General features: G+C 36.4%; 1 protein-coding gene across 1 annotated transcript; it reads left to right on the top strand.

Moving 5' to 3' along the window:
• The first annotated feature begins 49,317 nt into the window (after positions 1–49,317).
• Positions 49,318–53,502, top strand: LOC113096287 (protein sprouty homolog 2-like). The gene is made up of 2 exons (XM_026261676.1): positions 49,318–49,868; positions 51,679–53,502. Exon 2 carries the CDS (start codon positions 51,730–51,732, stop codon positions 52,642–52,644), a length of 915 nt encoding a protein of 304 aa, XP_026117461.1. The 5' UTR covers positions 49,318–49,868; positions 51,679–51,729; the 3' UTR covers positions 52,645–53,502.
• The last annotated feature ends 18,587 nt before the right edge of the window (positions 53,503–72,089 follow it).

The following is a 72,089-nucleotide window of genomic DNA, read 5'->3' as shown; positions in this document are numbered from 1 at the left end:
CAGCATAATATCACTAATGTTAAAGTTATTAGAGTTGGAGACATTGAACTTAATGGAGCTCATAAAATATATCATATGGATAGGCTATATATATGGCTATATACAGTATTGTTCAAAATAATAGCAGTACAATGTGACTAACCAGAATAATCAAGGTTTTTCGTATATTTTTTTATTGCTACGTGGCAAACAAGTTACCAGTAGGTTCAGTAGATTCTCAGAAAACAAATGAGACCCAACATTCATGATATGCATGCTCTTAAGGCTGTGCAATTGGGCAATTAGTTGAATTAGTTGAAAGGGGTGTGTTCAAAAAAATAGCAGTGTGGCATTCAATCACTGAGGTCATCAATTTTGTGAAGAAACAGGTGTGAATCAGGTGGCCCCTATTTAAGGATGAAGCCAACACTTGTTGAACATGCATTTGAAAGCTGAGGAAAATGGGTCGTTCAAGACATTGTTCAGAAGAACAGCGTACTTTGATTAAAAAGTTGATTAGAGAGGGGAAAACCTATAAAGAGGTGCAAAAAATGATAGGCTGTTCAGCTAAAATGATCTCCAATGCCTTAAAATGGAGAGCAAAACCAGAGAGACGTGGAAGAAAACGGAAGACAACCATCAAAATGGATAGAAGAATAACCAGAATGGCAAAGGCTCAGCCAATGATCACCTCCAGGATGATCAAAGACAGTCTGGAGTTACCTGTAAGTACTGTGACAGTTAGAAGACGTCTGTGTGAAGCTAATCTATTTTCAAGAATCCCCCGCAAAGTCCCTCTGTTAAAAAAAAGGCATGTGCAGAAGAGGTTACAATTTGCCAAAGAACACATCAACTGGCCTAAAGAGAAATGGAGGAACATTTTGTGGACTGATGAGAGTAAAATTGTTCTTTTTGGGTCCAAGGGCCACAGGCAGTTTGTGAGACGACCCCCAAACTCTGAATTCAAGCCACAGTACACAGTGAAGACAGTGAAGCATGGAGGTGCAAGCATCATGATATGGGCATGTTTCTCCTACTATGGTGTTGGGCCTATTTATCGCATACCAGGGATCATGGATCAGTTTGCATATGTTAAAATACTTGAAGAGGTCATGTTGCCCTATGCTGAAGAGGACATGCCCTTGAAATGGTTGTTTCAACAAGACAATGACCCAAAACACACTAGTAAACGGGCAAAGTCTTGGTTCCAAACCAACAAAATTAATGTTATGGAGTGGCCAGCCCAATCTCCAGACCTTAATCCAATTGAGAACTTGTGGGGTGATATCAAAAATGCTGTTTCTGAAGCAAAACCAAGAAATGTGAATGAATTGTGGAATGTTGTTAAAGAATCATGGAGTGGAATAACAGCTGAGAGGTGCCACAAGTTGGTTGACTCCATGCCACACAGATGTCAAGCAGTTTTAAAAAACTGTGGTCATACAACAAAATATTAGTTTAGTGATTCACAGGATTGCTAAATCCCAGAAAAAAAAATGTTTGTACAAAATAGTTTTGAGTTTGTACAGTCAAAGGTAGACACTGCTATTTTTTTGAACACACCCCTTTCAACTAATTGCCCAATTGCACAGCCTTAAGAGCGTGCATATCATGAATGCTGGGTCTTGTTTGTTTTCTGACAATCTACTGAACCTACTGGTAACTTGTTTGCCACGTAGCAATAAAAAATATACTAAAAACCTTGATTATTCTGGTTAGTCACATTGTACTGCTATTATTTTGAACAAGACTGTACATGTATATGAAGGTGTCTGAATAAATGTAGGTTTCATTCAACCTGTCCTCCAACCAATACGTTTGTATAGGTCGTTTGTCCAAATCCCTGAAATACGACCCAGCAGAGCGTATACTACAATTGCGCCCCTATAGGTAAAAAGTCGTTTTCATATTAATGTTTTGTACTCTTTTATTTGCCCTCTGGTTTGCGTTTCGTGTAGCTCAGTTAGTAGATTATTGCGTTATACCTTGATATGTAATCATGCTATCATGGGTTCGATCCCAGGGAACAGACGTGCGTGAAAATGTATATGCTCAAAAATCATAATTTAGCATGATTTCTGTGAGGGTTAGGTTTAGGGGTGGGGTTAGGTGTGGTCATTCGAACGAATAAGCCACCTACAGTAGTAAAATATGTAGGAAATACTGTGAGATCGGTGTAAAACGCCCACACATTGCATTTAAATAAACGTGCGTTTTGATTGGTAATGACGTTATACGTCAATTCATGACGACAGACGCAACGCGAGACTGTCATTATTTTTACTCCCGCTAGAGGGCGCTTAACTTTAAAACGTAAATATAGGTCGTAATAAATGCTTGCACAAACGACCTATATGGTCGTTTTTTGTTGGAGGACAGGCTGGTTTCATTGTATATTTCATTTTTACATTGAAGACTATCCAGTGCTTTTTTACATTTACTAATTTAGTTTCTGTACCTTGACACCTACAAACTTGAAAAAAACTTAAACATTGTGTAAATAGCACAAATAAATAAAAATAAATGAACATACAAATTAGACAATTTCAAACAGGGCCAACTGGTACAACCTTCACCGGGTCCCCGCTTGTGCAATGTGGAATTAGTTTACAGCTTTTTCAAGCAGTTTGTGATGCATTTTGGAAATAGGAGATGTACATTTCTAATGCACCATCTAGCTTGATAAACCCCTTCTCAAAGACTTACTGTTTGTCAATTTTATTTGGGTAACACACCTATTCTGAATGCCGTCGGCAGAATTCGAATGAGCCATTTTAATCTAGATTAATCTAGATTAATTTCAAGATCACAGTGAGATTAATCTAGATTAAAAAAAATAATCTATGCCCACCTCTAATATATATATATATATATATATATATATATATATATATATATACGTTTCCATAAAGAAGCTAATTGTTCACTTTATAGACGTAGCTGTTGTGATTAGTAATTAATTAGTTATTCTTCATTAGTTGGCCATAGTTCCAAAGTAGTTCTCAATGACGATACTTTTCTTTAGTAATTATCAAATACCTAATAAGGAACTACCTATGTCCTAAATGAGCTATTACTTACTGCTTAGTTAATCTTGCTTCTATATTAGTTAATAGTATTAAGTTAAGTGTTAATGTAGTACTACCTATTACTTCCTGCGTAGTTACTTATTAACAAGGGACCATTATTTTAAAGTGTTACCTTGATTTTTAACTAGTAAACTTGCTCAATAGCTCACCTAGATCAGCAATGAAAGTTTGGGTTCAGACTACATGAAAGGAGTCACACAAAAAAAAAAAAAAACCTTGTTGAAGCAAGCTAAAATGTAATTGGTGCATCAACAAATGCGTTTTTGCGTCATGTTTTCTTTTGTCAACATTGTTGGTTAGGTTTAGCATGAGTGTTACATACATTCTTTTCAAATGTGGTATACATGCATTTACCCTGTCAGTACCACTCAACAGACATTTAATTTCCGAAACTGCATTAATATGTACTGTACAACAACCAACTTTGCCAAAATATTGCCAGATTCACATTCATGTTTTAGTTTTTGAATTTTTCCAAGCTCAAATGACCAGAACCGCTGTCCACGTTAATTTTAATGCTCTGCACTTTTCTCATTTCTCCTAAAGGAATTAAATAACGTTGACATCCACTTCATCATCAGGTCACATATGAACAGTTCACATTTTACTAATCATTATGCAAGGTGAGAAACCTTAAAGGTCTGCTGGGAAGTGTGAACCCCACTGGGCAGCATTTCGAATGAACACGCTTTAAGGTTGAGCACTCTTCTTGAGAGTGAAGTAATGCACACAAACAAGGAGAAGAAAGGTTGGTTTATTTGTCTAATAAGTGTAAACTCTTTATTGAAGCACAAGTTGGAATCGTTCCCTGTCATGCTGTGAGACTTTTCCATATGATTTGAGCCTGTGGGCCATTTCTTTCACTGCTAATGTGACGTAGCTAAAGTGAGTTTGTTTTGAAAAATAAAAAATGAAAAGCATCTGCTAAATGACTGCTTACTTACTAGAGGACATCTGGCATTTGTTTTGGGGGAACAATCTCGCATAGGAGAAACGCTGAATAGCTCAACAGTAGGGTTCAGCAGAAACGTCATTCAGAATCTCTTAGTAAAGCCGTTTTAGCATTACAAATCAGAAGTACTATGTTAAGTTTTAGGCTGCTCAAAATCTCTAAACATTATCCACCAATCGGTAAAGTGGGTGTTAGCATGGACATTTTGATACGGGAACACCAGGAAGCAAGGCTAGGGTAAGACTGACATCCATCACACCCCCAACTTGAAAAGTTTACTATACCAAGAAATTGAGATTTCTTTGGTAGCTTTTAATCATTGATAGTCTGTGTACTGTTTCCAAAAAAGAACTTTAACACCCCTTTTGGCCTTTTTAAATTGGTTCTATACTCTCATCATGAAATTACTTGTCCGTTGCGACGTAGAATGACTCATTCCATCACAAGTTCCCCTCGAGAAAAGATTGGTTAGTCTAATAATGTTGTTGGGTCAGTTTAAATGTCTTACATTGTTATACTGAGGTTATGTTATTGTTGGAAATGTTGACTGCGGGCATATTTTGTTTCCTTTGTGTGTGTGTTGCCTAAAACCTGCAATTTTGTGTGTTACATTACATTTTAGATTTGCTGTTTTCCTTTCCTCCTTCTGTGTTGGTCTTGTGGGTGCATTTCTGTGTTTGACCTTTCTTCAGCTTGGACTGCGCCTCATAACATCACAGACATTTGGCTGTGTGAAGCAGTATTGCTTCAACAGTGCATAGAGTCTCCAAAGTAACATACTGTGTAATTTAGTGTTATGATCATTCCGAACCTGCCATTTCTCTCAAGCTGTACTAAATAACTAGCTGAGGAATGTGACATTTCCTGTCACATTGCAGAGTAATGTGTGATTAATGAACAAATCATTCTTTTGAACGGATTCTTTGTGAATCATTTGTACATCACAACATTTTAAGCAATGGCTTAAAGATATGAATAATCTTCATATCTTAATATTACTTTTAATATTGGTAGTTCATGTAAATGACTGCATACGATTAGTCCTATTAATTGATAAGCATTATCTTTCCTATTAATAAATTATTAAACTGTTCAAATTGTTTATTCATCCTTAAATGTTAATAAATGATAAATTATTATTCAATTTCTAATGAAAAACATGTTGTGAAACAGCAATTTCACTATGTAAAATGTATAAATGTATAAATTAATTAATGCAAAAATCTGCACCGGGATAAATCAAGTGAAGAAATAAAAATTCTGAAGGATCATGTGACACTGATGATGAGTAATGATGCTGGAAATCCAGCTTTGCATAACATGGATAAATAAATTTACACTTTAGAAGATATTCAAATAGAAAACAGGAATGATAAATTGTTATACCATTTCACAATGTTACAGTATTTTTATAAAATAGCTAAATGCGGTTTTGGTGAGCATACAAGACTTCTTTCAACAACTTCTGAATGTGTGTATTGTTAGGTTCATAATTTGGGGTCTACATTCCCATTTCAGTTTAGTCTTGTAGCCTACCTCAAAAAAATATATAAAAATTGACATTGTATTTGGCCGTTATGTAATGTCCAGTGTAAATAGGGTTTCTTAAGTAAAACCAGCTGAGACTCGGTGAATCTAAAACACACAGGTCAATTCACTCATACGGCGGAGCATGTTTTCTAGATGGTCGCCCACTTCATTTTCAGAAAACTCCCAGTCACAGCAGAGGAAATTGTGTGGCTTCTTTTGATAAACAGGATTTGCAGCAGAGATGGAAGGAGATCACGGCGTTGTAGAAAGAGAGATTGATGTATTGGCAAAGCTGTCAGCCCCCGTACAGACGACGGTGTTCTGACAAATAATGCTACCTATCAGATTATGCTACCAACACTGTATTTATCCTACTGTAAATAGGAGGTAGCAAAATCTGACAGGGTAGCACAAATCGTCAGAACACCGGCGACCTTCCAACATTCTTGCAAGTCTCTCTCTTTTTCTGAGGCAGGGATGTGCTCTACCAAGAGCTCTCGCATTCACATTTCCTCCCTCTCCATCACAGACGCTTTTCTTCCATCATCGATGTCTATCTGTCTTCACATCATGCGCCAATGACAATCCTGTACTAATTAGCCCACTGCCAGCGTCTGTCAGCAGGAATGGTGTCTCGTTTATGTGAGAGAACACGAGTGACGACAAAGTCAGCAAAGTTCCTTAACGTTGAGCAGAGAAGGAAGCAGGCTGATCTCAGCCTCCGGCCGCTATAGCCTTTCTGTTCCCCCACTGCCGGGAACGTACAAAGAATCACAAACCCGTGGAATTTTTCTTCTTGCTGTTATTAACGGGTGGCTTGCGTGATGAATGGTGCAGAGGATATACTGACAGCTCACCTGTAGCCCGCACTCGGCTGGCATTAGGTTGCATTTAAAAGCAGGACTGCACAAATAACATAGGCACACTCTTCTGATGAATAATGATTGACTGCTGCTTCTGAAAGATCTGCGTCAGTTGTAGCTGCAGCTTTCTGAACTGTGCCGCAGGCAATTACTTTGTTTTATAAAAAAAAAAAAAAAAAAAAAAAAAAACGGGTGAGGAGGAGGGAGAAAAGAGCTTGAGCTCGTAAAAGATCACATTGCCATCTAGTGGAAGCTGCCGGTAGAGGAAGTTGTTGTTTACAGGAAAGGTAATCAAATTACCCCATTAACTCAACTTGAGTTTTTCTGTGAAAATAAAAATAAAATAATAATAATATAATAATAATAAAACTGTATTAGCATTGCATAAAACACCACATCATTGCAAATTTTATGCAGAAATCAATCAGACATGCCTTTATGGATTCCCTTAAACCTGTTTTTAAAACATTAATCTCTGTTTGCTGGGACTGCAAGGGCTAAAAATACCTAGCTTTGTGTAGCGGCCAACAATACAGGGTAGGAAATCAACTTTGCACCTCGATCAATAGGTACGGGTGTCCTGTCAAGTGCACCAGCAACCTCTTTAGTCATTCAAGCCCTTTCAAACAGCTCCTGAGTTCACACTGAAATCTTTGTGTCCCGCTAATTTCTAATTTTACAAATGTTGTGGTAGGAGGATTAGCCATGCTGCCATGGAGCACTAGTTCTTTGGATTCAGAAGAAGGGGGTTCAGGGAGAAAGAAGAAGAGTAAAGCTGTTTATATATGGGAACAGTTTTGAAAAATGCAATTTATTCTTCTTGCTTTGAGGCCTGATTTATTTCATATCACGGTCTAAGCCACAAACCAGAGAACTTACCTGGCCGGTTAAGAGAAGGTGAATTGGAAAAGCTTATCTCTGAGGTGCACTTATTCCCAAGTTGGGGTGTTTTTAAGGCCGATTATGGCATTTGCGGAATGTGAATATGAGATGAGTAGTTGTGCACGAGTCAGCACATATAAGTCAGTGGTTTCAAAGCTGCTATTAGCAAATGTGGAGCTGGGAGCTGCAGAGAACAGGTATTATGTCTCACCAGTCGGAAGCATTAAACATCCTTTTACAAAAGTACTATTTAGGTGCATTACTACAATGATAGTATCAGATGTTAATCCTGTTGCTTTCATAGCATGGCACTGAAGGATTATAGTATTCATATGGGCGCATTTCACCACAAATTTTGAGGAAAAGAAAAAGGATATTGTATATTGCATTAAAAAAGGTGAGAGAAAAAAACACATATCTGAAATTAAATATTTATTTTTATTTATTTGTTTAATACATGTTTATAATGTATTTAATAACATTGGAATTATATGTATAGATATATATTAGAATTTATCTTTCTAAATTTTGTTTCTGTTTTGTCATTTTAAATACATTTTCTTGATATTTATTTTTAGCAAACATGCATTAAATTGATCAATTGCAAAAAAATAAATAATAAAAAATAAATAAATAAATAAATTTCCAATAAATAAATGAATCATGAACTAGCACTTTCCTCAAAACTATTTAAAAATATCAGTTTAAATTGATGAGAAAGTACCACAAACTGTAAGGTACACTCATCCTTATATTAGACGGTATAGATATGCTACTTAAAGGCAGATCTGAGAAAACCATTGTATTAACATGTTATGTCATGTCCCACTAAATAATTTATAAAATATAATAAAAATCCAATACCAATTTGGTTGATATTTGGCTGTTATTTCTGACCCGAGAGCAGCCGGTGAATTCCACGCAAGTGAACTAGTGAATTCAACTTCTGCTCTCAATCTGATGCTGTGTTCATACAAAAGACCTGCTAGGCTGATATACATAAACAAGTGGTTTGAATTAACGTTTTGCATAATTGTTTTATCATGAATGAGTTAATGTTTTGCATGAAGAAGGTGTCAGCTACTTAGATGAATGGACACGACATTAGCATTGACACCAGACAGTTGCTATCAGTGTTCATCTATTTCTTTCACAGTCACTTCCTGGGGGTGTGAAGATGATATGTCATCTTCATAAGGCATCAGATATGAAAATCTAGGCAGACATAATCTCTAATAAAACTTGTGGCGCTTTGCAAACACATTTTTCATATACATCTCAGCGCCCCGTGATTTCATAGCTTTGGTTCTTTCCATTCAGTTTGTCTTGTGCTGGTGTTTTCTCGGTAGATTTGGTCTGAGGAGATTGCTGAACACAAGCAGAAGTCAAAAGACATGAACGGACCTCTAGCTTGTGAAATATTCATGCACATTACAACCCCAAAACTCCGCTACTGTTTTCAGAGGACAGGACATCGTGTCATAGGCCTTAAAGAAATAGTTCACCAAAAAAAATTAAAATGTGAAGAAAATGTACTCATCCTCAGGCCATCCGAGATGTTTATGTTTGGATTTGATTCTTAAAAACATGCAGCTTTTCACTTCACAAGATATGTTTATATTAATTGATGGACTGGAGTTGTGTGGATCACTCTGATGTACTGTGACTCTCCAAATCTGTTTGGATGAGACTTGCTGAGGGTGAGCAAATTAACATTTTAAGGTGAACTATTTCTTTAAAGGAACATTTCACTTCTGACATTAAAATCTTGTTAACATTTGCTCACACTCACAGTTTCATTTTAGTTTCTTCTTTGTCACACAACACAGATACAGTATTGCTTTTTGGCCTTTATGGAAAAATAAAACACAGGCTTGAATGATTTTTTTTCCTTTGATGGAAGAAAAGAAAATAATAGTTTGGCATGCCAAATGATGGCTGGATAGTTTTTGGGTGAACTGTTTTTTTTTTTTTTTGGCCTTTTCATAGCCAAAAACTAAGGGTATTACACACAAACACACACAGTTTTTGCCCATGCAATATCTTAGTACACAAAGTTTGAATTTAAGGTCTGTAGAGATCCAAAACAATCCGTTGAAGAGACAGTGATGGAGTCCGACAAATTTTTCAGCCTTCTATGGAGAATTAAAAGAGATAAGAATGTAAAAATCACCAGGCGTTCTTTGCATAATTCAAGAACTCTGCAAAATAATAAACTAATGATTTCATCAGAGTGCTATTGTGTACACTAACTGTGTAAAATATGCCCAAGCAATTCGTCTGCAACTGCACCGTGAGTGCTTATTGTAACATGACACTGGTAATTAAAGGTTTGTGTGACAGTACATTGTAGAACAATGCACACTTCAATAGCTAGTGGGTACGAACAGCAGCACAATCCTAATAGCCAGCTTACGTTGCCTAGATACAGTTGCTGTTTTTGTTACAGATGCATGGTTTTACTGTGAAAGCTAATTATGTGTTGTTTTTGTTTGGCTTTTTTTTTTTTTTTACTGCAATGCATTTGCCACCCCCAAACTTCACGTTTTCTCTGACACCTTTGCCACCCACATCCACAAACGTGTCGGATTTATTTTGTACAAACGGGACTGCTTAAAATAAGAGATAATATTTGAAATTGATGAGTCGTGGTCTAAAAATGGGTCAAAGGTCCTTTGAGTTTGTAGCCGGCCAAATATAGAAAGCAATGACAAATAAAAAAAGAATCATTTGAAACTATAGTTAGGACAAGAAAATCCTCTTTTGAAAGAAAGAAATCGCTTTCCATTCAGTCAACATTTTTTTTTCTTTTTTTCTTTTTTTTTTTCTTTTTTTTGACATTGATTGTATATAATTGGAGAATGGTGACCCATACTCAGAATTCATGCTCTGCATTTAACATATCCAAAGTGCACACACACAGCAGTGGGCAGCTATTTATGCTGTGGCACCCGGGGAGCAGTTTTACCAGCCCAAGACTTGAACCCACAACCTTAGGGTTAGGAGTCAAACTCTCTAACCACTAAGCCACAACCTCCCTGTTAAGAAATTTTTTTGAAAATAATTTTGTACTTGTATTGAGAAAGTATGCATTAAATTGATCAGAAATTACATTGTAACAGAAAAAAAAAAATCCAATAAATGTTTTTTTGAACATTGATAATAAAACTGAAAACTGGAAAAACATTGCTGAAAATTCAGCTTTGTCATCACGTGAATAAATGAAATTTTAAATATCTATTCAAATTATTTTAAAAAATTATTAAAATTCTATACAATTCCACAATATTGAAATTTCACATATTTTTTATGCCTTTTTTTATCAAATAAATGCAGCCTTGCTTAGCATCTTTCAAAAACATTACAACATATTTTGAATGATAGTGTAATATAATAGAGTAAATATATTGAAATATTTTTCAAGTGGCATTTTGTTTTGTTTTCTATGTTAAAAACTTTGGGACTGTGTTGCGTTGCCATTTAAAACCAAAAGGAAACACTTGGTTAGACAAGTGTTTCATTGTAAACCATTCTTTATCACATGCATGCTTTTTGGATATTGAGAGCGTGAGTAATACAATTAAAGATTGATGGCAGTCTTAAAGATGTTATTTGCACGTCAGCACCACTTTAAAATGATAATTTGTTACAATTCATTAGTCGACTAATTGGTTACACTGTGAATGTCTGCATAAACAATTAGATAGCAAACATCAGCATAGCTTTCTATAGAACATTAATCTACTCTAACACAGTTCTGTCACGTTAGTTTAAAGCATTTATGTGTGCAAGCATCTTCCCTTCCTTGATGCAGTACAGACAGCCCTAAATCTGCTCAAATCTGAACACCAGAAAAGAGTTCTCAATGCAAAAGGCAAACTTGTGAGATTCCTATGTCTGAAATGCGCAAGCTTCAGTGCACATCGTCCTCTTCTAGCCCTCTTATCTCCGGAGAACGTGGCAACAGAGGCAACTTCTCTTCCTTTGTAAGGGATTTGTGGCAAGTGGATAATTGACTGATCGAGCAAACACTCGAAGGAAACCAATTAAAGGCATTCTCCACCGTGGCATTGCCTCTGCCTTGTTTTGCAGTGGAGTTTATTATCCCAGCCAATGCATTAAATATTAATGTATACCCAGCATGACTCTGGGGGGTTTAGTGAGAGTTATTTAGTTTTATTCTGCATCAGTTTGTTGGGAACACCTGCTTTGGGGTTTCCAGATTGGTGCATTTGCAATTACTAGTTATATGGAAATATTTGTTGTTATATGCTCTAGTGTATTTAGATGTTAAAATGCAATACATTTATTTTTGTAAAAAAAAAAAGAAAAAGAAAGAAAGAAAAGAAATACAGAGAGAGAATAAAAATGGTGCATAAGCAATGTTTTCTGTACAGAGTTTTCCCCAAAAACATTTTTATTTATTCTCTAGAACTTTATCTTCAAATGTCTTTAAAGCTTGTGCAGTTTTACATGATTTATTTTATTATTTGTTATTTCATTCTTTAACTTTTGTATTATTTTAATGTTTATTTTATTTATAAATGGTTTGTCTCGTTATATGATGTATGTTAGCTGTAAAATGTTTAAGTGTGCTGACTGAACAGCAAAGAAACCAAAGTAATCCATATTGCACTTTCATAAAAAAAGTTAAACAATCTAAATGCATGAAAATAAAAAAAGAAAGAAGAAATAAATATATTTATTATACATTGTATTATTATTATTATTATTATTATTGTTGTTGTTGTTGTTGTTGTTGTTATTATTATTATTATTATTATTATTATTATTATTATTATTATTATTATTATTATTATACATTAAGTATATAACAATATACAATAAAATAGTGTTATGTATTTTCATGTTCGTTATTATATTTTATTAGAATATTATGGCAAAATCAGTTGAAAGTCACTTTATTATGAAGAAATGGAGCATGTTTTTCATTGTCACTTTTGAGGTTTCATTTCAGATGTTCCCTTAATCGCCAAGTGCTTGAAAATGTCCTGGGAACATCTATATCAGTAATTAGGCGATATTATAAAAAGAAATATCTCAGTGACAGCCGAGTTCGAAATCCAGCAGAAATCCACTGCTGCATTGATTCAGTACAAAAACAACGACACTGAAAGAGAGTTTTCACCCAGCGGACAAGAGCGTCAGGAGCACCGGTGAGAGCCTGATACAAAAGGACTTGATTAAAGAATAAACATTGAGGGTAATAATTAAGAAGCGTTAATGAGGCGTGCAGGTCTCATCGCTTCTGCTCTTCCAGCCCTTCAGGGCCAAGACAGGAACTAGACAAGCGATTTCTAATTACGGCATGCTGTCCTGACGTGATGATAATAATTCAGTTCAATAAATTCAATGAGACTAAAACTGTGGAGCAGATTCATCTTTATCTTTATCTTTATTTATAAAATATTATTATAAAATGTATTGAACATTGATATATCTTATTATATCCTCACTGCGTTATTATGTTTGTACCATAAGTTTTACTACAGTATATGTCATGTATTTCTAAGTGAAACAATATATTTAACAAGAAAACATTTAGGGCAGGACTTCACTTTATCCATCTTGAATTGACTGGATCATGAAAAAATGGGTATCTTACACCAGAATGGAGAACAGAATGTGAGTTTTTCTATGGTTATTGGTTATACATGACCCATTACCTATAAGTCACGTCAGTGAGAAAGTCGTTTCAGAGGCGCAACAGGTTATTACATTTTCATGATAAATAACAAAGACTATTTTCAAGAAAACTATATATATATATATATTATTATATTATTATTATTATCATTATTATTATTATACATTAAGTATATAACAATATACAATAAAATAGTGTTATGTATTTTCATGTTCGTTATTATATTTTATTAGAATATTATGGCAAAATCAGTTGAAAGTCACTTTATTATGAAGAAATGGAGCATGTTATATATATATATATATATATAGTTTTCTTGAAAATAGTATGCAGTGATGAATCATGCACAATGTGTTGAACATGCATTAGAGAATATAGGGTGCGTTTTCCCAGTGATTTTTGACAACTCAAATCAGTATAACTCTGAATACACATAAATCCTCCTACAGTCATTTGTCTAGAACTGATCCTTCTTCAGACAATTATAACTGAACATGTTTTCATAACAGCCCCCAACAACTCTCGCTCCATGTAATCAAAGATCCGTCTGTCTGCTAACATATTACCATATGTGAACAACCAAAAGCATTATTGCCTAGAAATGCAAAATCTCATCACAGATTTTTCAGTAAAAGGAGAACACATGGACAGAAAATACCAAGAAACAGCATAGGAGCAGGGAAATAAATAGAAGAAAAAAGTGTCAGAATAGATTCAGAAAGCTAGAAAGACACACAAAGAGGCTGAATATTTATTATATGCTTGAAAGATGTCTGGAAAGCACGGTTTGGGAAAGTTTACAAGCTTGTGTCAAGGAAATGATGCAGACTTCGTGTGACTCGTTAGAGATGTTTAGAAGAGTTCAGCAAACTCGTGTCAAAATCCCAAAATATTTCACTCATTTTTAAACTTTTAGTGCCTCTGGGCTCAATCAAATGGCAGTTTGTGTCGTTCTGGGGTTTTGGAAGAAAAGCTCGAATACATGATGTTACAAAAAACATGAATATAGGTGAAAACATTGCTCAGCACTGAAGCTCACTTTTTCACATTTTTGTAAATGTATGTACAGTCTTGTTCAAAATAATAGCAGTACAATGTGACTAACCAGAATAATCAAGGTTTTTAGTATATTTTTTATTGCTACGTGGCAAACAAGTTACCAGTAGGTTCAGTAGATTGTCAGAAAACAAACAAGACCCAGCATTCATGATATGCACGCTCTTAAGGCTGTGCAATTGGGCAATTAGTTGAAAGGGGTGTGTTCAAAAAAATAGCAGTGTCTACCTTTGACTGTACAAACTCAAAACTATTTTGTACAAACATTTTTTTTTTCTGGGATTTAGCAATCCTGTGAATCACTAAACTAATATTTAGTTGTATGACCACAGTTTTTTAAAACTGCTTGACATCTGTGTGGCATGGAGTCAACCAACTTGTGGCACCTCTCAGCTGTTATTCCACTCCATGATTCTTTAACAACATTCCACAATTCATTCACATTTCTTGGTTTTGCTTCAGAAACAGCATTTTTGATATCACCCCACAAGTTCTCAATTGGATTAAGGTCTGGAGATTGGGCTGGCCACTCCATAACATTAATTTTGTTGGTTTGGAACCAAGACTTTGCCCGTTTACTAGTGTGTTTTGGGTCATTGTCTTGTTGAAACAACCATTTCAAGGGCATGTCCTCTTCAGCATAGGGCAACATGACCTCTTCAAGTATTTTAACATATGCAAACTGATCCATGATCCCTGGTATGCGATAAATAGGCCCAACACCATAGTAGGAGAAACATGCCCATATCATGATGCTTGCACCTCCATGCTTCACTGTCTTCACTGTGTACTGTGGCTTGAATTCAGAGTTTGGGGGTCGTCTCACAAACTGCCTGTGGCCCTTGGACCCAAAAAGAACAATTTTACTCTCATCAGTCCACAAAATGTTCCTCCATTTCTCTTTAGGCCAGTTGATGTGTTCTTTGGCAAATTGTAACCTCTTCTGCACATGCCTTTTTTTTAACAGAGGGACTTTGCAGGGGATTCTTGAAAATAGATTAGCTTCACACAGACGTCTTCTAACTGTCACAGTACTTACAGGTAACTCCAGACTGTCTTTGATCATCCTGGAGGTGATCATTGGCTGAGCCTTTGCCATTCTGGTTATTCTTCTATCCATTTTGATGGTTGTCTTCCGTTTTCTTCCACGTCTCTCTGGTTTTGCTCTCCATTTTAAGCCATTGGAGATCATTTTAGCTGAACAGCCTATCATTTTTTGCACCTCTTTATAGGTTTTCCCCTCTCTAATCAACTTTTTAATCAAAGTACGCTGTTCTTCTGAACAATGTCTTGAACGACCCATTTTCCTCAGCTTTCAAATGCATGTTCAACAAGTGTTGGCTTCATCCTTAAATAGGGGCCACCTGATTCACACCTGTTTCTTCACAAAATTGATGAACTCAGTGATTGAATGCCACACTGCTATTTTTTTGAACACACCCCTTTCCAACTAATTCAACTAATTGCCCAATTGCACAGCCTTAAGAGCGTGCATATCATGAATGCTGGGTCTCATTTGTTTTCTGAGAATCTACTGAACCTACTGGTAACTTGTTTGCCACGTAGCAATAAAAAAATATACGAAAAACCTTGATTATTCTGGTTAGTCACATTGTACTGCTATTATTTTGAACAATACTGTATGCTGTTTAGTACACAAAACATGGAAATAGTAAAAAAAAAAAAAAAAAAAAAACTACAATGAGATACCAGTATTTTTTGCAATATTTGCAAAATACAAATGTTTTTACATGTGTATTGTTTATTTATTCATTCACCTTTATTGGTACAGAGCAAAATAAGTTTGTCATTTTTATTGTCAGTTTGCATGGTCGCCCCTTCCCAGAAGCATTGTCGTATAGGCAATGCTGAGGATCCAGGCAGCTGTGACAGAGCCACAGAGATGATCGCCTGAGATGTAAGTGTGGATCCAAAGGCCAGAGGGTGAGCTGGAGTGACCGAGGAAGGAGTCTGTGGGAGGGCAGAGTGCCCCATAGCCGAAGGGCTCCCTTCAGCTGAAGACCAGTGGATGGCCCACAAGTCCACAGCAGAGGCGTAGTGAAGTCCGACCCAGGTGGAGCAGACTGACCAAGGAAGGCCAACAAGACCAAATTGCCAATGGTCCATGTCAGCATTGATGGTGGGTGGTGGGTGGAGCCCAGATGCAAAGCCATCTGAGGCCCGAGGCAGAGCCATGGGCTCTCCAGGTCCAGGACATAAAGACTCACGGCAGGACCGAAATGGAGCACCACCACTGAGATTATGTACTGTAACAGAGGGACTGAAGTGGAACAAAGATGACAGGACAGCAGGAGTGGCTGAGGACTTGGAAGAATGAAGAAATCCACAACCACCCTCCAAAAAAGTATATAAATGCTGTTTTATAACAAAGTTCGGGAGGAGCAGTCGCAGTTCATTAACCTGATTAACACAAGTGGAGACCAATCAGTAATCAACTCATGACAAGGTATAAATAACAGCAGAACCCACCTCTGTTCATTGACAGTTTTCAGCATCCCTCCTCCACCCCATTTCTCCTCACTTATAGATCCATCTACTCTTACCACAACCGGGGGGAGTACTCTGGGCCACATCCCGAGCTCGGAGCCCTCCACCCGGACAGCACGCCAAATACGCATAACCTTACTGTATTAATATACGTAGATGTGAACTCGTGAAATATATATATAAGCAGCTTGAAGAGGAGGTGGGAGAATGAGGATGGACGGGACCAGAGAGACAGACAGATGAACAGAATTAATCAGGCTTGGGTAAAGCAAAGTTTCTAACTCTCCGAACTTAAAAGCAGTGTCTAAGTTCAATAAACTCTCACTCTCAGTGGCAGGAGGGTGGTCGGGGCTCACATTCATACCCTCAAATTCCACAAGAACAGCTGTGCTCTAGTGGCATTGTTAAATCCCACACATGCAGAGGCAGTCGCCTGGGAAAGTGGTCTGGTGGGTGAGACTCAGGAATTCCTCCAGGTGCCCCTCAAGAGAGCGATCTCCCAGCTCAAGGCACAGCAGGGTGACGCCAGTAAAATGACCCAAGAAAAAAAAAAAAAAAAAGAAAACACACACACACACACTACACAATAACACAGATTAAACGAAGAGCTAAAAAGCACACTATTCTATTTTACTTTGTGGTTGGGTCTTCTGTCACACAAATGTGTTGATAAACACACATGAACATGATGATGAAAATAGACCATCATTAATAAATCCACAGACAGTAAATCCAAACAGATAGAAAGCTTTCAACAAACGTAACATTGACAAACCCAACAATGAACAGAAAGATAGCAACTTAGGTCCTGTTTACACCTGGTCATTTAATGCATTTTTTTTTTTTTTTTTTTTTTTTGATCGGATAGCTATCCGATCGTGAAAAGACCAGGTGTAAATGCCCTCCAAAAAGCATTTGAGATGGATATAAATCCGATCGCTCAAACCACTTTAGGAGATGGTCTGGGATGCATTCAAGACGAAACTGAACAAGTGTAAATGCATCTGGTTGTTGAAACCACATGCAAATTTTACTTTTCCCAGAACGTTAAAATAGTTAACATGTATGAGCGTGTTATAGGCTATTTGACATTATAGTCAGATATATGAAAATGCTAATGCCACACAGATTGTGGCGGACTAGTAGCTGAGCATCTCTTCAGCAATTGCAACACACAATCATCTTCATTAAAAGTAATGTGACAAACCTATCTTTCCAGAGCTGATGTTGCTTGCTCTTCTATTGCGGGCTTTGACCTTGAAATGAGCAGAAAATAATAAAATGCAGCACTTATCTTTTGATTTCATTTAAAGGGGGGGTGAAATGCTATTTCATGCATACTGAATTTTTTACACTGTTAAAGAGTTGGATTCCCATGCTAAACATGGACAAAGTTTCAAAAATTAAGTTGTACGTTTGAAGGAGTATTTCTGTTCCAAAAATACTCCTTCCGGTTTGTCACAAGTTTCGGAAAGTTTTTTTCGAGTATGGCTCTGTGTGACGTTAGATGGAGCGGGATTTCCTTATATGGGTCCTAAGGGCACTTCTGCCGGAAGAGCGCGCGCTCCCGTATAGCAGAGCACTGAGAGCACAACAGACATTCACTGATCAGAGCGAGAGCGTCACGAAATGTCACAAAAGAGGTGTGTTTTTGGTTGCCAGGGAAAGACAACCCTGCACAGATTACCAAAAAAAAAACAGCATTAAGGGACCAGTGGATGGAGTTTATTTTTACAGAGCATCAACGGAGTTGTGCAAGTGTTTGTGTTTGTTCCCTGCATTTCGAAGATGCTTGTTTTACAAACAAGGCCCAGTTTGACGCCGGATTTGCACATCGTTTATTTCTTAAGGATAATGCAGTCCCAACGAAAAAGGGTCACGATAGTGTGTTGGAACCGCATGCGGTGAGTAAAACTGCTTCAAATATCTCTGTGTTGTTAACTTAGCTATCGGCGCGCAAGCACATCAAGTAAACAACATGCGATGTTGTCATCAAACTGCACTTTCCACATGTACAGCTTAAAAAACAAAACAAAAAGATGACAAAGTGGAACTTAGTCATTTTCCAAAACCGCTAAGCAAATATATACAGTTTCAGTACATACCACATAGAGATGTCATTGCTGATGCTGCTCTTGTTAAATTTCAGCCTCTGGGTCTGATTCTGGATCATAAATCTATGGCTGAATCTGACTGTTAGCCATGGTTTGTTTTGGATGATGGTTTTTTTCCTCACGGTAATGTCACAGCTTCCAAACGCTCTCAACGCTCAACTGAAAAAGCCTACTGGCGCTCGTGATTCTTTAGCTCCGCCCACACGTCACGCCTCCAGCCGGTCGTGTTTTTCCGGGAGAAATCGGTACAGACTATCTTTCTCTTATGAATATAATAAAACTAAAGACTTTTTGGAGTTATGAAGGATGCAGTACTACTCTATACGTACTCAAGATTAACAGGATATTGAGTGAAAACGAGCATTTCACCCCCCCTTTAAATAAATTTAAATATAGCCAGAATGGAAGATCAGATTTTTATCCGTTTTGTGACAACACGTCTATGTGTAAATGGAAACGTTTTAACAAATCAAATAGATATCCGATATACACAAGCAGACTAGACTAATTTATGACACACACCTGAGCAGAATAACTCAATTAACTCAAAGAATGGAAATGGTGCAAAAGGAAAACTGCTAAATTCCAAACTGAATGATATAATGTATATTATATTATATTATATTATATTATATTATATTATATTATATTATATTATATTATATTATATTATATTTAATGTGTACAGTTATGTAGGATGTCCACTGCCAGGGAAAACGGTCAAATATTGTATAGAATATATAACTTGAATCACATATTTTAAAGAGGATATTATTAGAAGAGATTAGATTGATTAGATTAGATTAGATTAGATTAGATTAGGCATTATTTTAAATGCTTTAAAAATATTATTTACTTGATTAATCAGTTGTTTACACCAATGGAAGTACATTTTAAAAGTAATATCAGGTAGAAATGGCTTGTTAAATTACACACCTCAGAGTGTACTTGTGCTTGAACCATAATGATGAGTCTTCAAAACACACTAATTAATGAAGCTGAATTTGAATCAAAGTGTCTTGCCATTGCACTGGATGTAAAAAGGCAGTCTAGTGAGGCTGAGGAAATGCAGTCCCCAGACAGAGAGAGATACTCCTTTAACACATTATGTCTGGTGATAGAATCAGAGGGCTGTGAAACATTCGCTTGGGTACCCTTTGATGTCCTATACTCAATGGAGACAGATTCAAGGCGCAGTTTCCACATTATCTTCTATTTGGCATGGAAATCAAGCCTGCTCAACTTCACACACTGCTTTTGAATGGGAACTAGGTCAGTGTTCTGTGATAGCAGATGGAGAAGTGGTCCACTAATGGCCTTTATAATCTCAATGCTTATGTTGAACTTTACTAATGTACATCACAAGATTAAGTGCTGATGCATTCAGAAGATTGAAGTTACATATAGACAGGTTATTAGTGGCAAATATCAGGATGACGTTTGCTCTTGTTTGATTTTCCCAAACTAGCTCAATTTTGATACACTGGGCAAAAACAAGTTACACTTTTAATTTTAAGAATGGACCTGTGCCACAGCTGAAAGCAAAACCAGAAAGCAATTGCCTAATAACCATAACCATAAATCAACTACATAGAATACCCCTGGAACTTTGGTGGCACATTCTGCTTACTCACAAACTCCCAGATATTCTAATATTGATCATTTTCTTCCTCAAAAACTCATTTGGCAGTATACTTATTCAGATATTTTTCTTATTTTGGATATATACAGTGATTGTACCATGGTATTCTTGAAAGTACCTTCACTATAAAAAAAAAAACTCTCCGAATCTAATTTATCTAGTGATTGTTTACACACACACACACACACACATATATATATATATATATATATATATATATATATATATATATATATATATATATATATATATATATATATGTATGTATATGTATATATATATATATATATATATATATATATATTTTTTTTTTTTTTTTTTTTTTTTTTTTTTTTTCAATTGGCTTAATTCAATTTATCAAATTAAATTCACACTAATTCAAATTGGCTAAGTAAAACATTTAGAATACAGTTAGGCCAATAGAAAAAAATTAGAAGTGATCAGTCAATAGTAAAAAAAGTATATTATTGTTTTAAATATTGTTTTATTGAGAGGTTTTATTGTTTTTTACAGTGTTGAAGTACTATGGATAAGAAAAATCCGTACTATTCAAGTAAAATTGAAATCATTTAGAAATCATTCTAATATGATGATTTGATGCTGAAGAAACATATGATTTATATCGATATAGAAAACAGTACATCGTTTGTGTGGAAACCATGATTTTTTTTATTAATTTTTTTAAGGTGGAAAACCCAGGAACATGTGTTAAGAAAGTAAACAGAGTCATTTTTGACTTGGTGCTGACTTTAAAGTAAGTTCACAGTCAATAATATGAAATGTATGTCCACGTTACATTGTGTTCTGATTTCTCATTTATGAACACTGAGTGTTTTTAGAAATAAAGATTGGGTTGTTCTGTTGTTCTCACACTCACTCCATCTCACTTTGTAATCTGTGGATGGGTAGCAGAGTTTTATGTGTTTGTCTGCAGCACACAAACACCTCTTCCTCCACCCTCTGATTGGATATCGATCAGTCTTTCCCCTTGTCTGGGACCATTCAGTCTTTTCCAGGCACTGTAAGAATTCTTTCCTTAATAATAAACAACATGGTAATTTTCACAGTCATTTTCTCTCTCCCCTTGAAAACACACTTGCACATTTACAAGCAAAACACATTCCTCAAGACCAGAGAGACTCCATGAGCGAGAGTGTGATGGTGCCCCCTTATGGTCACTGGGTGGAGGTGCTGATTCGAAAAGGCCCTTAACTTGTGCTGAATCATGTAAGGACTATTTCACTCTTGGGACAAGTGAATATGTTTGAACATTTGTGAACAATACTTGCTTAATATTGTGATGTTTTTATCAGCTGTTTGGATTCTGCACTCAAAAAAGAAAAAATGCATATGTTATTTTTAACTATTTGCATTTATTTGATTTTATTTAAATAATCCTATTTTCAAAATGCATTTATTAAAATTACTTACAATCAGCATAAATCTGTTAACTGTGAAAACAATTACATTCAGTCTGTTTAAAACTATGAACATGGCTAAAATATGGATAGCTGTGAAAAAAGCAATATTTGAAAATAAAAACATCATAATGATCCACAAGTAATTCACATGACTCCAGTCCATCAATATTTGTCTTGTGAAGCAAAAAGATGCATGTTTGTAAGAAATAAATCCATAATTTAGGCATTTTAATTATTTAAAATATGAGTGCACAATCCATAATAACACTTTCTCCAGTGACAAAGTCCATAAAGAAATATTATGGATAGAGGACTCATATTTTTGTATGTTAGTATGTTAGTTTATGTTAAAACTGTATTTCAAATGGATGTAATTATTTTATGCAATTCATGTACAAAATTTTTTTTTTTTTATTTTTTTTTTTTTTATGTAGGCCTAATTCATTTTTTGAATGTGTACTCACCATAAGGGAATATCAATAAATTAGAAAGATGTAAGACCTGATCATTTTGTAGGCTATGGATTTTCAATTTGTTTTCAGCCTACTGTGTGACAGCTCCTCTGTTATCATGATAGCTTTTTAGTTAGGAAGAACTCCTTTGATAATGCCTTTATTATCACACACTAGCTTTCTCTTGTCTATGTGCAAGGTACATAATTCATCATTCTGCAGCAACTTCGACTCTTATTCTAATTGTATGGTTCAGGGATGCATTCTAGCGGCAAAATGAAAGGAAAAAAATTATAAAAACACAATGCTACAGTATTATATTTTACAATGTGTTCCTAGGGCTATGTAAAAATGAAGACAAAAATATAAAGAAAGACGTTTCGCCAGGGAAATGATAGAGCTGGATGGTGTCGATTAAGTTCACTGGCTCTTTGTGAGCTTGAGGCTAAGTCTGTGCTTTTTTATCTTTCCCTCATAATCACAGCATTGTGCTAGTACGCTTGCAGCGGAGACTTTTGGTCATTTGCATGTGAACCGCAGGGCCCTGTGCCCTATCTTTGTGTTGAGATGCCCATTTGTGAAGCGTTGTTCTCTTGTTAGGGTTTGTTAACCATTTGTTTGCACAAAATCAGGGTCAGGACTAAGCCTGAGCTATGCTTTAACCACAGGATAACACGCCACAGAGAAATTCCTTTATTAGCCATATGGTGGCCATTACGGGAAAGGATTGGGTCTAACCCTGTCTCATTCACTCCCTGTCTCTGTAGGGAACACTGCGGATGGATGAAACATGGGGTTAGTGCTGGTTCACGTGCTCAGGGACAAGCTAGAGCTACATTGCCGCTAGCGTACAAACAAATTCCTCTGTTTTGATCAGCACTGGTATTTTTATGTTTAAATAATTATGTTAGACATTAACATTTGACACGAAAAGAAGTTTCAACTGTTTAAACATTTTAATATTGTGAAATATTATTACAATTCAAAATGCTAATATATTTTTAAATGTAATGTATTACACTAATGGCAAAGCTGAATATTCAGCATTATTATTATTATTATTATTATAATTATTTTTTTTTATTTTTTTTTTTGGAAAATATATTCTAATGCTGAGTAGATTCGTTAATCAATCATTAGAAAAGATTTTGTAGACTTCACCGTTGACTGATCCTGTTTTACTGTGAGTTTTTACACCTTCCTGTTTTGAAATTCAAGGTCTTCAAAAGATCTCCTCTTCATGTAGACCTTCAGTCCTTCACTTATCATTTTTCACAGGCCTTTATTTCAGCTGTGGATTATGAACACACTGTGGGGTGCTTCATTGGTCAGAGCCACTTTTGTAACCTCGCTTAATAAGAAAGGACAAAGGCCAAGGACTTTCAGGAAGGAAGTTGGGGGCGACCTAGGGTTTCTTCAAAGCTAAGGGTCTCCTCCTAAAGTCCTGGTGGTCTTTCATGGAGAGGCGAGGTCATGTGAGCTGGTTTTTTAGCCTAAGCTTTTGATTCTGTCACGGGAATTAGGCCGAGATGAAATCAATGTGACTTGCTGGCATCCCACACATGTGCTCTGAGGGATGTAAAACAGATAAACCATTGACAGATAAGAGGTTTTAACCTGTCATTCATTACAGAGCGTAAGTAGGGGATAAGTGAAGATATTGTATAGAGATAACTCCAACTGTGCAAAAGTTATGACCTGCCTTTTATCAAACAGTGGAAAGGATGTAATGTAATTTGGGATTTTTAAATAACTCTGGAAGCTGTCAAGAAAACAAACCTGGGGCAGTTTGTTACAATCTTTGCCCCAAAAACTATAAATGTCCACATATTCAATGATTTCTTATGGCAATTCTTATATACAATTATATGGCAAGAGCTTTTCTACCTGCTTAATGAACATGAGAGGTATATTTGAGGTACAGACATCAAGAGTATCTCTGAGCATGAGTCGGTGCTTTTAGCAAAATGTTTCCTGCCATTCTCTGATTGCTCAGGAAAACAACCATTCAAGGCCTTAACCTGACTGGAAAGTGTCCAAATGGAAGTGAAGGGCTGATGTCTGCCTAAAAATGCACACATTTTGTCTATTTCAGGTACATAATTCTCCAGATCTACAGCATTCTGATAGACCAGATAAAATATGTGTTTTTTTCTGATCCTGGAGTTTCTAAAATGGTGTTTCTTCAACTACTAGACATTTTATGACCCAGATCTTAAACTTCTTATTCTGATATGAAAAAATTAATTAAAACCTTTATTTTTATGGAAATCTTTTGTAATATTAAATAAATGTTTTACTGTAATTTTTTATCTATGTAATGCTCTTGCTAAATAAAGTATTCTTGTAAATAATCAAAGTTATGTTGCAGCAGTGTGCTGCAGAAACCCTCCACCTTCCCCAGCTCCGCCTGTATAGATCTTCTATGTGGTAATTTAATGTATGTTATACATGGGGGTTATTTTATATATATATTATATGTGCAGCAGCAGTGTAGGACTTGCTCTTCCACAGCAGCAATGTAGCAGATCTATTCTGCCAAGAACAAACACATTGACATATCGCCAAGCTAAACTCTCACACAAAGTTGTTATGACAGAAATAAATGTATCTAATGTTTATCAATGTAATATATATATATACCAAACTCAGTTTCCAGTCTTGAAATATTATTCTTATTTAGAAAATGATTGTAATCTAAAAAAAAAAAAAAAAAAATATATATATATATATATATATATATATATATATATATATATATATATATATATATATATATATATATTATTAAATGTACATTCATACATTTTCACACAAATTATTTGTACATCATTTCAACCACTTTTATCACTTTTATTTACTTTTTTTAACGTTATTAGTGTAGTATTAGCCTTTATTGTGTGTCATCAATATTTTTTTTTATCAAACTTGTGCAAAAAGTGTGAAATAAAATTATTAATTGTTTGTATTCAGGATTAAATTCTAGCCATGAATGTCATTCCCACCGCAGAATATTATCAAACACAATATGTAATGACAATTTTTGTTAAATAAACTTTTTGTTAAAACATTTTAAGAGAGTTTATTTTTTTTAATGTCAACAAGGCAAAAAGTGACCACAGTTAAAGAAACTCCCAAAAGCATGTCTATAAGCAGCTAGAGAATGTGAAACAGGTTTTCACCCTCGAGAACAGCAGAAGGACTCTCTTGTCACCAGTTTAGCAGAATATAAGTTTTCATGTGGACTATTCTGTCTTGAGAGTAAAAGACTTCATTACCATCTCCCTGTCCTTTTATTCCACAAGGCTTTTCCAGCCAGTAAGGGCCAGGAAGCCACTGCAGGATGCCTCCACTTTAAAACAGCACATTATTAGTAGGAACACCACAGGGTCAGTAGTTTTATAATGGCTGCCGGCTCCATGTGTGTCAAATGAGACGGCTATCCCATGACCTCTGACCCCACTATGCTCTTGCACCTGTGAGGCTGATTGGGAAACCCTGCTATACTCCCTATTGAAAGATGTGTTCAACAGGAAAGAGCTTTATTTTCTCAGGGACTCCTGTGCTTCAAAAATGAATTGATTTTGTCCGCCTGGAAACCAACATAAATGGCTAAGGGAACCATGCTGAAGACCCTCCTTGTTCTTTTAGAATTGCTTAATTTAGGACAAATGGGAAATTTAAAGGAATAGTTCACTCAAAAATAAAGATTTTGCTTTTATTTTCAGACACTCATGTGATTCCAAAACTATCCTTCTTCTGTGAAACAGAAAACAAGATGTTCTGCAAGCTGCTCTTTTCCATGCATTGAATGTGGAATGTGATTTACACTAGCAACATTCACAATTTACCTAAACAATCATTGTAAAACTATCATTAAAAAAAGTCATTACGATTTATGCAATATATTTCAAGTCTTCCAAATTCAGATGATATACAGACCAAAATTTAAGCCATATCAGTGAAATCTTGAGAATCTGCTTCTGCTGAAAAAACACAGTAGCTGCCTATTCCAGCAATATTACTGAAAAATGATAATAATCATAATTAAAATCGTTTTTAATTGTAATCTGCTGTGAAAGGAAATTACCTAGATTGTTACTTCAGAATCATGTGATGTTCTTACTGGGGCGCTAATGAAATCGCTAGTTGTTAATGTTCTCATGATGGGCCGCTTGATGGCAAATAGATCTCTTTTACTGTTAATTCAAACTCTGTCACTATACATATGGAGACCAGCAAAGTAACTGAATGTGTGAATCAACTACTGAGTGTAAATGGGAATGTTTATCATGCGCAGTGCCTTTCAGCTGTTTTGCCCCTTTATTAATTGGATTGTTGAAATCTTATATCAAATTAGCCTATGAAATTATTTCAGTTTTAAGGTGAAGAAAGCAATTCAGTCAGTGTATATTAATAGTTTAAAATCCAACTTTAAGACAGTTTGAAATGAAGCTGCATAAAACTGCATCATTTATTCAGGAATATACAAACCATTCTACAACAAATAAATTGTTGATTAACTTAAATTCACTCTACATGACCTAGATGATAAGATGAAGTATATTTTTAAAAACTTGCACTTGCAGATAATATGATATTAGTTAAAAACTTTAATTGTAAGCCTTCATGGCTGTTTCTTAACACTTAAGTATACACTTAGGTGCACTTTGTAATTACGTCAGTTTTTATTGTGCTTCAAAGAAGTACTTAACAAAAAAATAAGTAATTATGGAATTACATACACTGTAAATATGATTGTTCAAAGATAAATAAAACAGATTATTGTAGAATATTTTAAAATAAAACATTATTTATTTATTTTTTCTACTTAAACTTTCATGTCTTACTTGCTGATGCTTCATAATTGTTTGTAAAATGTACTAAGGATGTGTGCGTAAAAATTTATTCTACTTTTTTTTTTTCCCCAGTGCAATTAAGTGTCCAAAAAATTACATCAAGTTTGCACAAGTATATTTTTTTTCAAGTGTCTTATATATGTAATACTAACTCTTATTAAATGCATTTTCTTTTTTCAGAAGATGGTTGTTGACAAATGTGTTGCCATGGTCATCTGGGTGGTTGGTTATATATATGACTGAGGTCCCTCCTTCAATGTAAGTCTAAGGGATTTTCTGTTACAATAGTACATTTAATTGCAGAGAAAAATAATAGCATGCCTAAACAAGTACGATTTGTGGTATGGTTTACATCCATAGGTTAAACTGTAGATCAAATCGCTCTAGCAATAGTAATAGCCTTAAAATTAAATTGTAAATTAAATTAAAAAGGTAAAGTAAATTGCCTGAAAAAACACAAATAATTAAATAAAAATAATATTTATGACTACAAGACTGAAATAATGAACATTTAATCAATTAAATACTAATGCAATATTGTAATTTATTAGGACCCATAAATGCATTTGCAGGTGCTTTTGATAATTTTTCACCACAACTCTTAATCTATAAATATTATTGCTAATTTTTTATTAGTATTAGTGTTATTATATTGCTTCAGGACAGATAGAATTGATATTCCAGACAGCGTCTATTGAGAAGATATGTCTTGAGAAACTCGTAAGACTCTGATCTGAGACAGCTATAAGTTATCGGTTCTTTGAAACAGATAAGCTGTCTGGCCTGTCATGTTCGGAGGGAATCTTCTGTCAGACCTGCCTTTGCTTCTAAGGGGCCTATTTATATTGATCAAGGATTAACTCAGGCTGTCTCAGCAATAAAACAGGACTTACTGAGACAGATGGGGTTTTTCCCCTCCAGCAGCAGAATTCATTTTTTATTTGTCACATGCTCAGATCTTCTGGTAAAAGATAGTGCAATCTAAGACACTAGAGGGAAATTCACTAAGAACCCCCCCCCCCCCCCCCCCCCCAATTTAAATTAAGCATATTTAGTGCCCGGGTTGCATTTAAGATGCCTTTTTTTTTCAGCTAAAACACCATCAAAATGAGTTATTTTCAGTTGAGCTCCACATCTATGTAAATCCTATTTCAAACGCCACTCTTTTGAGTTTTCCATTCACTTGGAAAGTCAGTTTTGTACTCCTTAATCTGGAGGATATGAGAGAATTTGTTTGTTTCTCTCTTTGGCAGCATCTGCCTCAACAAACTTCACCACTGGTTCATTTGCACATCATAGATCTGCTGGAGAAATGGTCACAGTTGGCTCCCATCTGACAGAATGGCTTTCACAATGTTTGTCCCTGCTCGCTTAAGGAGGCTGATGTTGTCTACACAGAGGGAGGGATTTACTATGAGATAAAGTTCAGAGAGGACGTGGGCCATTTGTTGGGAACATGTGAAAAGCTGGTGAGGTTATATAATTATTCACTTCCATTCAGAAGTTGGGGGTCAGTAAGATTTTTAATGTTTTTGGAAAAAATAAATAAATTGTCTCCTTTGCTCATCCGTTTATTTGATCTAAAATACAATAAAAACAGTAATATCTTGATATAACAATTAAACATATATTAATACTTAATTTAATAATATAATACCTAATTTAATACTTTTCAAATATTAATTTATTCCTGTGAATTTTCAGCCCCCATTATTCCAGTTTTGAGTGTCACATGATTCTTCAGAAATCTATTTAATATCCTGATTTGATGCTCAAGAAACATTTCTTTGTATTATTATTATTATTATTATTATTATTATGTAAAAAAAAAAAAGCTGTGCTGCTTCATATTTTGTTGAAACCATGATACTTTTTTTTCATGATTCATTGATGATTATAAGTACAAAATAACATTATAATAGCATTTGTTTGAAATAAAAATATTTGCATGTTCCTTTTTATTAATTTACTACATCCTTGCTGAGTAAAAGTATGTGTGTTATATTAATAATATAACTATATCTGTTAGCATGTTTACATTCCATTTCCTACAACATACCCCACATTTTTTCCCCGTTTATTAATGTGCTGTGTCTTTATCAAATAAAATGAAATATTAGTTCAAGTATATAGTGACTGCAGAAACCTGGTCAGATTTACCATACAGAGGGGAAAAAATGCAAATGTTGCACAATTACAGTTACAGCATGTATTTCATTTCATGCATTTCTTTGTTTAGGATAACCATAACTAAATAGGTCAATAATTGGAATCCCATCAAGAAATTGAAAGATTCATGTCTGCTTTGAGTCATTTAAACTATGGGCTCAATCAATATTAAGCTCTGCTATTGCAGGTAAACTCTCTTTTCCATGTCAAGAGCGCACTTATTCCTCCATCCCCCACTAGATGTGCAGAAGAAAGCAGTGAAACAGTGGTGAGCCAAATGAATGTAGCAGCAAGGCTTGTGTAACAGTGTCTTTGCAGCATTCCAGCAGAATTCCTTTTGCCCACCAACTGCCAGTGTTAATATCCACTCCACAGGGAGGAAGTCTTCCTTCCTTCCTCTTCCCCCCACTCCCCCAATGGATTTGCAAGGACAACTTTTGAATGAATGCATAAAAAGAGCCCACACTGGTGGTCACATCAAACATGACTGGCCAAGCATGTTTCATATTTTGACAGGCCTCTCTGCTGCTTTTCAAAAACATGCAATGAAAAGATACATGCATATTTTAAATCTGAGTTGATTGTTACAGTCACATGTCCCCAAACTTTGTCTAGTTATATATAGAAGACTCTCTGAGATCAGTTGAATATTTTTTACCTAATTTGCATATGCATATAAGCTGTTTGGACTTTCATTTTGACGGCACCCATTCACTGCAGAGGATCTCTTGATGAGCAAGTAAGTTCTACATTTTGCCTGGACTTTTATTTTAAAAAGGAATACAATTTAGAAATAAAATTTTTGGACTTTTCATTTTCTAGGACATTTCTCTCAGAAGCCGAAGAATAAAAGATGTATAGCTCAGAACACACAAATGCAAATATGATAAACATGAGTACTTAAATGAAGATTGCAACCCCCAAAGATGAACTAAAACTATAAATAAGAGTGAGCAAAAAAAAAAAAAAAAAAAAGATGAAAGACTAATCAAGGCGATACCAAACGCTCGGGATGCAAATGTTCTGTGTCCCTTTCTTGGTTGCCGGGCAATAACGGTTTGCATTCGAATCTTTCTTTGTTGTTGTTTTTTTTTTTTTTTTTTGTATCCATTCCTCAATAAGTGTAGCCACCAGAAGAATGAAGCCCAGGCCTCTGGAGTTAAATTAAGCTGTAAACCCGACAGGCATTCCTAAGCGTTCCACCAAGACCCTTTTTTCTATCAATCGCTCCTTTATACTAGCTGTCTCCTCCTTCCACACCGGATGTTTGCAGTGGTCTGCAGCTGTTGTTTGAGGCCTTGTGGGGCTATGGACCTAAAGCTGGCAGAACGAAGAGAGGGGAACCATGCTAGGGGCCTGGGAAAGGTCCTGCCTCAAATTGCTGCACATGCTGTTTGATAATTATTTTGGCTATGTGCGAAATTAGCCAACTAGAATCCATTCGGATGTGCAAACTGGAGAGCAGGCTTTTCTTTTTAATAATCTACACATGCGAGCAGAAATAAGTTTGTGGGAGGACGTTGGACAGGAGATCATGTTGGTTTAAGTTCTTGAATGGGTTTCTTTCATCACTTGAACAGGGCAGAAAAAGCCAGGTGAAGAGGGGCAAGTTGCGACATATCACAAGGTTATGTTGCATTTAATAGGCAAAATTCCCTGTACAATCACAATTTATATATATATATATATATATATATATATATATATATATATATATATATATATATATAAATTATTTAAAAATTAATTACCAGCCAAAATGCATTTTCTTATTTTTTTTATAAACTTAGAAACTTATAACTTAGTTCTTCTTTCTTTCTTTTTTAATAATGTTAAGAAATTGAAAATAAAGAAAATATTAGTTTTATTTCTTCCAGTGTTTTGAATTGTATTACTTGTTTATTAATAAATGTATTCATTTTTAGCTTTGTTAATTCCATGCATGCAAATATATATATATATATATATATATATATATATATATATATATATATATATATATATTTCTGCATGAATACTTAAATTATTTTTATTTTATAATTTTGTTATTTTATTGCTAAACTAAAGCAATGCCTTCTGTTTCTTGTTCATCTATGTGATCTTTAATATGCTGCCCCACACACACACACACACACACACACACAAACACATAGCCCACCCTCCTCAGAGTATGAAAGGAATATATATATATATTCTTTAAACACAAACAAAGCATCCCTGCACTGTTAATAATACATGAGTAGCTGAATGTAGAAAACACTTTTGTCTTGAATCGTCATTAAAGTAGTTTGGCTGGAACTCGCCACCCTCCGCACAGCAGTCCTCAATGCAGCTGCCAGACTCAAAGAGGAAGTTACCAATCATCTCTGTCTGGATTTGCATTTTTGTCTTGTCTCTCAGCGGCCGTCCCCTCCTCCACCCTCTCTTGTCTGTTTTGGCACTCGTGCTATACTTGGAGAGCAAGAATGCAGACACTCGCTCTTTGTGTACTTGACAGGGGCTTGATACCACAGGATACATGCAATCCTTAACCTTGCCAGGACTGCCACTACTGGGTGTATCATGGGGTGAAATGTGCTTGTATCTCTTTTATGTTGTTGTTCTGATTGACAGGAACACTGAAAAACGTGTGCGTTTGGCCGGAACTGGAGTTTGGGGATTACTTTCTGCTTTCAAAGAAAGGTTTAGGTAGGAAGTTAGAACAAAATGGAACCATTGGCAGTTTAAACTTTATTCATTTATCGGATTTTAATAGAAAGGGGTTAACCCTTTGATATGTCCTGACCCAACTTCATGTGTCAGTAGGAAAATACAACAATACAGGCAAGATAATGCTGCACCCTTCGAGCCATGTGATGAGGTCTACTAAAAAGTTCATAGATTATTAATAAAATCGAAATATATATATATATATATATATATATATATATATATATATATATATATATATATAATCTAAATATATATATATATATATATATATATATATATATATTACTATTTATTTATTTATTTTTTATTCTTTGCATAGGTATTTCAAAACAATTCAACTCAAATTAAAATAAAAACAAACAAACTGACTCGCGGCTTCTACAGAAGAATATACCATCATTTAACCACGATTAGTCCTTATGAAAGGTTTTTATAATATAAATGAGATTTTTAGGTACAGAACCATAATTCTGCACTCTTTAATCTCTTTTCTTAGTACATTTATGATTGTTTCTCAAATCCATAGTGGAAATGAAGAGGTTAATCTCTCTTGTCCTGCACATATGCGACTGTCATTAGTGGGAGCATGGGACAAATCTCTTTTTTCAAATCCCTGGGAGTCCCAAGTGTGCCTCTGCCCCAAAGGGAAGGGAGGGACAAATCTCTTTTTCAGAGTTTTCAAAATCCCAAGAGTCTTTGCGTGCCTCTGCCCTGAGGGTCCGCAGAAGCCTCCCGGGAAATAAAGTATTGGCTTTAGATTTAGCAGTTTCCTGTGAGCCTTGCAGACCACACCAAACAAGTCATGAATGAGGGAGCATATGGACAGCTCTTCAAGTCCAGCAGGGACATGAGAAGGACTAGAGGAGAGGAGAAGAGGATGTGGAAATGCAGAGAGAGAGAGAGAGATCCTTGAGAATGTGCTCTCCAGAGCTAGCACAAGTTAATGATGGAGAACCAGGCGAATTCCCTGAGCGAAGCACAGCAGCTTTCAAGATGTGCTGCACTGATCCACTGCCAGACACTAGAGAGGGGGTAATTCATGGGGAGACAGTAAAATAAAAAGAGAATAAGAGTTATAGGGAGACATTGACAGAAAGATTGGAGGCATCTAGGAGGAAGGATGTTAGGTTTTTTCTTCCAAAAAACACAAAAACAAAACGTGTATACAATAAAGACAGTTTCAAAGCAGCTTTGCTGTCATAAACAAGCAAATAATTGCACAATTTGTCAATTATGATACAAATTTAATTTCAGCTGTAAAGCAACTCTACAGGCGGCAATAGTGTAATTATTAATTAATTTAGTTTGATGTTGATTCAAACTGTTGATTTGCTACAAAGTTCATTAGTTACATTAAAGAGTTCAATTCAGTTATAAAGGCAGCTCTACAAAACATTCGAAGTGGGTGGTCATTATCCAACTCAATTCAGTTCAACTTTTGTTCTCCTCTGATGTGTTGTTGCAGTAAAAAAGATAATATTACTGAATGTTAACTGTCTTTTAAACAGTGAGCAAATGCATTTAGAATGCATTTAGGATGACTTTATGACATCATATTTCCTATTTTAATTGGGGTGCTCCAGTAAAGTTCCCCGACACTTCATAAACGACTTCAGCAAACTGAAACTTCAGTGGAATGTTCCAGTTTGCTAGTCCTAAAACTGAAAAAATGGGAGATAGATATGAAAAATTCATAATTTCTATATTTGTGTCATGCTTGTTGAAAAAGTTGTAGACAATCTTACTCCTCAAAATGTTTGGTGAGGACATTCTGTAAAATGTGGCTACAGTGATTATTTTGTTATATATATATATATATGGGTCATGATTTCATAATTTCTATACTTTATTTTATTTATTTATTGTTTTGTCATTGTGACCAATTCCGCATAGCCCACTTGGGAAGTAGAAAATAATGATGACTCGATAAAATTCCTCTGAAAAAGACAGGGGATTTGAAACAAGCATCAGACACTGAATCCTTACCCTGTTTCCATCCTTCAGGAAGAAAAACAAGGCCTTTTGAAAAGCAGTCTCTAAGAATTGAAAGCCCAAGTATCCCAACTAGCGCAGAGGCTGCCAAGAGGCCAGGGAAATCTGATACCTCCTCATTGGGTGCCTTGACAAAGATCTATTGAGGCCTGGAGAGGACTCTGATTGTGGAGGAGAAGGGGGTAAAAAAAAAAAACCTTGGGCCATGACAGGCATCCGGTAAGGGGATCATTCTGCCTCTGTCCTCCCTTAACATTCCCCCGGGTGGCCTGGAAGATGCCCAATAAAATAGGGATGGCTAAGGCAACGGAGGTGTCTGTGTTTGTGCCTGAGGGGAGAGAGCTATTATCATGCCGACTACACCAAGTTGAAACCATTTCTACGGTTCAGGTCTTTAACCTCTGCGTTGATTAAGGTTATCCAAGTAATTTAGTGGAAGCGGTATCACATTATGGTAGACTTATGAGGTGGAAATTAAATTTTGCTCCAGGCTTATAAACTCTGGGGAGGAAGAGATGTGGAAGTGGATGCACATGGGTGACTTCCTGTTGATTTTGATCACCAAGGGCGTTTTTAGGCTTAACAAGATGATGTCTTTTTTTCAAGTTATCTGTAAGTGTGCATATAAATACATGGGTTACTAAAGGTCACATGAGATAACTTTTCTGTGCTTTTGAGGTTGTGCATAGAATAGCGTTTTCTGCTGAATGCCACATGTGCAGATTAATAATCGTTTCAGCTTCTTAAAGGGACAGGTCACCCCAAAACAAATACTTTATTTTGTTATTCTAAACAAGCAAGCTAATGTTTTGTTTTGAAGGGCAATATATATATATAATGCATTCACTTTGCTTTTTAATGCATTTACAAATTATAATGCATTTAAATATTTAATTATTAATTGTAACCGCTTGTATAATAATGAGAAAAATGTAATGCATTGAAATACATACAAACAACAAACTTCAGAAAGTTAATTATTAAAATATATAATGCATTACAAAATACATTGGACACTTGGTCTGTTCCTCACAAAATGCTGTTATGTGGACTTTTTTTTTTTTTTTTTTGAGTGAGCTAATCCTTGAAGATAATTTGTTAGAGCCATTTATGGTAAACAGCAACAGCACTTGTCGCAGTGACCTGACATATGGAGTTTACAACACCCATCACACATCACTGCAATGAAAACACTGCAGCATTTTAACAATGTATGGCATATTGCAAGTAGCCAACAATTGGCACAGCTGATCTAACAAGCGCTTTCCACTCTTCCCGGGGTGTTTCCTTTCCCTTCCCAGCTGAATTACAGTTTATAGGAGCCTTTCACACAACATGCTCCAACTAAATTTAGCACATCATTAGTTTCACAGTTTTCATAACACCAGTGCAGGGCCATTCCTCTGCAGACGGTTGTCATGGCAATGACAGAACTCATCACAGCTCTGAATCAGAGTTTGTTAAAAAAATTATTTCTAGGCATGACAAAGGAGCTAAAACAACCTCATGAAGAAACATTGTTGCAATCCTGTGCAAGGATTCTTGTGCACAGCTGATCAATAAGTTCACAACATTTTTGCATTTTATAACAATGCGTATTGTTGTAGAGTGGAGCAATATATCTATTCACACCCTTAAGATGTGTTCTCGTTCTCTGGCTAAACACAAAGGAAATCTGCACTCAAATAAATACTATTTTGTGACTAAATGATTAAAAAGCTTCCGGCTTCTTTGATGTTTATTTAATGTCAAGTCAAGGATTTTAATTGAATAGTATAAATTAATGACGAGGACCTGCAAGAGGACTTTTGTGTCCCATTAGGATCTGTATAGGCCTGTACTTTGTAGCTAATTTGAAATGTTCCCAGAACTTATTGTATATGTTTGAGAAAATTAGTCATGTAATGTCCATGCTTATCTTCTTGGTTAAGTTTAAGTTTTCTAGTTCACCCAAAAATTCAATATTGCTGAAGGTTTATACGCCCTCAAGCCATACAAGATATAAATTAGTTTGTATCTTCGTCAGAACAGCTTTGGAGAAATTTAGCATTGCATTACTTGCTCAACAATGGATCCTCTGCAGTGAATGGTTGTTGTCAGAATGAGAGTCCAAACAGCTGATAAAAACCTCACAGTAATCCACAAAGCTGCATGTTAGTAAGAAACAAATCTATTATTAAGACGTTTTTAACTTCAAACCATTGCTTCCGGCTAAAATACTGGAGTCTGCTATCCATGGCAGGGCTAAGAACTACCAAAGCTTGTCCATTTTTTACTTTTTAAAGTGGAAAACAACAGGAGAATGTTGAAAAATGGCAGCTTTGTGGCCACATGACTGCAGAAGACAGTACAAAGGTCATACAAACTTCTGCTGTGGTGCATTTTGTGACATTTCAAAGCTTGGAAGCCTTCAAAGAGTCCTGTATACGATTCTAAAGGGCAGATTATGTATTACTTCAAGATCAAGAGCTTATTTTCATTCAGTGTTGGTATAATTGTCCACCTATGGACAGGATTTTACACTATTTCATTCAAAGGCTTTAGTATGTGTCACTCTAAGTTATGATACATTTTCACTGTATGTTTTGACTTAGACAGGATTTACAGAATCAATTATGTTTTCTTGTGATGGGTGTTGTAGAAGATTCTGACAAGTGGAAGGCAGTGAAGACATATATCAAATCCAAAGCTGCGGGATTAGAATGTGTGGAAGTAGAAGGAAACCTGTCAATGTAGACCAGGGATATAAAACTCAATTCCTGGAGGGCTGGGGCCCTGCAGAGTTTAGATTAAACCCCAATTAAACACACCTGATCCAACTAATTAAATCCTCCAGGATTGTTTGAAAACTACATGGTATGTGTGTTGGAGCAGGGTTGGAACAAAACTCTGCAGGGGCTTGAGTTTGACACCCCTGATGTTGACACACAGACAGCTCTGGCCTTTGAGATTGAAACAATATTTTAACATTTAGATCAAACTGAGGCAGAAATAAGTGTAAATTGTGGTCTAACTTAGACACTGATTCTTTAAATTCAGTTCTAAATTGCAATGTAAAGTAAAAATAAATGAATACATAAATAAATACGTTAAAAAATAAGATTTTGAAGTTTTTAATTATAGATTGTTTTATCTTTGTATTTTCTTTTTCTGAAAATATTAGAATACATTATAAAAAAAAGAAAAGTAAAAATATATATTAATTCTATATTTATCTAATTATCTGCAACCTGAGAGGGAATGAGCTGCTATCAAAGATAGCAAAACTCTTTTTGTTCTCCATTCAGTTCCAGCAGAACACTGGGATTGAAATAAGAGTCGTATTCCTTTTAACTCATTAATGGAAACCGTCCATGACAATATTGGCATTGTATGGTGCTTTAGATCAAATAAAGCACTTTGTTTAACATTGTGTGAGGGTCACATGCTTTTGGGGAGAAATATCAAGCAAAGCTGTCAGCTTTAACTGGCTAAACAGAGCAGAAATGGTAACACCATTTGCACTTGAAAGTTCTTTATCTCTGCTTTGAAGGGGTTGGGATAAACGAGGTATGTGGAATCAAGCCCTCTATATCACTTGCATTTTACATTTTGCATGAGATATGTTGAAAAGCCATTTCGAGACAAGGATAGCCAGAGGGTGAGAGCCATTTGGGATTAGAGTAGTGTGTATCCTACTAAAAGCCTTTCACACCTATATTTCGGATAGAATTCTATTTAAGAGCCATCCCTACGGTGAAGACCACAGCTCACATAAACAAAGCAGCCTGTGTTAAGCTGACACAGGGTTAGATTTATGTTTGTATTATATTGATAGCACTATTCATTTGGCAAACATCCAAAATGAAATTGCTATACAGAAAGAGAGCATGAGAGCATGCCTACAGGCCATGTTTTCCCCAAGAATCCGAGGCTTGTTGAGGCTGATCAAGTGGCATTTTCTTTAACACGTCTAACCCGCCATGCCTGAAATGCCAAATAGATCCTGAAACATAAGTCTTTCTCAGAAATGTCACGTGCACATGGCCTCTGGTCTGAGTTCCATAACTACATCATTCCCATCCAGCCTTATTTGTGAATAACATTGTTCACGACTGCCTCGAAGTTATATATGAGAGCCATCATACAGAAGATCAGAAACATAATTCTGGGTGCTTGAAGAGTGGAGTAATATGGTTACTGAAGGTTAAAAATGCCACGCAAACTTGACTACTGTATTGTCTTTAGTATAAGGCTGTCTGTGAAGTGAAGCTACATTTTTTGAACATTAAAAATGTAAATGATTATTTTTATTATTTTATTTTATCATTATTTTATATTATTTATATTTTTATTATTATTATTTTGGTAATGCAAACATTAAGGGAACATTTCATTTTATCATATTGCATTATGGGACATTTTTGGATTGTTACTACTTTGGAATGTTCTCTGAACATTTTGAAACATGTTGAAACGTTTAGAAAATGTTCTATATATATATATTTTTTTAAGAAAAAGAAGAAGAAGAAATTTATATTTATAAAGAATTATATATGTGTGTGTGGTTTTACATTACAATATGAAGGTGGTTTATGAGGACACTTCCTGTGTCCCTGTAATTCAAAAGGATTAAATAAATAAATAAAAAATACTAAATGCTGTGGGTTTTTTTTTTCATCTAAAAATGCACAGAGTTTTTTTGAGTTGGTGTAGAGAGATATAAAATACAGTTTGTACAGCATAAAAACCATTACGTCTGTGATTCCCTTAAACCACCAATACCGACATGTGTGTGTGTGCGTGTGTATATATACACACACATGACTTTGTGGACAAATGGTTTATTAACGTTTCTGGCAGAGCCAATCCTAGACTTCTGGGGACTCTATTAAACAACTTAGCAAACTTAAACAATTTACCCTATAAAAGCCTACTATACCGACATTTATTTAATCAAATGTAACAAAGCAAAGCCCGGCATAGACTTCACCATATAAAATAAACATAAATTGAATTGATTCATAACAAAGTTATGCAATATTCAATGAAGAGCAAAGAATAATTCTCTTATTTTCTTTTGTTGTTTGATTAACAGATGGTGACAGACAGCAACAGGTTTATACAGTAAAATGCTGTCTCAAACTGTGCATACAGAAAGCACTTGGGAAGCAGTGTCACTTCCATGTCTCAGTGCGAATTTAACTAGTTTTTTTAGTATTGAGCAAGAATGACATGAGACTGTATATGACAGTCACGTTACATGATTTGACTGATTTGGATGTTGTAAAGAAAGGGTGTCAGCAAACTGCATTAAGGAAAGGAACATTCATGTTTTCAGAACCGCTGTTCAAAATAAAAAATAAAACAAATCAAATTATCTTTAAGAGCAAGGCACCCCCTGGTGTTTTGGGGGCCCTACGCAACATGTGTACTTTGCGTATAGGGAGGATCGGCTCTAAGAATGTTTACTCAGAACTTTGCCAGAACAAGTTTCTGACAAAGTTTTTTCCACTACTTTAACTTCAATTTACAGCGTATAAAATGTGACCATCCAATTACAGAAAATGAATGAATCTATGAACCACTTCTTTTTTTAAATGAATGAAAAAATATAGCACGACCAGTAAATTCTGATTCCCGAATGACTCTTCATAACTCAAAACATGCAGTACATTCCGACTCCCAAAGTATGACTATACAGAGTCACTTCATGTTAGTAAATCAAAAGCATAGAGCACAACCGATGTCATCTGATTCCCAAATGAATATGGATATGATGAGCCACATTTTTTTTTCTTTTTAGGGAATGTAATACATACTGCGTAACCAGTGTAGTCCCACTCCCTCCAAAAAGACTGTGAAAAGTCATTAAAAAGTCTGTACAGACATGCCTTTAAATGTAATTACTATTGAAATTATAATTTTTACCCTTAATACTTATTCCTGAAAAATATTTCAAGAATAGTTTATGTAACGGAAATGTAGAATTATTCAGTTCTTTACAATTCATATTCCTTGTTGAGAGACTGGTGTACTGTTATTTGAATGATTTTTCTCCACAAGTTTATTTTGCTTCAAGTCAAAAGTCTGCCTATATACAAGACTAGGGTTCAGTTCAGGATACATATTCAAATTGCCATATTCACCATGCATATTTTGACTTGTACAGTGAATTATTTTCCACACGTAATGTATATATATATATATATATATATATATATATATATATATATATATATATATATATATATATATATATGTTTCCCACTTGTCCCTGTGCATCTTGACACTTAGAAGTTATCACCACAATGGGCTCAAGATTTCAACATGATATATGACAAATTCTGCCTGAGAGTTTAGAAACCCAATCAGCTTTATGTAGTCGACTGAGTCACGTTTTCCTCCGTCCTGAGATATTATTTCCATTACCAACTATGTCACATAAAAGCAGAAAATTCAGACTCGATCTATCATTCTTAAGCCCTAAACTGGTCTTTTGGGTACATTTGAGAGCTGTTGCAATATGCAGTCTGCCGTTGTGGGAGAAGTAATTAGTGTATAAGATTTCCATGAGATTGGAGTGTACTTTTTGAAGACCATGAAATATGAATAATGCAAGAGCAGATGTGAGTTACTTTTGCTCTAAGAGATGCTATTTTGAAGATGCAACGTTGAAATAGATCAGAGAATTAGATCAGAGAATTATTTTAGTAATGCATTTGAAATTGCATGGTCTGTTTGCTCTTTCCCGAGACGGAATCTACACTTGTATTGTTTTATCAGTTTGACTGACAGCAAAACGACAGCATCTGTGCATTTTTCAGCTCTCTAAAAGTCAATAAACCCTGTTAAAGCTGCAGTTCATTGTTGCAGAAACAAACTGCAGAAACATTGCATGACATAAATTGGGTCAGGCCAAATCCGACCCAAAGTGGCCCCCAATTTCCTGCTTGTTTACGTGGCCTCAAACCTCCATTCCATTCCAAAGTACTGGTCTGCGTTTTTGGCACGTCAATTTGTCAAATTTACCCCAAAGTCAAAGATCCAGGTCTCATCACATACCTCCAAAACAGATTTCAATGTTACTTCCACATTATGACAGAATTAGGAGCTATCTTCCCTCTCCAGGACCATCTGTGCAGATTCTTAATGAGACCAGACCTCACGCTGGAACTCAATCTCAATTAAGCTCTGATGGTTCCAAATAACCTATGGCCTGGATTGGGATTTGACAATTTGATCCAACTGCTTGCGAGAATGATAGATTGTTGGTGGTTTTTTTTTTTTCTTTTTTACTCAGTTAAAGATACAGGGGCTAGATTAACCACTGCAGCCCACAGAACAAAGCTTGGCTGTGTCCACGTGTGGCTGTAAACCAGCAGCTGCGTCTGGAGCCAAACAAGGAGAGTTTGTACGTATTCGTACACAACTACTGAAACTGAGCTACAGACACAGTTCTTTCTTATAATAAATTTGAATGAGAAATGTAGCATTTTAACATAGCGTGGCCAATTTTTTTTTTTAAATAGTCGAGAAAGAAGACAGCGGTTCTTTGACCCTGCTATGTTTACACCGTAAAATGAAGCACTTAAATGCAGATTAGGTCTGTTTATTTAATGAGTAAACACTCTTGATTAATTATTTGGTTTGGAGGGGGGACATGGGTGTGCTCTGAAATCATTGTGCTATTAGGAAGCATGGACAATTTAATCAGGACCTATTAACATGATGGACATGATGGCTATAGCAAGGAACACATTGAGTGCAAAAGGAAATTAGTTATTTCTGTCAATTAAGTGAATATTAAATGGAATGAATGGACCGTAGTTTGTGGGGCGGGGGTGTTTACATGCCTCGGGACATGAAGCCTGAAGCTGATGGCCACTGTTATGAACTCTTCTACGGCGAGCTTATTAGAATAATCCAGTTGGATTTTATTTTCAATAATTTATCAGTGACTTTAAACTACTTTACTTCAATGAACACGCTTTTACCTTACATTGTTCTACCTTTTAAAACCTATTTATATACTGCAGAATATCTTACTATAATGGAAACACACTATCATCGTTCACAATGGCTATCTAATACGAATAATTATAATTCCATTATAGTTTACTTATACATTGTAGATTTTGCACTGACTGTATCCAACCCAAGCAATGATTTATAAGCACTTTTCTTATTTTGCAGTTTCACTGTTTCCATGAATCATTTCTTTCTGCTATCCCACAATATGCTAGTTAATTTATATAGACAGAAAACTGTCCATTATTCATATTGCGTCACATTAAAATGTAAGATAGAAACAGTTCAACTGGTGTATAAGCCTCCATGATTTCCAGCAATTTATTTGTAGTGTTTTGTATCAGCATTAGATTAATTTACCTCCTCAAATGGGTTCACGGATTTTCTATTTCTCTCTCAATGTGTATGTGTCCTTGTGTGTGTGTGTGTGTGTGTGTGTGTTGCATGTCAAGAGTTCCATCTGGAAAAGTTCTCTTTGCGGAAGCACAATTTGAGGAGACGGGATTGTTATTCATTTCTTTTTCTGGAGGAAGAAGAGCTTGCCAAGTATCCATTTCTTTGTCCCAGATGACTGCCGGAGAAGAGGATATAAAAACAGGAACCGCAAAATTTGTGTAATGGTTTTCATCTGAACCTAAAACACTCTGCTGTGTGTGAGAAAAAAAGAAAATGTGTGTTTGGGGTTCTGAGGCGACATGAGCTGCCCAAGGATCCAATGGATATTTCAGAGAGTTCAAAGGACGCAGAATTTAAAAGAAAATGAAGGGCTTGATTTGTTAATTTAGTATTTGAGCTCGCTTTGAAAGATTGAGGCAAAAAGAAAGAAGTGGAAGCTCTAAACTATATAAAAATAAAGAAATGATTTAAAGAAAAATGCTGTTTATGCAACTTTTTTCCTTTTCATGTCTAAAAGCAAATGCTCTGCAGTATTAATATTGTTTGCAGTGTGCTGGTGATTGAATCTTATGTGATAGAGCACTACATTGTTTTGATTGATTTTACAATCAGAGTCACTTGGCATCTCAGCTATGTAAAGCATAGAAAAATGTATTTTTGCATATCTTGTGCTTTTCGCAGAACATAATATATTAAGAATATATTAAGCTTCAAACCCCATAAAACTCAGTACATAACCTTGAACTGACATAAATAATAAAGTCCTAAAGACTTCATTTGAAGGAGCCACATCTAAAGAGCACAAAATCATATCTTTTGAGCTATGCTGTTGCTAGGGTCATTAAGGTGGTTACTATGTTCTTGCATGATTTAAGTGTTGCTATGGGATTGCAAGGGTGTTCTGAGTCTTCGCTGCATTGCTTGTTGGTTGCTGTACAGTTCTTAAGTATTCTGAGTGTTTTAAATGTGTTGATGTGTGGTTGCTAGAGTGTTGTCATGCTGTTAAAAGGGTGATCTGAGTGTTCACTGGATTGCTTTGATTGGTATGTGGTTCTTAAGCAAAAGACAAAAAAAAAAAAAAAAAAAAATGAAACTAAAACTAAACTAAAAGTGGTTGCTATGCAGTTCTGAAGTATTATGATTGTTTTGGGTTTATTGCTATGTGGTTGATACGATGTTCTATGCTTTTACATATGTGTTGTGAGTGTTCCGTTGCATTGCTGTGGTTGGGATGTGGTTCTTAAGCAAAAGACAACAAAAATAATGAAACTATATTGCATGAAGAATATGGTAAGTTGCTTTAATATCCTATATTGTGAACTATAATAGTTCTCTAATAAATTAGACTGTATAATTTCAAAACCTGAGGCAATAAGTGAATGGTCTAACTTTAGCTTTGTGGAATTAGATTACATATATACAGTATATACCAAACAGCAGATGGGCTAAATTAAAATGCAAATTAACTCTCTGTCAGCAGGTGGCGCTTAAGGAACAGCAGTGATGCATCATTTTTTGTTCCGACTATAAACACTAAATGTACGATGAAAGGAAAATGCCATCTAAACTGTTTCTTAAGACAGTCAGTTCCCTCAGAGATACATTTATATGATTTTAATTAGTGCACCCCTAATTCAAATAATATTAAAAGATCCTAAGTAACCCATATCTTGTACTCTATCCCTGTTGTGAACTCTTACCCTCGGGAAGAAGGTATAGAATTCCCCAGTATAAGCAGAACAGGTTTAAAAACGATGTGTCAATCAGACTTGTTGATAACTGAGTAGTGCTGTTTATGCCTTTCTGTATCTGTATGTATATTGTTTATGTATACTGTTTTTAATGGATCAGGTTCTGTCGAAATGTTGGCTGTCGAAATTTCCAATTTGGGGACAGTAGAGTATTTCAATGTGTTAAATTCAATATAAAATGAAAAACGTTGTAATTTGAGCATTAAGCATATTGTACATAAACAAAAATGTCCCTAGTAGCTGATCAGCTGCCATGTTCACATAAAGCAATGAAACCTCTTCCGCTTTGCTTCTTCTCCTTCTCCGTTTCTTGGCTGCCTAGCGTTTTTGACTCATACATTACACGTCACATCCTGATGTCATGTGTCATTACAGGCCACTTATGGGTTGTGTGTGAACGCATGCACAGATTCTGGGAAATCACTGGCAGTGTGAATGAACCAAAATCTAACGAACCGGGATCAACTGCCGGAACACATTACCGGTGTATTTTCCGTAATGTCTGTGTGAAAGTGGCTTACGTAATTTCTTGTGTGCTTTGGGTGGTTTTGAGATGGTTGCTTTCTTTATAATAATATACAAACCCTAGACTTAAAATGGTGTAGAACATTTTTTTATACAATTACAAAGAAACGACAAGTATCCCGTTGAATTAAACGTGAAATTTTGAAGTAGAAAAACTGAGATTGTATTTTTTGTAAAACATACTCAAATAATATTTGGTGTTATTAACTTCCAATAATAATTTTATAAATTGTATTTTTTTCCTTACAAACTATGCTGTAAAATTCTGAAATGATTTCATTTTAGACATTTCTACCAAACATGATGAGGTTATTAAAACTGTTTTGCAGTCCATTGTCTTTTCTAATTATCTTTCCAAAAGTGGCGTTCTGGAACTTGTCACCCTGCTATCAAAGCAATACCCAAAGTGTTGCCAATGCTATTCACAGGCAAATCAAGGGCAAAGATTTCAGTACTTCAAATCTGGCATACCTCCTTGCAAGTGCGAGAACTGCTAAACGATGCCAGGCAAAGCCCATGCAGCTCGCCCTCGGGCTCCAAGAGATTTTTTTTCTTTATACGAGGCCTAAACTTCCTATGAGATCTGTCCGGCCTAGCGTAATGACTGTGCATAACCTGCTTTAATTGGGCTAACTGGCTCCAGAGTCAACTATTGTGGTTCAAATCGAATCGGCCCCCCTCTACTGTCCCCTTGTTGCATTATCAAAGAATTTAGTGCACATTATAAAATGCCTAATTACAGGGCACTCTTTGTTTCCTTCCGATGCCTAGAGCTCACCAAGGGTCATTATTACTTGGCCCCATGTCCGCATGTGCACCCTTGCAATCATGCTTCACATTTTTTCTTTCTTTTACTTTAACACCCACTCTCGACCCATGTGGTTCACTCCAACACACGAGCAAACGGATATATGGTTTCTCTTCCTAACAAACAAATATAACTGTACATGTACAACACCAACTCAAACATTCCCGTGATTATCTGTCAAATATTTTGGAGATGTTTCTGACTGTGACTAACATGTGTTTCTGAGCACAGACTGACACTTTGTGGTTTTGGGTTTTGTTTCAAGCAACACTGAGCATGCCAGGGGAAATAACAAGGTTTGGTAAATTATATTTAAACGACTGTGAAGAGGAGATTGGTTTAACATTGCTGTCCAAAACATGATAATAAAATAAACTAGATTTGTTACATTTCCTAAAGAAACAAAAAAAAAAAAAAGAATGTGCTTGGAAATGCAAAACTCATCTGTAAATAAATGAAATTGGGTGCTGTGATGAAGTCTGAGACTTTCTGCTTTATACCACAGAAAACATTATAATAAATGACAGGACGTAATTTAAACTTATCGCTATTTCCGTGTCTCTTCCAACAAAATTGTCTTGAACCACGATTAAGCCAGAGGTGACAGAAGAACTTGTCTCACAGAACAAGAGGGGGAAAAAATGACACCAAGAAAGGAAAACGTCAAGCAACATTATTATGCCCACGAATGCATGTCACACTGAGCTTTGCTCAAAGCTAAACCATCTGTATGCATTTTGTCTACTACTTCCTTTTTATCTTTACAAAGTATATAAGCTTTTGTTTGTGGGTGCTTTGGATGAGAGCGATAAAACTATCAAATAAACATAGAGACAGCTGTTGCTTGAAGAGGTACACTTAGAAAAAAATGCCAGAAGATTATTTAGGATTATTTAGGCACAAGTCTTATTTTTGCATTTTTACAAAATTAGCATAAATTAAATTCAGTACAATATATTGTACAATTGTTCTGTCAAAAATTGTCACTACACAAAATGTATGCAATGTTTTCTATGCAATATATCATTTCTTGTACAACCCAGACATTCTTGACAGTCCCCATGAGATTCACCCTACTATTTGTTGTGTGTCTTATTCTAAAAGACTTTCCCCTGCATCCCCGTCCAACCCACTTCTCCCATTTCCTCATGGACCCCATTGACAATGTGTGACCAAGGAAATCTGGGCGTTCTTGGGCAGTGGGAGTCCCCATGACCAGGCACAAAGCCCCCTGTCAGTTACCTTTTCACCTTTGGCTGGTGAAAAGGAGGCCCTAGACAATAGGGGCCACTCAGCTGGAGATGGTGGAGTCTCATGGGTTTGGGAACTTGCTCACTCTCTTTTCGTTTCATTTTTGACTCCCCATGTTCATTTGAGGCCACCTCAAGGTGCATTTGTTCACCCCTTCCTTTTGATAACACAGAAGTAGCTTTGCCTGTTATTGCCTTGCAGCCTTTTAAAAGAAAAGTTGCTGGAGCGACAGACAGACAATGTGTCAAGGGGGGTACTTGAAGAAGACTACATTCTCCTGTGGGAGTACTTCCTATTAGCCCACAATGGTCCATACATTATAAAGTGGTTTTTTATGGAAGCTATTTCCATGCTAAGTAAACTTGTTGTATTGTTGTCTTTCATACACTATCACCACTAGATCGGATTTAACTGATTCTTTTTGTTTTTATTTTCTCTTTTGCAAGAAACTTTATGTTTATCATATTGCCCATTATATTTAAGAATTAAATCATATGTTATTCTGTTTTCCAGCCTGACATTGGTGCATTATGAATATAATTTACTATGTATTATGTTGATGAGCTAATCATGTACTGTGCATTTCTGATTAAAATATAATTCTAGTCATAATTTAAGAAACAAACATAGTAGTAAACTGATTCTGCAGTCCAGCTGTTTTTATCTTATCATGCCACTAGAGAGCAGTAATAGACTCAATTATTTTTTTCCATTGAGTTAAATGAAATAATAATAACATTAATAATAATAATAATAATAATAATAATAATAATAATAATAATAATAATAATAATAATTATTATTATTATTATTATTATTATTATTATTATGTCATTTACAGTTTTAGACATTATCTGTAACTAGTAATCATGTTGTACACTCTGAAATGTTGAATACAAATTCTAAAACTCAACTCACACACAGTGGCCTGAACAACTGCATTAAGGAAGATGACTGGGTTTTTTAAGAACAGAAAATCATTTAACTAATTGCAACAAATGAAGCTTTACAACTTAGGCCTATGTATCTTTAAAAAGTCTTTAAAAAGATAAGAAAGTGCATTAAAATTGTCAACATAAGTATCAGCAGTGGTTAAGATCTCCTGCAAATATGTTTAGGCCGTGAAAGACGGAGGCAGTGGATATCTGATTTGGGAATGAATTAACAGATTCATTTGAATGATTCTATTGAACCGATTAGCACACTCTGCTGTACTTTTTTTGTTTAGGAGAAAAACTGCCAACATGATTTTTTTATTATTATTTTACTACACATAGCCTAACTATATGCAATTCAACAGGTTTAGATATTTTTCAGTTACCACAAACATAAATATATAAGTGTGTGCAGAATTTTAACTGAGGTAACAAACAGGCTGCTCAGATTCCGTTATGACCACTATTTGACTCTGTATCCACAAAACACAAGTACTGTCATCATGTATCACCTAACCTATGTCATTAGTGATTTGTTTAACATGTATTTTACATTAGGGTGAACATACGTGCCCTTTCTCCCAGATACATCCTGGCCAGGATTTCTATATTGCCTAAAATATCCAGGTTATGTTTTTGTTTTCTTGTATTCATAGGCCTACTTGCTGAAAGTAAAAATCGAAAAATAGTTTGACCAAAATTAACATGCAAACATTGTACATAATCCACCAATCATGTCGCGAGACAAGGTCGGATCTAATGCTGCGTTCCAGGTATGTTTTTGAGCCCGTAAAACGACTTTGTAGCGCTCCAGGCAAGTCACGCCAAACTTCCTGAGTGCAAGGAATTGTAGCTAGATTATTCATTTTATTGCAACGTTGCATTGTCCTAAAATCTATTTTTCAATGTGTACCACTTGCATAAACACTGCATCCGTAGACAATATTATTTGTAGGGGCGCCATCATTCTTTCGCGTGCTGTGTGCCGTCAGAACTCAGAACTGGGACTACATCGATCTAGTACGAGTTCATGGGTGGGAAGTCACGTGTTCAATTGCCATTCCAGTGCACTTTCACAGGTTTAAGTTTGGAAAAACAAGGGTTGCCTGGAACTCGGCATAAGGTTCAAAGCACTGCAAATACGCATACACAAACGTTTGTTCAACTTGTAGTGAGAGTGAATCGAAAGCATGAGTAGCCATCTGCTCTCTATTCTACAGCTCTCACGGTACTTACACCGATCGGTCTGCACAGCACATCACCTGTATTTAGGCCATAGCTCACTGTAAACTAAATGTTGGTTTCGAGAAACAAACCTGACAGAAACGTATTTTAAAAAGTGGACCTCAATCAAAAGTCAATGAATAATTTGCACAATACAGCACTGGGCATAGGCTTATATCAAAGGTCACCAACTGGCGATATGCGTCCATCCGGATCACGAAGCCTTTTGACATTATAAAATAAAGAATAGCATAAATGCCAAACACAGTTTTCTAATAAAATCAAATTCAAAATAATATCAAAAATGGGTCGAAGGGGTGGTTCGACCAGGGAGCAATACAAGCTAGAACCCCCATTGTCACAATAAGACGTAGCACATTTGACAAATAACAAGAATCAGTGAGTCGGCTCTTCTTGAATTGGTTCATTGAACCGAATCGATCGAGTGAACAGATTCGCTAAAATGAATCCAACGTCCTTGTGCTAGTGTTCTCTGTTCTGAGACTGAGACACACACACACACAAGGAGTGAATGTTGAGTCCTGTAGAGCCAATGAGCTGGGACCGGATACGATATATCCTCTGGGACAACAGCTACTCTGTTCACCCCCTTCACTTCCACATGACGCCATTTACAGAATAAACCCGACCTCCTCTCCGGAAAGAAGAAAAAACAAGAGCTGAAAAACTTGAAATCAGCACAGTGTGTGCCATGCAGCCAAACATTCAACTTGCAGACCGCAACGCTACTTCTTGAAAAAAAAAGTATTTAGAGTTTTCATTTTTTTTTCTATAAACTCGGCTCATTTTGTTGGATTCTGGAACTTATTCTCTTTTTGGCATAATTTGTGGTTTAAAAGCATTAGTTAAACTGCACCACTTGGAATCAAATTCAGATGTTATTGTTTCGCGCGAGCTACTCGGAAAAATACGCAAATACGAGGACGCGCGAGTGTTTGCTGTCGTCGGGATTTTTGTGAATGAATCTCCCAATGAACTGAGGATTTACCAAAGAGAAATTCCTACTAGTAGGATATACTCTTCACAACACAGCTAGGGGGTTGAGGTGGTGAGATCACGGTAAGTGACATGCGATACAACTTTTTTTGCAGTGGATTTTGACAGATTTTCACTTTAGTTTCGTTTATTGTTTATTTAGTCCTGCATTATATTATATTCATTCGTGACTTTTTCCAGTGCTTATGCTCCGCGCCATTCTTGCAGCTGTGCAAATTGTTGCCATACGGATCTGTTCCCTACGTACGTACTTTGACTTGCTGTTCATTTAAAGTTGCGAATTAATGAACAACGTCATCTACAGCTGCACGTTTATTATAAAAACCATTACTTGGACCCACTGTGATTTTAATAAAAACTTCACACATTTACATTTTTGTATAATTTAACGTTATGAATAGACATTGATAAATGTCATATGATTTTTTTTTTATTCTTTTTCTTTCAATCAAAAACCTATAAAACTTTGCGCTAAACATTTTAATAATAAATAAATAAATAAACCTTTGGCTGCTGTTGTAAAAAAAAAAAAATTAAATAATTATTACTTGGTTACTCTAGGTTTAACCAAGTTACGTATTGTTATGAAGTTAGAATGCATGCTGATAACCCAGATCAGAAGTTTAAATAGCAGTGAGGAGATAAACAGATGTTTAACAGACATTTTGCTGATGGGGCCTCTCCTTGGAAAGAGAGATTGTGCATTGATATGGTAATTTGGGGTAGTGTTATTTAGATTGAACTCAACTGGTGCAGAGAGTCCCGGCAGAGACGTATGGTTTCAAGGGTGTATTGGTTTTTGTTTTTCCCCACTTCAAGACGTGGATATTTTATTTTTCTGTATGTAAGTTTATTATTATTATTATTGTTATTATTATTATTTGTGCCAAGAGCTCCGCCCTCCATTGATATCATCATAATACATTTATGGACATCATGTTATTGCTCCTATGCACCCAGATGCTAGATATTAAAATTGGCAGTAATACTATGGAAATGTATTCTGGTATATGTGAACTTTTACATTAACTTAACACTTTACCTGCATCATCTAGGTACAAGACCACCTTTTCTTCAATTTTCATAATAATTGCAATTTTAAATTATTTAAACAACTGTGTTTTATATATATAATTTTGGATCCTTATGACTAAAATAATAGGTTGAACTAGAAAACAAAGTTAAGTTGGGTTGGCTTTTATTTATTTATTTTTTTAATCATTTATTTAACCTATACATTTTAAGCCTATACCAAAACTGCAAACAAGTTATAATTGCCTCTGCAAGGAATGAGCGCAGTGAGCATGGTGTTTGCAATGTTACAATAAAAAGACAAGCTACACAAAATCAACACAAAAAAAGTAAATATTCAGTTAAAAGTTAATTGTATAGCACTTGTTTACAGTACACTTAAATTTCCTACAAGTAAGCCAAAGATGATGATTGTTTCAATAAATGTACAGCTAAGTTAAGTTAAGGGTGTATATAGGAACACATTTTAGAATGGTCTAAAACTTTTGTTGTTGATAGATGATGAAGATTGTGCAGAAGACAAACTGGTATATATTGCTCTGCAAAGACATCCTTATTTATTCTTGATCTGATAATGTGCAGCACCCGAGACACTGTAGAGCAAAAGTGGTTTTGAGTTTACTAGATGTTCCATGAACTTGATAGCTGCAGGTGGTTAAGGTCTACCGCATTGATGATCAGCCTTCCAGGGCTGTAGAGGTGGGGAGTAGTTGGGAGATTTGCATTATGGAGCTTACCATCTGCCATTTCTTTTTGCCTAGTTTGTATGATTTACATATGGTTAGTTTATGGGATTTTACTTCCCTGTACGCACTCGTTTAACTGTCTGCCTTTCTCATAGGACTTCAGATGTGTTCAATGCCAGCCGGAGAGTTCCCACTTCAGAGTAAAGATGGAGATGAGAGCTCAAAATGGCGGCAGCGGCTCTTCTGGCTTGCTGCTAGCTTTGCGTGACAGTGGCGGACCCCAGACTGGGGATTCAGAGCCTTTGGAGGGTCAGGTGCTCTCCCTGGACCAGATCAGGACCATCCGCAGCAACAATGAGTACACAGAGGGCCCGACAGTGGCACCCCGGCCACCGGCCTCCCAGCAGAAAACGGACTCGCAACCTTCCAGCCCAACTTCCACCTCCTCCATTGAGCTCTCTGAGCATAGGAACTCCCAGAGAACCCAACAAGCTGGACAGCAGACTCCTCAACCAGCACCTCAGTCACCAAGGAGTGGCGTGAGCAGATCCATCAGTGGCACCAGCGATGGGTCAGTCAGTACTGCCAGGGCCAGTGAAGGCAGCACTTCATCGGAACAAAGACTTTTGGGAAACGCCGGTGGGACGGGTGATCGGGTGGTGAGGGTGCAGCCCAAACGTTCAGAGCTGAAGCAGGATGAACTAAAGCCCTTGGAGACAACCCCAGGCCATGGAAAGCACTCAAATCGCTGTGAGGACTGTGGCCGCTGCAAGTGTGAAGGGTGCACCTGCCCTCAGACCCTTCCGTCCTGCTGGATGTGTGGCCGCAGGTGCCTTTGCTCGGCGACAACAACGATGGACTACGTTACCTGTGTCTGCTGCGTCAAGGGTCTCTTCTACCACTGCTCCAGTGATGATGAGGATGTGTGTGCGGACAAGCCCTTCTCTTGCACCCAGTCACATTGCTGCATGCGATGGTCGGCAATAAGCGTCCTGGCAATTTTCCTTCCCTGCCTGCTCTGCTACCTCCCGGCAAAGGGCTGCGTGGCGTTGTGCCAAGCATGCTACAACTGCACCAGAAAGCCAGGATGCCACTGCAAATACAAAGGAATTGAGAAATAAACAAGGCTTGGTTCCTGAAGTAGGACTGAGAAGATAACCTTTTCAGGGACTATCTTCAGAGCAGTGGAAGAATATTCCCAAATTGTTGTAGTTTTGGCACTGTAGACCATGAGGTGACATTGGATTGACGGGAAAACTGGTTTGAAGTGGTTTGCTTGTTTGTTTGTTTTTGCTTTTCTCTTATCCACTTTCTCTCTTTCTATCACTCTTTAAGGGGGATAATGTTTTCGTTTTAAACTGAAGTCCAGAATGTTAGCCCTATTGACATTCAGTAATATGACTGATAAAGGTGACAGACTCTCCTAACTAACTTTTTTGTGAATAGTATCTGCAAAAGTATGTAAATTAGCAAATGAGCTCTTTTTCTGAGAGATTTTATTTTTGTACATATAATATTTCAACTGTGAAAAGCATTGTGCCAAACCAGAGGCACCTTGACAGATCCATATATATGACGCATATATAAAACTTGTATAGTCTTGTACATTCATTTCGAATGTATATCAATCACTCTTGATATTTTGCCTTATAGAAGAGAAACCTTTTACATGAATTATCCCTACAGCTATACTTGTAAATTGTACAGTGACCCTAAGGAAAAAAAAAAACTTTATTTTCTAATTTCAACACATTGTTTAGTGTAAAAATATTTATTTGAAGTTTTATTATTTTATAAAGTAATATTTATTTTGAGAGGCATCTTTATAGGCATCACCCCAACTCTGAGAAACAAAACCTACTCTGTTATTGCTGCAAAAAAAGGGTGGCAAGGGTGTAAAATCTGATGCATTTGTTCACTATTAAATAGAAAATATATTAACGTTTTGAAATTAAACAATGCATTTTCTCTGTTCTTTATGGCCTGCTGTTGACCTTGTTTTTTAGCCTTTGAGCACAAAGACCCATTTCAGAAAATCGACTGTGTTTTCAATCGCCTTTGTTTACCCGACGGATCTTCTGTCAGGCTCGCATTTCACTTTGCGTTTATGATGACAGCGATGATGTTCGCAGAGCTTCAGTTTCGAGGTCATCTGAAAATAAAGCGATGAAAGTGATAGTGTACGCTGGCAAATCAGCAAAATAGGTGCGTTACTGAGAGATTCTATCGATGAGATCTTCCTGCACAAAGGAGATCAAGTGAAGTTTAATATAGCTCACTATAAATGCCACATTGACTATTGTTTGGTGTTGACAGTTATTTCATGAATGATCTTGCTTTAACCGTGACCATTTGTAGACATGGGTGTAATCTTCACTGGAAAATTGCAGAATTCTGTTAGTTTGTACTGTTTTGGTTGACCAAGAAAACTTGACAAGTCTATAGTTATCTAATAGTCACACTGAATTTAGATGTCTGTGCATACAGATCAAGTCATCAATTATGATTAACAATAATTAACACCAATACTTGGAACAACATCTTGTCTGATAAAACCACCCAAACAAACTGATCTCAGATCATGAACAACCCGGTTCCTTTACAAAGAAGCCCTGATCTCGAGCCAGACCTTCAGGGGTAACTTCCAGCCTCCCCTGCCAGCAGCGGATACTGGCTGCATTTACTTCCATGGGAAACATCTGGCACTGGTTTAATCATTGAAGTATGCAAACCACTAGTTGACATCAGGAGAATCAGAGATCGTTTTTGTTGGCAAGCCATTGTTTGCTACGATTCTTCCAATCCTTGCTTGTGTTATGGAAACTGCCATGTGGAAATATTAAGAGTAGATATGGTATACGCAAGATGCTTTATTAATTCTGCTTTTGAGGAAATGTTTGCCCCCTAGATACTCTGCAAGTTGATTGTTGATTGGTTGTGTAAGGTGTGACCTTTAACCTATTTATATTAAGGAACTCTGAAAGGGAAATATGATTCTTAAAAAAACTTAAAGAAAACATAACTGATAACTCTGTTTGCATTATCTTTACCATTATTTAACTTGATTTGAATGAGGCATGAGAAAAATCACTTGAAATAGATATGATTTTAAAGTAGTGGTTCTCAAATTCAGGTCTCAGATTTTACATTCCAAATAAAGTGTCATGCATTTGCACCAAAATCCATTAGAGTTTGAATGGTCTACAACAAAAAATGCACAGATATATGGTTAGTTGCAGTTTTAGTGGTTTTCATCACTGCAACCCATTTTAAAGAGTGCAAACCATCAGTTGGCAATCACTCTTTAAAACTAAACAGCTTAAAATGTCCTGGTCATGATGTTGATTCTACATTGTTTATTATTAAAATAATATATGTTGATCTTGTAATGCATGCATGCCTCATTTCATTTAGTCACAAAGTAAAAGGCTGTGCCTATTTCCCATTTTCTTCCCTGTGACATGATGTGCACTACTAACATTCGCACTGTTGGTTCAGCATGTTGGCGCATGTTTGTTTTTTGCTGAGGTTTTGAGTGACAGCCAGCCAGCTTTCACCCCTCGGTAGGGATGAGCCCCCTTCCATGTTTACGCGGCAAAAAACAAAACTGTCCCGATCGCTCGAGTGTGTCGTCTTCCGGCTTGCCTCCAACCCATTGTTTTAAGCTGTGAATGGCAGGGCAGTGACGGGGGGTTGATTTGCTCAAGAAAGCCCTGCAAAGGGTTAAAGACATTACTTTGAATGACAATAGGCCAACAGTTTACCCCCACATTCGAACCCTTGTGTATTCACCATCTTTTCAATGGTCCTCAGTTATTTCACCGCCTCTTAAGCCTCTTCAACTACCTGCTTGGTATTCTCACAGGGCAGCCTTTGAGTGTCTGTGTCTGTGTGTGTGTGTGTGTGTGTGTGTGACAGCACGCACGCGCATGTTTCCTACTTTGCGTGCGAGTGTTTAGCAGCCACTAAATGTGTTGTTATGGGTGCAGGCAGCACAAAAGAAGGATAGAGGGGAAAAATGACACCCTTTTGAAAGAGCTGCAATTGCATGCCAAGTTCAAGAGAAATGGAGAAATATAGATTTCTCCAATGAGCAGAAAAAAATGGAACAGATAAAGGCTGGGAGGGTTGACCTCAATAAACAGACAACAGACGGGACGGAACTTACTTTGTCTAAAAATTAACACTAGTATTAAGTGCTCGCCTAGGCCAGAACGTCAAGTAATTGTCAAAAGGAATGGATTATACCATTGGGAAGTTATTAATTTGTCATTCAAGATGTTATGTACCCATCAGTTGATGTTTGGTTTTGTTTGAAAGGGTATTGATTGCTTCCATCCTCATTCTAAATGTAACCATGACAATAATGACAAGCTAAACAAGCAAAGAGAGATAACCTTGACTGTTTACCACAGGACTAAACTTGGGTTTGAGGGTTTAACACGGCAAAACATCAAAAGAAAACAAAATAAAAAAGAATGTGGTCAGCTGAAACTAACTGAAAGGCACCTAACAGAACAAGATAAAATGCATTTTCAAGATACTTAAATAAGCTTTGATGTGTGACACTGGACCACAAAACCAGTCTTAAGTGTACATTTTTTCGATTTATACATTTAAAAAAAAAACATAAATTAAGTTTTGATGTATTTACGGTAGGAGATTTACAAAATATTTTCATGCAACATGATCTTTAGTCATTATCTAATGATTTTTGGCATGAAAGAAAAATCATAATTTTTCTTTTTCTTTTTTTTGGCTATTGCTAATAATATACCCCAGCAACTTAATCCTGGTTTTGTGGTCCAGGGTCATATATATATATATATTATGAACAGGCCCTCAGATCAAGAGAGACACCCCCATTAAGCAAGAGCAAGGGAGTCTGAAAAAAAGAGCGAAAGAGAGAGAGTAAGCAGCAAAGCAATTGGAAAAGCCCCCAGAGCGTCTCTTTGTTGGTTTTAGCTGGGCCCCGGAGCTCATGCCCCGTTCTGAAGCCCAGATCTATTCAGTCTGCTCATCAAGGCAGAATACTCAACAGGAAGGAAGGAAGCAGCCCATTCTTTATACGCCCATTGTCTGACCACCAGGCTTAAGCAATCAAACAGCTATGTGCCGAGAGAGCGAGAGAGAGAGGGAGCGAGCAAGATGAGGTGCTCGCTGGGGGCAGGGAACGAGAGCCCATGGTCTGTGTTCCATCCTGAAGTTTTTATCTGTGTCTCTGGCAGTCAGGGGCTTCCCGATTTCTTCACAGAGGCAATATGTATGCATTTTAAAACATGTTCTGATTCTGATTAAAAACAACATTGGCTTCGTACACAAGTAACTTTCTTTGAACTTTAGGGTGGAAACATACTTTACACAAGTATGCAGACATTGCAAGTGTGCCTAAGATAAAGAGGGTTTGGTTAAAGTTACCATCAAGCATGTGCTCCAAACAGAAGTGTTATTAAGCTAAAATTCTATAAAATGTTGACTGTTTTTCTTGCCTTAATCTGCTAAGGTTGTCTTCAAACTATTGTTCCACTAGTGCTTGATCTAAAAGAGAAAAGTGACTGTAGAAAAGACAGTTTATGCTAATGTCTGCTATAGTGCCCCTTGTGGCAACGCTGGGAATGCAATGTGCAAGTGTCCTCTGACACTATATATATATATATATATATATATATTTTTTTTTTTTAATTTAAGACACACTTATAAATTTGTGGTACAATCATAAATAATAAAAATGTACAAGTGCTACAATCTTACTTGTATAATTTGCTTCCACCCGTTTAAACTTATACTGTGAAATTCTGCAGCATTTTCTCGCTCTGCAAACTCAAACTACATTCTAAAACTCGTCCTGACATTCCTGCCTGAATGAGCCTTCGGCTTTACCCCAAGGCAGGGGAAGATTAAGTTTCCGAGAGAAAGAGGGATGAAATTCCATAATTGCATGGTCCTTTCTCTTCCACCCTCCTTCTGCGCCTTCCCACCCTTTCTCATGTCAACAACAAGCACCAAATCTTTTCAAAACTTACATCATCAAATGCAATCATTGATAATACTTCTTATTTAAAAATGACAATATACTATGATTATTCTGACTTTAAAATAAATATTTGTTAAATATAAAAATAACTTATGTAGCTTATTCATAGTGACTTTGACAAATGTTTCATTTAAAATTTAAATAAGTAATTTTTTCATCAAATTTTATATAAAATTACATAATTTTTTATTAGTTGTGGCAGAACCTTAAATTGTGAAGTTTGAGGAGATTACTTTTCTAAGCAATCGGGCTTACAATTTTACCGAATAAAAAATCAACTGTAATTTAATGTAAATAAATTTAATACAATACAATACAAAAGACACATCTACAGACCCGAATATCAAAAAGATGGATGTTTAAGACATATTCCAATAATCAATCACTTAGCAACCACCCAGAACAGCCTAACAACCAGCATTTCTGTAGTGACTTTTGCATCATCAGGCATCAATCACATTTCCTTGCATAAATGTCAACTATATTACACAATATAGTCCTTACAGGAACTTCAAGCTTCGAATCGTGCAGCCTAACTTCAACTTTAAAAACTGTTTAAAATCACAACTGGCATGTAGGTATACTGACACTCTCACACACACAGGATATGGACATGACTCTCTGTCAGTGACGAGAAAGCACCTCACAAATGTGTTTCTGAGAAACTTTATCTTGTCTGCCATTTCCTGTGGAAACTAACCACACAATCCATCCACTAACAAACACGACAATGAATAGACCACACATTGCATCACATGCAGTGGCCCCAGAAAGTATTTGGACACATTGATGCTAAAGTTAGACTTTGAAATGTCACTGCATTAGATCAAAACAAGTTCTCTAAACAAAACATTGTTGAATTGTTTTCTTGGTCTCAAGGTGATTTACAGTGGATGTGTGCAGTCAGTTCCCCTCAAGTTCACACAGGTGAAATATTATTATGCTAATGTTTCACACTTACAATGTGTTTTGCCTCACAAATTTTAAGTCTGACATAAGTGTATAAATACATATTGGGCCACTGTATAAATCAACTTACATTATCCCTAAGAAAGAAAAGATAAATCTGCTTTTAAATAATTGGAATGCATTACAAATTGCAGAAGTTAAAACTTAAATACTCAATCTAAAAATTCTGGGGGAATTATTATGCATTTATTTTTCATTTTGTTTTAACCTTTTTTGTTTTTTTCATCCTGAGAAGTTTCATCTTTGCACATGCACTCACTTGCACTCATATTTCTGTACATAAAAAAAACCTGCACACACAAAGAAAACCTCAAAATGAGCATGCACGGACACATGGCCGAGCACCGGAATTATCGTGAATCCAGGGCATATCAATTATCTCTCTTTAAAAGAGAAAAGAGCGGAACCAACTCTGGAAAAAGGTGAACTCTGGGACAGTGGAAGAAGAAATGAAAGAAGCCTCTTTAACTTATGTAATAGGCATCATCACACATTAGAACATGAGAGAACTTCCTAAATGAACAATCCAGCCTGGAGGCAAAAGGAAGGAGGGATGGGGAGGCTGGGGGAAAAAAAGAGGGATACAAAGGCAGTGGTCTTGCCTTTGGGTTAATTGAATTAAAGGACATGAAGGAGCCCTGGAAAAGGCCTGCGTGGTCGTTGGGGTTGGTGGGGGTACAGGACTAATTAGAGAGGAACACAGACAGACAGAAGCTAGAAGCGCAGCAGGCTTTTGGAGAGCGGGATCACAGACCGAGAAAAATGTCTGAAAGTGGGAGTCAAGGAATTTGTGTTTGCTCATCTGTTTATTAAATTGTTTATTTAATTTAATTGTTTATTTAAAAAAAATAATTATAAAAAAAATATAATTTTTTTAATTTATTAAAACTTTTTGTTGTATGTTTTATCTTAAAGTTAATTCATTCTGTCAGTTGTTCTTATTCTTATTAATACACATTAAAACAACTAAGAGCAACTTAATAATTGCAGTGGAATAAAAAACACCACTTGATTCCCTTAGCTACTCCCTATTCAACCGCATAGCAATAGACTAAACGCAATTACCCAGAACACCCTAGCAAGTTGGCAAAAACTTTCAGAACAGCTTAGCAACCGCCTAGAAACTTAAAAATAATAATAATAATATATATATAGTAACTAACTAGCAACCAAACAAAACAGGTAATTAATATTCGAAACAATTCAGCAACTGTATATAATTGTGATAAAAAATAAATTAAAACTCAACACACCTTAGCAACCACCTAGTAACATCATAGCCTACTAATGTCATAGCAACCATGCAGCAAAAATGAAACTTTAAATGCCCAAGCAATTACCCAGAAACATGTCAAAAAACGTTTGGAACACCTTAACAAGAATCTGTATAACAACTGACTAAAAACCTCTCTGATCCCCTTAGTAACTAACTAGCAACCACCTAAAACAGGACAGTCACCACTCAGAACAACCTGGCAACTAAATACCAATGAGATAGATAGATAGATAGATAGATAGATAGATAGATAGATAGATAGATAGATAGATAGATCTGCCAAAACGACAGGTTGTGGAATGTGTTACTTTATGACGTAATAGTGTGGCTAAGCACCACCTCTGCAGAAGATCAACACCTGCTACTACATCACTGCCTGTTAAGCCCCACCCACCAATTTGTGCATGTAGTGTATATAATGAGAGAGACAAACAAGGGTCTACTCCAACGACATGTAGACGTTGTGCAGTGCCAAGTTGTGAAAAACATTGCATTGCATTTGCATTGCCTTTTTTCTGATCCCAACATTAGGAAAAGGGTGGATGCACTTTAATTTTAATGAAACTACCTAGTAAGCTGCAACCACTTACTAACAACCACCCAGAATGCCCTAGCAACACCCTAGCAGCAGAAAAAAAGTCCAAGTTAAATGCCCAAGCATCCAAAACATCTTATAGCAACATCATAAAAAAGCATTCTGAAAGCTTAAGCAACCACATAGCACTGTGCTGAAAAACACATAGAACACACTAGCAACTACATAGAAAAGAAAAACGTAGATCATTCTTTCTGATTTCTTCAAAAAGTTTACAAATTGTTCGGGGCTCAGAATGAGGAGAGCCTCATATAAATGATAGGAAAGCCTACAGCCAGCAGCTCCATATAAACAGTGTACTGGACGTCAGGCCATGCGTCTACTGGATGGATGAGGTTGTCAGCCAAAGTGTAATCACAGTACAACACCAGCACAACAGGAAAGGCAAACGCTACACATGGCTCCACTCAGAAACATCTCGACCACAAACCCTGCGCTGCTGACCCGCTGTGGCATGTCGACATGACACAACACCACATGACAAATTACAACAAATTATATTGTGTAATATATATATATATATATTTTTTACATTTATCTTTCTCTGAATGTGCCCAAAGGAAACTATTACTGAGATATTGCTCGACCATTGCTCTATCATTGCTCGAGGAGTCATGGTTCAAGTAAGTGTCATGTATCTAAGGGTCCTGCAAATGTATTTTTTAATAAATATATAATTTTATACAATTGTAAATATTAATATTTATTTATTTATTATTCATTTATTATTTTATATCCTTATTATTATCAGTCTAGAGATTAAAAACTATATATATATATATATATACACATTTTTTATTATAATTTTGGTTTAATTTGACATGTTTATGCAGAAATATAGAAAATCCTAAAGGGCTCACAAACTTTCAATTGGCACTGCATATATATATATATATATATATATATATAAATATATATATATATATATATATATATATATATATATATATATATATATATATATATATTCCTTTGAGTGAATGAGTAATAAGTTCGAGGAGGGCATCATTTACAGTGGTTCATACAACGGAATGACTGCAGAACCTCACAAGACCCTAAACGACACATTGTATAATTAATGACAGATTGTAAATACTCCCTCCCAACTGAACCCATTCAGTAGCTCTCAACAACCAGCCAGTGGCACACAATGGTGTTCACAAGAGTAGGACTAACAACAGCATTCACCATAAACTCTTGAGCAGGAACAGAGATCTTTAGCTTGGGCAAATCATTAACTAGCCTGCCACTAACGCAACGATACCGGTCCTGGAGATGCTCTGGAGCTTTAGGGCTCTATGGCTGGTCTGAAAGCAGTAGCGATCTCTTTTGCATGCATACACACTTCTGCGTTATCTACCCACTCCCGACCATATTTCAGGCCATGCGGAGTTCGAAAATGGGACAGTCTGCAATGGTTTACCACGATGGTGTTTGAACCCAGGAGCTGATTGCTGTTGACTCACACCGCACTAGAGTGTGTGCAGGTCTCGGCACTGATTAGCACAGTCTCCATCTGTTTCTAAACAGCAGCGACAGTTTTTTTTTATCCAGTTTCCTAAGTAAAGGCGCGCCTTAATATACATTCATTTGGGCCAGACATAATTTGACTCACTCACTGATGAAAAAGTTGTTGGTGGGGTGTCGCATCTAAACTTTTTATTGGCACTTTAAAGTGTTAAAGTAGTCTTGCATGTGCCTTTCTACCAACTTTTCATGTTTTTCCTTATCTTCAGAAGAAGAAAAGGGACTCTGATGTTTAAACAAGGTTGTTAAGTTTATAGGTTCTGTCCCGAGAGCCTGGGCGCCTGCTGCTTCATAAACGATCACTTTATCACACACACACACATACACACAAATTGTTGCTAAATTATTTCTTCTTTAGGTGAGAGACAGTTACATGAGAGTAATGATGCACATAAGAAAAAATAAATCTCAAACGGTTTTTAGATTTCTCATCGCATTATTCCTAGACCTTTTCTATTATTTTTATAGTTCTATACACATTTTTTTATATATATATAGTTTAATCTATACAGTATATTGTTGTTGTCATTTAATTGTTTATATTAAAATCCTTTATTTATATCTATTATTATTAGTAGTAGTAGTAGTAGAAGTATTATTTTTTTATATTTATTATTTGCATGTTGTTATTTTGTGTATTATTATACCTATACCTGGCAAAAAGATAAATTAGAAAAGTGATAACTCTGTTCAAAACACAAACCATCAATAGTAAAAGAGTTGCTTGGCACACCAATAATTATAAACCTAACTTGAACTACTATAATTTCTGATATTTGAACAAAGAATTATTCAGGTAAGCTACAAACATGAAGCACATCTCGCACAGAATTTTTTGCATGTATGCAAATATACTAACTATGGAATCCGTTAGAAATGTAGGACACATGATGAGATATGCAAACATGACCACAGAGTATGAAACCCCTCTTTCAATTTGAGGTCACTGTTCTATATCTTCAAACCAATGCGTAAGTCACGTCTCCTGTGTTCGAGTTCCCTTTGAAAAGACCCATTGAGACACGAGTTATAAACTTGAGGTACACAAACCTGCAAGCCAAACACGGTCACATAACCACAGAGGTAAAAAAAAAAAAAAACGATGCTGAGTTGCTCAGAATAAGAGGAGACGTATATTTAGTATAAAACAGGTTGTGTTAAATGTGAGTTAGGCAGCTGTGATAATGAAAAAATCCGTCATCACAAGGGCAATAAAAAATGGGTCAGGCCACATTTCTTTAACAAACAGTGAGACGGACAGCCACCCAGTCATTCAGCAAGTAATACACACACAGACTTACTTCCTAATGTTCCCCTTTACAAAATTACTTTCCATAAAGTATTGCGCTAGGCTTGTTTCTTAAACGGATTTCCCATGATCTCCAACTAAATTCAATTAAAGCTCCATAAATCTCGGAAACTGGGATTAAACTCGAGCGTATGATTAATGGACCTGTTTTATTAGTGGTTTCTCCAAACAGCTGTGGATCCCTCCGTCAGCCAAAGTTTAATAATTGTGTTTTCTAAGGCAAGCTTCACTATTACTATCGCTCATAGGGTCGTGGATTTGAATCAACCCTAAGTAATATGCAATCCTAAGTATTAAACCTCAGCCTGTAACTGTATGCTATGAACATGAATCATACATATATTGTGAAGCTTCATGAGGAGGTGTGCTATAACACTGAAAACTCCTTATCATCTCCATAACAAAGCATTAATAATCATTCAGAACACCTTAGCAACAATTTGCCAACTGCATAGCAGTGTTCTAAAAACAATTAGAATATCCTGACAACCTAGCAAAACCCTAGCGACCACCCAGAGCAATCCAAGAACAGCACAGCAGAGTGCTACAAACATAATTTAGTAAAGATCCAAAACAGCTCTTAGAGTGCCTCATATGTCATATCTCCCTATTGTGGATACAAAATAAATCATCAGAAAATAAGTGAAACCTCCTCTTGCAGCATCCTTTTACGGCTCTGACTTGCCTAAAAACAACAACAACAACAAAAACAAAAAGGCAGCTGCTGTAGTCTATTAGGAAGGCGTGAAAAAAACCAAATGCCGTGGACAGAGCAGTCAGTCTGGGATAAGGGATTAGTGAGTGTTCACCTCCACTGGACCAAGAGCGAACTTGTTAATTGATTGGAAACGTGTTTTCAGTGAATAGGTGGAAGAATAGTTGAAGACAGATACACAGAGGATTTAGAGACAGTTACAACCTCTATCCAAAATCAAGCCTAAAGCAATGAATTACCAAACAAAAAGGTTTATTATTTATTACTACTATGAACTCACATGATTGTGTTAGTGGCTATACTTATTTAAAATCAGTATGTATTACCTTGTTGCTAAACAGTGTAACAGAGTAAGCTAATGGTACAATATGCACAAAACAAACAGCACACACAAAAGCGTATTAAAAATAAAATTGTATTATTAATAATCATTTTGATGAACAATTTTGGAGACTGAATGAAATAGCAGCATGTTTATTATTTATCTTACTGAGCTTGCTGCAACTATGCTCCACTTGACTTTCTAAAGAATGTCTGGATGGATTTTTTTTTTTTTTTTTTTTTAATGCGTCATCAGTATAAAAGGGAAATGAAGTGTGCAAAGTGTTTGTTTGCATTTCAATACAACTTTATTTCAGTGTCCATATCCTGCTGAACTTCATCAGTTCATCTTTTCAGTCTGTCACCTTTAATGTTTTTGTATATAATATCTAAGAATGTTTGAGAAAATTATTAAAATGACAGCTTAAACAATAGAAAGAGTGAAAGAAACAAGGAGAGAAAGAAAATGTAATATTTTTTTATTTAATGAAATCAGAAATTTGAATGCAAGCCAGATTTCCTAGTTTGGCTAAAGATGCACAGTCCCCCATAGGCATGAAATTACACTACAAAAAAAATAAATAAATAAAATAAAACGAATGCCTCAAAACAAGGCTCCTACCTGCAGTTATCTGCATCACTTTCCCTAATGCACACATAGTTTATCCTCAATTATTTCCACACTTCCATAAGAAATCTTGTCTTAATGAAAACGTTTACATATTTATGGCAGAGGCTCTACATATCAAGCAAGTAATAAAAACCCTCAATGTTGATGTTGTCTAGATCTGCTAAACCTCATCATCCCATCACAGGAAACTGACACAACCCACGCACACTATAACAGCACGTTTAAGGGTATAGCATTGTATTTTCTCATAATGGTGACAAACAGTAGTTTTACATAAAATGTAATATAAACCCCAAAATAGTTGGGCACTTAAGCCACACTTAAAAATATATGAATGTCATTTAATCATATTGCGCTGCATAAGTGGCACATATTTTTAAGACAGCACTAGCACATTCTAGCTAAACATTTCATTATTGTGCTTTACTAACTTCTTTAAGATAAAGCATTTGTACGCTTTGTGGTTGTCAAATGTTAGTAGGTGTTAGTAGTAGTTAGTTAGTCTCGCGTAGCCGGTTCAGGCTGAAGTTCTGGAATCTATGGCAACCTTCATTGGCCAAGTCCCTCCCATGATGCCGTTTGACTGACATGTCAAACAACCAATACAGTTTGTCGTTTATCATCACGTTTCGAAGTGTGGAAATGTTGCCGCAATAACAGACCAGTATATTAAACTCTCTGACATATTTTAAAGATTATATGCTGCAAACTTTAAATATTTCACAAACTTTTGAAAATCCAGCGTTTAGTTGATCATGATAAGCACTCGTCATCACAGTTGTAAACACAACGGCTTTCTTTTTTCATGAGGGGGTTTGGCGCCACAGTATCTTTGTTTCCAGGTGGAACATTAGCGAACGCGACACATACATCTCACAGAAATCCTGTAGAATTCAACCAATCCAATGACGACTTCGACACTCCTTAATTTGTGACCCATATGCATCAGACATTTAGCCAACAGTCCATGGGTGTGCATTCTGAGTTTTTTACACTGTTAAAGAGTTGGATTCCCATGCTAAACATGGACAAAGTTTCAAAAATTAAGTTGTACGTTTGAAGGAGTATTTCTGTTGCAAAAATACTCCTTCCAGTTTGTCACAAGTTTCGGAAAGTTTTTTTTTCAAGTATGGCTCTGTGTGACGTTAGATGGAGCGGAATTTCCTTATATGGGTCCTAAGGGCACGTCTGCCGGAAGAGTGCGCGCTCCCATAAAGCAGATCACTGAGAGCACAACCGACATTCACTGATCGGAGCGAGAGCGTCGCGAAATGTCACGAAAGGAGTGTGTTTTTGGTTGCCAGGGCAAGACAACCCTGCACAGATTACCAAAGAAAAAACAGCATTAAGGGACCAGTGGATGGAGTTTATTTTTACAGAGCATCAACGGAGTTGTGCAAGTGTTTGTGTTTGTTCCCTGCATTTCGAAGATGCTTATTTTACAAACAAGGCCCAGTTTGACGATGGATTTGCGTATCGTTTATTTCTTAAGGATGGTGCAATCCCAACAAAAAAGGGTCACGATCGTGTGTTGGAACCGAAGGCGGTGAGTAAAACTGCTTAAAATATCTCTGCCTCCTTGTTAGTGCGTCCGCCTCCCATGCCGGAGACCCGGGTTCGAGCCCCGCTCAGAGCGATTCGTTGCTGTTGCTGCTCTTGTTCAGTTTCAGCCTCGGGATCTGATTCTGGATCATAAATAAATGGCTGAATCTGACTGTTAGCCATAGTTTGTTTTGGATGATGGTTTTTTCCTCAAGGTAATGTCACAGCTTCCAAACGCTCTCAACGCAAAAGCCTACTGGCGCTCGTGATTCTTTAGCTCCGCCCACACGTCACGCCTCCAGTCGGTCGTGTTTTTCCGGGAAAAATCGGTACAGACTATCTTTCTCTTATGAATATAATAAAACTAAAGACTTTTTGGAGTTATGAAGGATGCAGTACTACTCTATAGGTACTCAAGATTAACAGGATATTGAGTGAAAATGAGCATTTCACCCCCCCTTTAATGAGATAAACTACATCGCTGGTTACACTTCCAAGACACCTGTGTAAACTTGAGGACAACTCACTTAATACATTTCCTAACAAACACAAAGTACACCAGTTGGGTAAAAGTCATTATGAAATTAGAAAGAAAAGTTGGTGCTATAATTTGTTTACAGCTGACAATTATTCAATTCTATAAATATATAAAACAAAAAGAGAAATGTAATTTCTATGATCCCCAGAGGTGAAACCTGTGACTGACTGGACAATAAAATCAGGACAGCACACTATCATATGCAATACCAAAAAAGTGATGTTTTGATTGGTTTTCTGTGTTGTTGTATGCATTATATCAAACCAGCAATTTCCGAGAGGATTTGGGGCTGATTTTCTGGGTCCTCGGGCACCAGGGAGGTCCAATCCACCCTGCCAAGATGGTCTGCGGGGAAAGCTGGTCCCAATATCTGCACACATAAAAACATTCCTCTGTTGATTTATTTTTAGACCTAATCTCAAACAGATTTCCACGTTGAGCAAGTCGGTTGGGACTGAGAGAGGTTGCACCCAATCCGTGGAAGCATGGCCCCTCTGAAACTGAATGTTATTCTGTTTTTCTTCTGAGGATTTGAATTCTGTCACTTTCCACTCGTTTGGTGGTAAGCCAGCTAAGCCTAAAAAAGCTGTAGTTTAAAGGACAAGCAGTCAAAAGATTTGTTTGTGACACTGGGAAAAGAGGATTGGCGTGTTGGAATGTGTAAAGTACTTTATTATTCCCACATCCCCATAAAATATCCTTTCACAGCCTTGTGTCAGATTGTTTAAAGCACAGGATATTCACTTTCTTCAGACACAATAACAAAGTTTTTACAAAGAAAGTGGTTCTTGCTTGTGCGAAATGTGCTGCCACAATACTAGAGTGTTCTGGGTGGTCGCTCAGTGGTTCCTGACTGGTCCAAGATTAAAAAGCCCACCTTCAAGTCATTTTGATATTCTGATCCTGCTTCAAAGAAAGGAAATGGGACATTTCGCCAAACAAAAAATGATAATAAAATCTTCCTCTCTTTAACAAGCCACGTGATTTGAGGTATCATTTGTGCCTATAGTTGAAACAGTGCAGGATTAGTTTTGCATTAACCTTTAGCCCCAAGAATTAAACTTTTGTTTGAATTGGTTTGAGCAAGCACCATTAATAATACTTTGAAGTCAGAGGTGCTAAATACAACCCCAGGTACCTTGTCCTTTGTCCCTCCAGGCTTACCTTGTCAGCCTCCCAGACTTGGAGGCAAAACTGTGTCAGAACAGCACTTATGTCTCCAACTAGAGGAAATTGATCTCTCAAGTCTGTCACACAACTATGAAGGGGCCATGGGCTCAAGTGTCAGGTTACCAGAGGCAGGTGCAAACCCACCACTGCAGCCACGAATGGCAAGTGAGGTGAGGAAGCGTGACTTCCCTGGTTAAATTGCCCTGCTATGTATAAAACCTGGTCAAACCCTCTAAATCCTCCTGCAATTGGTGCAGAATTCACAAAGGATATGTCTGTGGAAAGTATTCCCATTGGGTCAGCCCTGCAAAAAGAGACTTGTAAATAGTATGAAAGATGGCCAACATGCCTTGGTTTCTCCAGCTACAGTATACCTGAAGGGGGGGGGGGGGGGGGGGGGGGGGACCCTCTCCTGCCAAAGGTATCGTCTGCGAAATTAGCACAGGTGCAAGGTTTCGCACAACAACAAGCTCTTTGTGAGTAGCATGATCATGTTTTGTGACTGGGTTTCAATTTGGGAAAGAAAACGCAATATCTTAAAGAACAAACATGGTTAGTTTGAAAAGCATAGTTTCATTATCTTGGTAGTGACAGACTACAATTAACACTGGTTGTTAAGAAATAAGTCCCAGCTTACAATGTCATCCGCACATTGGGAATAGAAGCATGGACATTTCTGGAGAGAGGCCAATCCAAACAGAATTCCTTTCACTTGGCATTGCAGCTTGATTAATACTGGAGGTAGAGTCAGACGGTAAGGTTTACTGCGCAAATATAGTTACACAAATGGCAAGACATTATTACAAGTGCATAAGTGTGGTTTTCCCCCGACAAATGGTGCCTGTCAGCATTAGATTTGGGCTTTTAACAGAACTCTCTTTGATTGCTGTTGTTTTTACACTACACTACAATCAATAGAGGTGTTGCTAAATCAGCCAACAAGCAGTAAGTGTTCAATGTTCCTCCTCATTCACACACATGGACTGGAGTTCCACGATGTGGCTGCTGCTGATGGCTGGCTGCAGCCAAAATAGGAAGTCCCTGTGGCGAGACAGCCTCATGCGCTCAAGCTGGAAAACCTTTCAACAACATCCTGTACACTATGATCCAGAAGAAAGGACTCCTTAGAAAGCGGCCCCAATAGTGGAGTACTCCTAAGGAGGAGAAGACATGCCATTCGGTGCATGGAAAGGGATGAAGGCTTTGTAAATAACATCCCTGGAATCCCTGAGCCTGTTTGATAAGAGTTTGCTCCCTTACCAAAAAGGCTGAAGGGAAGAATCGGATCACAGACAGCCATGGGTTGTCATCTGTAGGGGAAGTGAGATGAATGAAGACTTGACAGAAAATTGAAGAGAAGGAAGAGAGAAGTAGACAAAGAAAGAGAATCAGAGATGGAGAGATAGAGAGAGAAAACCTCCCAGGTACTCTGGTGCTTAATTACTTCTCAGGGGATAAATATTTGTTTAGTTACAATGAAGAGTTGTTTCTGAAAAGTTGTTTCAGAAATGATTATTTGATTGAACAAATTAAGAGTTCTCATGTTACTGCTGGATAGCTCCCTGAAAAATGAATCACAATACTGTGTGTTAAGTGAAGATTTTATTATTATTATTATTATTTTTATGGAATTGCTTATCCAAAAATGTTAAATCATCTACAGCATACATTACTGGGGAAAGCGTGATTCAACTGTGACAACATCTTACTGTCTTTGAGAATGAAAGCATACAGCCTGGTGGTCCTGTCTGTTTAGCACTGCTACAAAGCAATTGAATGTCTACATTTTAAGAACATTTTCATCGTCTGTTCATTCTAGCAGACCCCGTGAGGGACAGCCATTCATATGGAAACTGTATGCAATTATTTACAATCCAAACCTATTCAGACGGGTGGAAACCATGTGTTGGCCCCCCATGGTTTAAAGCTTCCCCTTCCTGTCCACACTCAATTCATGGCAATGTGCACCTCAGAGTCTCTTGGCTGAGATGTTATTGGCCTTTATGAAAGTTAAATGAATAAGGCGCATAGGAAACTATAGTTGGCTGCTGGTTTGCAAAGTCCAACCTCATTGTGGTTTTTCTGTGTAGGGTGGAAACATTACTCTGTGTGAGAGGATTCACGTCTTGCCGTTTCATTTGATACAGTGGAAACTTAATTTGTGATAGTCAGCCATCTTTTCAGACCTTATTGATATGGTGCAAATTGTATATATATATATATATATATATATATATATATATATATATATATAAACAAGATTTGTACAGTATTTTGAACAATTGCAAGTGGTGCAATATTGGCAGAAAAAGTTGATGCAAGGGTGTTGTGGCTGGTTGTCAAGGCTTGCTGTATGGTTACTAAGGCATTGTTGGTGGTTGCTCCCTGGTTGCTATGGTGTTTTTAGCATTTTGCTATGCAGTTCCTATGGTGTTCTTGGGGATTTCAAGGGTGTTATGGTTGCCAGAACATTGCAGATGCTTGCTAACATGCTCTATGTGGTTTTTAGTGTGTTGCTGTGCTGTTGCTTTTGAAAATTTTAATTGACATGAGAAACAGAATACAGAATTGTGAATGTAATGTGGAAATGTAATTAACTGAAATTCAAATAAATACATTCCAATAGATAAGCCAAGTTTGTTTAGTGTTAAGATTCACCTCTCTGTGACAAATGTTCATTGCTGTCATTGCAGCTAACTTGACATTTCTCTGTGCTGAGAGTAAATACGAGGTCCTCAGAAAGCAGAATGTCTACTGAACCATCTTTTTAGGACAAAAAGCATTCAGAATCGTTAAGACACTGGACTAAAGCAAATCTTTTCTCTCCTCTTCAACTCCCTGCACTTTTTGGACGCTCCGAAGTGGCTGCCCTAAAATGGGGACACCAGATGCCGGAACAAACCGGCTGCTGCTTCATTCTCACAATGCCACAGATTGTTGATGCCCATTGCTTCAGAGGAGGAGGAAAGGGATTGGGAAAGGGGGGTGTTGGGTGGCAGAGATGGGACTCTGCCAAGTGGTAAGGCTGCCAAGTGTTGGTGATGGGTGGAGATTGTCACAAAAAGGTGGGCGGGGAACGTGATTGCAGTGTGGAGCATAATGCTGATTTTCAGACGGCCCGTAGAGGCCATTGGTTGCATTTAGGAACATCTTATAATAATATTGACAACAGCCGTGTCTAACTGTGGGGATGTGCTGGCTTTGCAATAATTGCAATTAGTAATGTGTTACTTATATCAGTAATTGTTGGTGTTTGCTAATGCATGCACCACTATTATCAATGCAATTATCAAATTTAGGATTACAACAATTTACTACCCCTACATATTGAACTTCAACTATTTTTATTTTGGCCAGTAAACAGCCTCCTATCTACATCGCAGTATCCCAGCAACCACCTTAGTATCATAGTTTTAAATTGATTTCAATTTAAAAGGCCCTGACAAATGAATATATAATTTTCTTTAAACAGTGTTAGAAACTTCAAAATGTTTTGCCATTTAGTTAATTATATATATATATATATATATATATATATATATATATATATATATATATATATATATATTTTGAATAGCAAAATTTGAAAAATGTTTGTGTGTGCTTGGATGTGTGTGTGTGTGTGTGTGTGTGCGGTGTGTGTACGTGTGTGTGTGATAACATTTTTGCCAATTGTTAAAACTATACATACTACAAGAGATGTAAGACAATACTTTTGATTTAAAGTATGATTTAAAGATTTTGTGAAAGGCTGATTACTAAAACATGTAGCTGAATGGAAACATCAGGCTTAAAACTCAATGTACTCCATCAGCTTTAAATGATAAAAAATTAATTTTAATCTAAAATGTCTTGACAAATTAATGTGATTTTTTTTTCAAATTATTCAAAAAACGTTTTAAATGACCACTGTTATATATATATATAATTGCAATCACT

The sequence above is a fragment of the Carassius auratus genome, chromosome 1 (genome assembly GCF_003368295.1).
Source record: "Carassius auratus strain Wakin chromosome 1, ASM336829v1, whole genome shotgun sequence".
In the NCBI taxonomy this organism is placed as follows: Eukaryota; Metazoa; Chordata; class Actinopteri; order Cypriniformes; family Cyprinidae; genus Carassius; species Carassius auratus.
The sequence above is the reverse complement of the archived record's forward strand: the minus strand, read 5'-3'. Positions and strand labels throughout refer to the sequence as shown.

What these genes read in the sequence shown, in the direction of transcription:
- LOC113096287 (XM_026261676.1), top strand. Translation starts at nt 51,730, where the DNA reads ATGGAGATGAGAGCTCAAAATGGCGGCAGCGGCTCTTCTGGCTTGCTG.